A 72,089-nucleotide genomic window follows, 5' to 3' on the forward strand; every position below is an offset into this window, starting at 1 on the left:
TATTAAAGAAGGGTTAAGTCCACAAATTTCATTGTAATTCCTGGCACAGAGTCTGCGGTAATACTTTCTTTTTATTTTGTTACATAGCCTTTATCACACTTTCCCCCACCCGCCACCACCATCACCCAAGGACCGTACTGTGTGAGAGTTTCAGTGACAATACATGGCTTGTGGGTTGCCTGAAAGACATCAGAGAGTATCTTAGAAACAAAGTAGAATGTGTCTTTCTCTCTCTGATCACGATAACCAGAAATGGAAAAGAACACCGTACCAAAAATAGTAGCACCATTTACTCTGACAGAATAGGAAACTAGCAGCTTCTGAGTGTGAGTTTTAGGATTTCAAGCAAGCAACACCTCTGTGACTCCTTCTACTCATCTGTCAAACAGCAAGGATGATATCGATGCAAATGGATTTCCCTAAACAGAGTCCAGAATTAGTACAATTTCAAGCCTGGTTTGTACAGCTCTGAATTTTACCGAAAGAAAGGCCCAAAATAGCTGAGTGGTCCACCAGCCAAATGGTAGGTTGGGGGTGCCACCAATTTTAATAAAATTCTATTTATAGCCAGCATTCTGGAGCCACATTCACAACTGTCTGTTAAATAAAAGAAAAATAGGATGATTGTATTCATCATTTAGAACACAGTGTAATGGAACAGTTTAACACAGAAATGAACAGTCTTAAAGAACAATCTTTAGATGTAGGTGGCATGGTAGAAAAATCACATGCTGTGGCGTCCAAAAATATGGTTCCTAATCTCCACTTGGCTTCTGCAGGACTCCCACACCCCCCCTACAGCCCAAATCATTTGTTCTTAAACTTTTCCACGTGAGCACCCCTATCTGCAGAGGGGAGCAAGCAAGTCAGTTAATTAGCAACCTGAGAGAAAACCTGGTGTAACTTCTTGTAATCATGATATCCTACTTAAAATCCTCTGGAGGGAGTGGGATGGACTGGGAGTTTGGGGTCAGTAGATGCAAACTATTACTTTTAGAGTGGATAAGCAATGAGGTCCTGCAGTATAGCACAGGGAACTACATCCAATCCCTTGTGATAGAACATGATGGAAGATAATATAAGAAAAAGAATGTACATATATGGATGATGGGGCCATTTTTCTGTACATAGAGCAGAAATTGGTACAACATTGTAAATACACTATACTTTAATTAAAAAATTAAAATAAAATACTCTGATTTACTATAAAAAATCTAGTTGAACTTTGTGTTCTAACCCATTTTCTATGTGTTCTCAGTTTTAAAATTCAAATGTTTTAAAAGTAGTCATGTAAATGTACCTTCTAAAAGTTGTGCCACGCTTATCCTGTGGCCCCGAGTAGCCACTGTGACACATTGCCATGTATTTCAGGGTGGAAGAGAGGGGTTCATATTCCTTGACTTTGAAAGTTCTGGACAAAGTGATTATGCAAATGAGAGTAACTGATAACACTAGAAAATCATGATTCCCATCCTCAAGTGGACACCTGACATGGCCCAGCTCTACGATGACGAATCCGTAGTGTCCTCCCTCGCGAAGCTCTGCCCCCTCCCTAAGCATCCACCAGAGCCAATGATCCTTTGTCAATGATCTCTGCTTCCCCCAAAAAGAGAAAGCTGAGCCCACTGGATAGGAACATCCCCATATCCCCTCGACCCAACACACCCATCCACCTGTGTCCGCATCCGCCCCATTCTTTATCCTTCCTGTTATCACATACAGTGTGTCTACCTTCTCATCAAATGCATGTCTAGGCTCTCATCAAAAGTGGCCCCTACTTCCTCGGGCCCCCTCAAGGACCATACCCTGGGTTATCTCCCTCATCGTCTGCATCCTTAGCCTCCCTTCTCAAAGAGATTCTTCGCATTGGTATCAGATGTGTTTCCTCTAAAAAAAAAGCTGTCAAAACAACCCTCGTTAGGTTCCATCTCTCATGACAGCTAACTACCCTCTCCTATGTCTTCAGAACCAAAAGTGTTCAGAGCCCTGCCTCACATTCTCCATTTCCTCACCTCTCCTTCACTTAAAAATTTTTTACATTTTAATTAAAACAATACATGTATATCACTTTTAAAATTCAATAATTACTAGAAAATATATAGAAAATGTAGTCTTCTTTCTTCCTCTCTATATCCACGTCTGCTGACCAATACTTTCAATTCTCTCAGCTTTTTCTTTGGATATTCATATCCATATTTCCAAGTGATATTTTTTTTGGCTGCATCCACAGTATGTGGAAATTCCCAGGCCAGGGATCAAACCAACACCACAGCAGCGACCTGAAACACTGCAGGGCCAGTGAGGGATCCTTAACCTGCTGCACCACAAGGGAACACCCAAAATGATATTCTTGAACTCTGTATAACTGGACACACTATGTCATCTTGGGCACATCAAATTTTCTGTGCAGTGTTATATGAGTGAGAAACATCCATGCAATTCAGTCACTTTCATTACAAGTTGTGTCATATAACATTCCATTCAGCAAATATACCACGATTAATATATGTCAGTTCTTTTAAGAGTCGTCATCTGAGCTGTTTTTCAATGTTCAATAAACATTCTTGTACATATCTTTGGGCATATGGACATGATTTCCTCTACGTTTCTAGATGTGAAATAGGATGACCGCAGGATATGCACATTTTTTTTCGCATTCTTTATGAGAGAGTTCTTAATATTAACTTAATAGTAAAACAGTCAAATTTATCCATCTTACCTTTTATGATTTGCCTTTCTTGTGTATTTCTCAAAAAATAGCGTCTTATTCTAAAATCAAGACAATATTCTTCCACATTTTCTTCTAAGAGTTTCAGTTTCATCTTTCACATTTAAGTCCCTCAACCATCTTTGATTTATTTTTGAGTGTTGCATGCTCATTTCTTCCTCAAACCCCCTAATCCGACTTCCCTTTTCACCCCTTAACTGAAAGTGCTCTAGGTAACCAGCGGCTTCCGTGTTGCTTTCCATATGGTTTAACGCCACAATCCAATTCTTTTTTCAGGCTTTATCTTACGTAGTAATTACCCAGAATCATTTGACACCGTGAATCACTCCCTTTTTCTTGAAAGATCCTTATTTTTTGGCTTCCATGATGCCACATTCTCCTAGTTTTTCTCAAACCTATCCGGCAGCTCCTTCAGAGTCACTTTTGCAAGACTCCATTTCCTGCTTGACCTCTAAATACTGAAGTTCACCTGGGATCACTATTTTGGCCTTGTCTTTCTATCCCATTTTGTCGGGTGAGTTTGTACCAATGATCCCCCAAACTGAATCTCTAAGCTACACCTTCCTTCTGAGCTCCAAACGTACATCCCCATTCGATGTCTTCCTGACCTCCCAAAGGATCATGCCTAAGACTGAACACTTGATCTTGGTGCCTCTTCCTGTCTCCACCAATTCAGTAAATGTCACCCATTCCACCCTGTCATGTGCCCAATATTTGGGGGGTCATCCTTGATATCTCATCTCCCTTAACCCTAACATTCAAGATAACAGGTCTCATCTAGTCCCACTCAAACTATGTGGGGAATCTGTTTCCTCCTCTCCATCTTCACTGCTAAGCATTCATTGGTTATCACCTGATGACTATAACAGCCTCCTCATAATTCTCCCTGCTTTAACTTCTGCTCCCTTTCAATTTTTTCTCCAAATAGAAACCAGACCGATCTAACAAACATATACTTGAATCCATGTCAACTTTCTGTATAAAACCCTCCAGCACTGATTATTGTCGTACAATGAAATCCAAACCCCTGACATGGCCTAGAGGGCACTTTGCATTAAACAGCACCAGACACTCTCTCTAGAATCCAGTAGTTCTAGATGCCTGGTGTTGATGTTGCCTGGACCCTTCTTTTTTGTGTGTTTATTTCTTTTCATTTGTGTCTTCCCTCAAGCCTCAGGTTAAGAGTCAGTTTTTAACCCCTACTCCCAACCCATTGTACAATCTCACACTAACTTCTTTCCTTTATATCATTAAATACAGTTTGTGATTAGATATTTGTCTGATCATTAACTCATCGTATCCCCACCAGACTTGAGTTCCCGAGGGCAGGGATCATGTCTGTGTTATTATTGCTATTGTTGTTACTATGACTATTATTATTATTCCTTCTAGCCCAATGCCTTGCGGGGACTAGGAACTCAATAAGCCTATGTTAAATGCTGAGGACAAATGAAGGACTTAGTGCCTCCGTCCTCACCAAGAAGGCTGCCTAGTCTCCTGGGGTTCCTAGTAGATGAGACTCAGGGCTCTGGTCTCTGAGTTTGTTTCTAGAAGGTGGATGCTCGAGGATCCACTTTTCCTGTCACTGGGCTTTAGTTTCCTTATCTGGACGCTTCCCTGCTCCTGTCCATGCCCACCCCATCCTAGATTCCCATCATAATCCACTTTAAGGCTAAGCTTTCTTTTTCTAGGGGAAAGCAGCAGAGGGGAATAAAAATTTTCCCCTGCCCAACGATATTGCTCAGCTGCAGAGGCTGATAATTATTGTTAATTTAAAGTAGAAATGTAATTAGTGTATTAGTTTTAATTGCATCCTAGGCCATGAGTAGCACAAAATCCATTCACCTAAGATTCTCCTTGTGGATGATTTGGGCACCATAAAAAGCAAGCTTATTATTATTCCAGCATCGCTGGGGTATTATTGCCCCCTGGTGGCGACATTAATTACTTAGCCCTGTATGTTTGAAGATGCTATTTAAGCAGGGGGTTCCGCAGATTTTCCACGGGAGATCAGGGTATTCACTTCTCTCAGAGTAAAACTAAAGACAAAAGGCATGAAAGCATTTTCTTGATGAAAATGTTTGTGTTGACGCCACCCGTGTTTTTTCTTTAAGGGCTGTGGCTCCATCCCTTTCATTTCCCTTCCCCCGAAGATGTTTTGTCCCCTCTGAGGCACTGTCCAGGGAGGCAGCCACTAGGGCGATCAGCCATTTGGTCTCAAAGAATACCTGGTTGGGGACCCCCGTTTGAGAGGACAGTATTCAGTCTGATAGGCGTTAGCTTTTCCATGATGCTTAGATGTTCAGGTAGGAAACATTTTTCAAATGTATAAAATAATAGTCACACTAAGGGCAATTAGGCAGGTGAAGCTAGGTGTAATAATTGCATCTAATAATTACATTCGGGGGAAATGTCCCCAATACACATTTACACGTTCCCAAATGCATTTTTGCTCTTCAAATCAGAAACTCACCCATATGCCAAATTTGGCTACTCTATCCTTGTTTTAGCCTTTGAGATTGAGTAGGGGAAAGGTGCATATGAGTAATGATGTTTCTAATCAATAGAAAATGCTTTGACAGAGATTAATCTATATCTACTAGTCTTTGCTATACGTTCCTTCCGACGGATAGAATATCTCCCCAAAGCTAGAGATGGCTGCATTTACTGCTAATGGAAACAATTCAATAAGAAATGACTGACAGTTTACAAAGGAGAACTTGCAGTGGAAACAGTTTTCCCTGCTATCTGCATTCCCATTTTTTCCCTATAGCACTGGATGTAGAATCAGATAGCTCTGGGTCTGAATCTTGACACCTTCATTTCCAGGTGTGTTACTTTAGGCAAGTTACTTAAGATTTCTAAGCCTCAAGGTCACCTCATCATCTATGAGGTTGATATAATACTCACTTCATACCCTTGTTGTGAAGCTCTGTGATATTATTATATGTAAAATACTGTGCAAAATGCCAGACACATATTAGGCATTCAAGATACAATAGCTATAATTATTCTTAAAGTTATTCAAAACCTTATGAATGATCTCAAGGGAAAAAATAACATAAAGGCAATCAAAACTAATTATTTGCAACAAGGAGCATATTTAGTCACTTATAAAATAGATTATGAATAACAAATAATTGAGAGATAGTAGTCTGCTGGTGATTAATTCTTTCTACTTTTGTATATCTGGCAAAGTTTGTTTGGCTTTTGCTTTTGAAAGATATGTTCACATGTATGCAATTGAAGTTGCCACTTTTTCTTTCAGTATCTTAAATATTACTTTACAGTTCCTCCGCATTTAGCAAGTCTTTTTTGTTTGCTATTTATCAACGTTACTACGTACAGACTAACTTTATTCTTTTTAGTGGTTACATAATATTCTATAAAGTGAATATACGGGTTTGTTCCAACCTTACTTCTTTGTCTGCTATTAAGATGTTCTCTTCATCACTAGTTTTGATTGGCTGATTATGAAGTACTTTGGCATAGTTTTCTCTAGGTTACTTGTGCTTTAGATTCCCTGATCATCTTGAACCTATGGATTTATAGTTTGCATGAAATTTGGAACATTTTCAGTCATTATTTTTTTTTCAAATATTTTTCCTATCCCTTCCCTCCTCTTCTTTGGGAACTCCAATTACAGGTATTCTATGCTAAATGAAGTTGGGCCTCAGTTCACCAATACTCTGTTAATTTTTGGTTTTAGTCTTGTTTTCTCAGGGTGTTTCATTTTGGATAGCTGCCATTGCTATGTCTTCAAGTTCATTAGCCTTTTCTTCTGCGGTGTCTAACTGGTCAGTGCAATGGACTAAGTGTTCATGTTCTCTGCAAAACTTAATTGGTGAAATCCTAACCTCCGATATGATGATATTAGGACGTGGAGCCTTGGGAGAAGACTGGGTCATGAGGATGGAGCCCTCATAAATGGGATTAGTGCCCTAAAAAAGAGACCTTAGAGGGCTCTGTCATCCATTTCCGCCATGTGAGGATACAGTGAGAAACCTACAACCAGAAGAGGGATCTCCTCAGAACCCAACCATGCTGGCAACCTGGTCTCAGATCTCTAGTCTCCAGAACTGGGAGAAAGAAACTTCTTATTTATAAGCCATCCAATCTATGGTACTTTGTTATAGCATCCTGAGTGGACTAAGCCTGTCAATAATTCCATTCAGTTTTCATCTCCAAAGTTCAGTTTGGGTTTTTTAAATATCTTTCCTGTCTCTACTTAACATGCTCAATAATTCCTCTATCACCTTGAACATAAAGAAAACAGTAATAATAAGTTTTAATGCCCTCATCTGCTAATTCCAACATCTGTGTTGGTTTGGGGTCTGTTTTATTTGACTTATTTTTCTCCTAATTGTGGATCATATTTTCCTGTTTCTTTGTATGCTTGGTCCATTTCTTATTAAATATCTGACATTATCAATTTTACTTTTTGGGTCCTGGATAGTGTGCCTATATTTCTGAACTTCGTTTTGGGATGCAGTTCTATTACTTGGACACAATTGCAGATATCATTTTTATGATTTGTTAGTATGGTTAGAGTGATGCTTAGTGAAGGACTAATTTTTCCCCACTAAGGACAAGTACTTAGTACCTTCTAAGTACTCTGACCTATGCCTCCTAAGGTTTTCTAGTCCTACCAATGAAAATAGGCACCGTGAGAGCTCTGAGTTACATTTCCTCCCCATCCTTTTGGTAGTTCTTTCTTCAGCCTTGGATGGTTTTTTTCTCATGCCTGCACTGATCAGTACTCTGCTGAGTACTCAAGGGGACCCTCTGCAGCCCCCAGAGTTCTCTCTGTCTCCTCTCGGTTACATTGCCCCCCAAATTCTAGCCACATTTTCCCTCCCTGGACTCTCAGCTTCTTCTCCTCAATTCAAGGACTCCACTGGTTCTTGCGTGGTGCTCCTTCCCTGCATCACCACCTGGAGTCTCTCTAAGCAGTTAGCAAAGGTAATCACAGGCTCATTCTATTTGCTTTCCATCTCTCAGGCACCACTGTCATTCATTGCCTGATGTCCACTTAAAATCCATTATCTCACACATGTTGCTTTTAATTATTTCCAGTGGGAGGGTAAATCCATGCTACTTGATCTTGACTGGAAGTCTATCTGAATCATGTGGCATCAGAGAAAGGGGAAGAAAGTTGTGGGCATCACTTTACTGAATTTCTTAAAGCTGTCAAGATATGTAATAATCATACAATGGAGATCATTTTTATGTTTTTAAAAAATTACATAACAGATTGAGGAAGGAGGACAAGAGAAGTGCCTCTTTTTTCCTCTTGTGGCAACTTTAAAGACTTCTTTGCTTTTTTTCCCCCTCACAGAATGGGAAATATAAAAAAAAAAATTAATTTTTGGTAAATTGAATTCAACCCAAGCTAAATGTGTAAGAGGCTAACAAGCTGAATATTTCCCTCTAGTAGTTTGAAGGGATATCAGATCTGCTCTGAATAATTGAAAGTACAGTTTTTACTACATTGTGTAGTGTCCTTGGAAAGTAAGATTCTCCCTGCTAGGTGAACTGCTCATCACTGCTCACATCACTGCAAATACCTCTCACTGTCACCCTTTCGGCGCTCAGCTGGTATAGAGTCTGTCTAATTAAGAGTCAGTTGGGATTAACCCTGGAGGAGAATAAGAATAAACTCAGCATGAAAGTTGTAGGCTTGCCTGCTATGGACCATTCTTCAGTTACTTCCTTCAATTCTTCAGACACACGGAAAGAGACGGAGGGAGCTGTGAGCAATAAAGCCTGTCGGAGAAACATGTTCATCCCTGCAGTGCTTCTGGATCACGTCACTGTCTGGGCCCCACCTTGGGCTCCCCATCGCTGCTCACACCGCCGATTTGTAAAGTAAAATGCGTTTGGAGGAAACCGGAAGAAGTACAGTATGATCAACTGCTGAGTGCTAGAGAAACTGCCAAGGGAAAAAGAGAGAGGATTCATGCAGGCGAGGTGAATTTAGGATCATTGCGTGGAACTGTATCTTAGGCCCCCTAGGTTGAGAAAGGAGCCCCTTTCCGATTCTCAGGCACGTTTTATGCTATGTATAATAATCCGCGATGTATAATAATACACGATTTCCCCCAAAACAAGATCTAAGCGGTGCTGCTTCTCTGGGCTCCACCCAGTCCTACAAGCAATGATGCTGATATCAGCTGCCTCACTGACCTGGCCTCCAAGCGCTCCCTCACCCCATTCGCTGCTTGCTCTGCTGCAGGGCAGTCTTGCCACTATTCTCACAGCTGAGAACACACCACTTCCCTCCATCCACAGGGGTCCTCTCCCCTCAACTTCTCCTGACCCTCTAATCAAAAATGACGCCACCCCTCTGGTGGCTTTCTATCCTTATCTGAGCTTTCTTTTCCTGCACCAGGCATTTCACCACCTCCCAGGGTACATGTCCACTCCTTTGTTCATTCCTGCTGCTCTGGTGTATAAGCTCCATGGAGACTGGGGCTTTGCTTTGGTCTCTCCTGTTACATTCAGCACCTGGGATGGTGCCCTGTGTACAGTAGGCGCTCAATAAATACTCACGGAATGGATAAATAAGCAAACTTGTAAGACTAATGGCGGGCTACCTGTGTGTATGCGGATGATAAGAAAGTTGGCTTGGTTAGATGGAAGTATCAAATGATGTTTGGCCATAAATTAAAATTTAATACATCAGACAATGAGAGATTCCACAGAAGCCGTCACCTGGGATGCCTGAGTAGCAATCGAGGCAGGTGATGAAGGATTCAGGAGGAAAAGGAGGCAGATTGGGTCTGAGCTACTTCCCCAAGAAAGAGTTAGTTAAGAAGAGCCTCTAGAAGGACAGGGCCTCAGTCACGGATGCTATGAATCATCCCATAACTGACTGATGTCCACTCCATGGAGAGCGGAACAGCACAGCCTTTTTTTTCTGACCCACACAGTGACTTAATATTAGTACCTGAACGTGTGGTGGCAGGTACCTCACCACATGCAGAAACTAACCACCAGCTGCCACTCAGGACCATTTACGAAACTGAGCTGGAGTTTTGCATTAGCACTTGAGCTGACATTTGAATACTGACCTTTTTTTTTTTCTTTCTTAAGAATGAAAGACCATTTATCACTTTAGGACCACACCATCTGCCTGACCCCTCTAAACTCTTTTGATGGTTGTCCCTGTAAAGAATTCCACCCACCAACACACGGCTGAAAGGTGGAGCTGAAGCAGATGTTATCATCGGCCAACTCTGGCTTCAGCAGAGCACCTGATACTTAGTAGGTGCCCAATCTATGTTTGGGGAATTAAATGGAAGTGAGCCATCTCTGCAAGTGGTGACACTGGTGCCACCTGGTGAGTGGCCTATCCAGGCACATGGAATTGAGGAGCTGAGTTCTTCTTTCCCAATGGACGCTGGTCCAGAGCAAACTCTTGATGCACACACACTCTTCTCTGTTTGGGAAAGCTGTCCTCACCTTTCCCTTTATAAACAATCCCAATCCCTGTCTCTTTCGGTCTCTCTGTCTCTGTCTCTCTCTCTCTGGCTCCCTCCCCCATTCCTAAACCCCAACAGCAGCACCTGTACCTGATTTTCAGGCTTCATAGAGAGACCCCAGAGCAGCCTCCCCACGACTGATGCTCCTGGAGAGACTCAGCAGACTTTCCAAAGGAGAAGAGCTATAATTTCCATCCAAGTAATTCTGACTCTCAGGCCCTCACTACAGCTTGTTCCAAAAGAGAGCAGAGAGAAGGCAGCTCCCTGGAGCTGCTATAATTGTAGAGCCTGATGAAAGATAAGACAGAGGAAGGAGAGCGAAGCAGGGAACCATGGGGCTTCCTGAACCTCACCCGCTCAGAAGGGGCTTCTCCAAAAAAAAGAAAATTGGCAACATCCACGTTGAAAAGGGCAACGCTTACGTTCAGTTGGTGGTAAATGGCAAGTGATACTTGCAGTCTTGTTTTTATTTTCCTGAAGCTCTAGGGCCTGTTGTATCAGGCTAGAGGGCAGCTGAACTGTCCTTGAGGGTCTAAAAATGAGATGTAATCAAGCTTGTAATTTAAAACAATAAAAAGGGAGTTCCTGTCGTGGCTCAGCGGTAATGAACCCGAGTAGCATCCATGAGGATTCAGGTTCCATCCCTGGCCTCAATCAGTGAGTCAGGGATCCAGCGTTGCCCTGAGTTGTGTTTAGGTCGCAGATGCGGCTTGAATCCTGTGTTGTTGTGGCTGTGGTGTAGACTGGCAGATACAGCTCCAATTAGACCCCTATCCTAGGAACCTCCATATGCCACCAGTGCAGTCCTTAAAAAAAAAAAAAAAAATGCAAACCTCCCCCCACCCCCCGCCCAAAAAAACCCTAAGCAAAAAAACTAATCTTGTTCAAAAGCTGGATTATTCAACAAAATTTTTCTTCACTTGCAGTTCTGTTAATTTGATAAAGTTACAGATTTCATTCAGAATTTACATTTTATCTACAGTACAATAAAAAAAATCAACCCTAAATGTCAAAATATAGTCTAAGTCATCTTAACTGCCATGAATTATAAAATTACTGTAGATGAGTGAAGCCATGCTTACATATATACACATTTTTAATCCTCCCTGTAACCCTAGGAGGTAAGTATTATTGCTACCTCCTATTTTATTGTATTTTATTTTATTTATTTTTGGCCATAGCCGCAGCATGCAGACCTTCCCAGGCCAGGGATCGAACCCGAGGCTTAGCAGTGACAACACCAAACCCTTAACCCCTAGGCCACCAAGGAACTCCTGTTATCTCCTGTTTTGTTTTGTTTGCTTTTTAGGGCCACACCCTGGGCATATGGAAGTTCCTAAGCTAGGTGTCTTATCAGAGCTACAGCTGCCAGCCTAAGCCATAGCCGCAGCAATGTGTCTGTGACCTGCACCACAGCTCACGGCCGGGTCCTTAACCCACGGAGTGAGGCCAGGGATCAAACCCAAGTTTTCACGGATACTAGTCGAATTCATTCCAACAGAGCCACAACGGGAACTCTCTTATCTCCTGTTTTAAAGATGAGTAAACTGAGACTTGGGAAGGTGAAATCATCTCCCAAAGTCAAAGGTAAAACCAGATTGGTCTTCTCTGAAGCCCAGATTCTTCTCCCCTCTGCTCTCTGCAATGTAGCAAGCATCCCTCTGCATATTGATAACTCCAGATGCTTCTTAAAAATGCAGATTCTGGGGCACCGATCTCGGAGATTCTCACCCAATACATCTGTTCATGTTGCTGGAAATCTGTGTTCATGACAAGCCACAGAGGTTATTCTGACATAGATGCTATAATGTCTCACTTTGAGAACCAAAGCTTGGGGGGTGGGGAGGCTATTAAATATTCAGCATCTCCTAGTGGGGTCCTTTTATTAGAAGAGTGAGGAGCTGGCCCCCAGAGGTTAAGTAACTTCCTGGAGGCCAGTCCACTCTAGAGCCAGCTGGCCCAGCATTCTTTCCACCACATTCCAGTGGAGAAAAAATTCAAGTCTCTTAGAGAGCTTTGTTCCTCCCTTCATCTTTCAGTTCTGCCAGCAGCCAACTCCCCTGGAGCGTCAAACAATATGTTCAAGGCCAGCCCGGAAAAATCACACCACTCATTCGAAAAGTCTCAGTGCTTCGTGCCCACGTACTGCCAAAATTGGAAGCAGTGAACATCATTTAAATATTACTTTTTCTTTAATTGTGAGAATATCAGTGTGTGAACATTGCCATGTGTAACCTTCAGAGTTGTTACAGCTTTCTAAAAAGCAGGCTTGCCTTTCCACCTGCCATTCAGCCAGGACCGGGGCTCCTTCGGCACATCTCCATTTAGTGCTCAGCAACGTATCAGACCCAAATTAAGACCTGAAAGTGGCTCAGGACCGGTTCTGAAGGGCAGATGTAAATGGAAGGCTTATGATTCTAGGTGATCTTTACAGCTACACTTCCTGTTCAGTTGCCGTTTTCTGAGCTAACACTCTGAGATTGGCCTTTTCCCTGTATTTACCCAGCTCGTGTTGAATGAGCCAACATCAAGATTGGCGGCTTCGTGCCAAACTTTGGCAAACAATTGTTCCCCTGTTTACCGGCTTATTTATTTATTTCTGAGTGTTCTCGGCAAGAATCTGTCCCATCAAATCCCTTAGAGGAAGGTCTAACATACCCTTGCATCCTGCATTTGAAGGCCACTCTATTAATTCCCCGCTGGTGTTGCTGCAAGTGTTTGCATGTGGATTGCAAAAGTCTCCCTTCGGCAAATGTGCTGTGTATTTTTTTTTAACAATATTCTGGTACCACTTTCCTTGACTAATAGTAGTTTTCTTTATCACACGATGGTTCCGAGAGATTCATGAGGTTTCTAAATGTGCTTGGTGCTGTTACTGAGGCAACCTGCCTCAGCGGATTCTGGAGATAGAAACTTCACATCTGAGCGACACAGTGTGCGCCTGAAGGGGAGGACTGTTTTCCAGAAATACAATGTTTGGGTTGAAGTGTCTGACAAAAGGGACATGAAGCACCAGAACACTATGGGGTTTTAAAATTAGGTCTTTCAATTCGAGATGACACTCGAAATACCACCCGTTTCTTTCAATCTGGTGCTCTCTTTTCTTTTTCCAGAAGCCACAAAGCTCCCTGAGCTACGTCTCAGGATGCAGAATAGCAGCGCGACACAGGGAAGTTTTGTTCCCTACTCCACAGCCATCCTGGTGAACAGGGCCTCCACCAAAGCAGTGATGGAGCATAGATGTATTTTAGCAGCTGAATGAAGCCACTTAACAAAATGTTTTATGGGCCTGGGAGTTGTTAGTTCGTGAGATAAATTCCCCCTGTATGGCAGCTATTTCCTGGGAGTTGGGGGCCCTTCTGGAAGCGGTACAAACTTTCAGACCATTAGATGTCCAGAGAATTATTTCATCCCCTTGTGGGAATGGCTTTATCATTTTAAATCAGAGATCAGCCAACATTTTCCATACAAGGCCAGATAATAAATATTTTCGGCTTTGCAGGCCATATGGTTTCTGTCACAACTACTCGCCTCTGCTGTTGTAGCACAAAAGCAGCCAGAGATAATTCGTGAATGAATGGGAGTGTCTCTGTGCCAATAAAACTTTATTTATGGACCCCGAAACTTGGATGCCATGGAATTTTCATGAGTCATTAATTAATGTTCTTTTTTTTTCTTCTTCTATATTTTTTCAACCATTTAAAATCCTTCTTAGCACATGTGTCAGATAAAGACAAGCAATGGGCTGGATTTGGCTTGCCCATGGGTCATAGTTTTCCCATCCTTTGCTTTAAGCCAGTTGGTTAGGGAACGGTTCACTGACACTGCCCATCTTGGCAGGCACTATAACTGCTTGCTTGAGTTGTCCCAGCACAGGAGGCCCTGATAAGGAACAGGATGATGCCTCTTGTAAACTAACCTGGAGAATTTGGGAGGGGCCAAAGGGGGTGGGGAGACAACCAATTTCCCAGGATCCTTGGCGCTGGAATTCATCTTGGCCTAGAGGTGCAGATGCCACCAGGAAGGACCCTGACTTAGACTAAATATGGGCCGAGCAAGCCGATTGGCCAGAGACGACCCGGACACAAATCCCATTCCCATAAAACCTGAGGCTGCAAGCCAGTTCTCCTGGGTTCCCTCACCCTGCTGCTCTCCACTTAGGTGCCCCTTCCCCCCAAAATCTTTTGCTTTGTTAGCATGTGTGTCTCCTGGGACAATTCATTTCTCAGTGTTAGACAAGAACCCACAAACGGCCCTGAAAGGGGTTCCCCCTTCCTGCCACAAATCGATAACATGGAAACTGCGACATAGCCATCAGCTTCCCTCAGTTCCTCAGTCCTTAACAAGTGCTCACAGAGGTCCCTCTTGCTGTCATGATTCGTCAGTTGGGACACGCTTGGGAACAAAGGTCAGCACATAATTTTTCTGTTCGTGGGAAGAATGCTGGTGAGCGCAATGGATTTGGTGGCAGGATCAGAAGTGGGGTTTACGGACGTCCCATTTCCTAGAAAAGCTTGGGGTCTGGACTGAAATTGGAGTGTTTTCCGTGTGAAATCTGAAACCCCTCGGCTGCAGGGCACTGAACCCCCCCACCCTGATTTACTCCTGTCTCCAGTGCACTACTCTCTGGTTTACCTGCCATCCCTGGAAGAGTAACTTTCTCTCAGAACAGACAGAAGAGGACAAACTAACTCCAGAGCTTGGGTGGTGGCATATAAGGATTTTCTTTTCTTCTTTGACCTGCTAACTCACAAAGATCCCTTCTCTACCAGGGAAAAGGTTCAGAAGCTGATATGGCGCTCGGGCTCCTCATTATAATTTTATGCAAGACCAAGACTATTTTTATAAAATGAGGCCAGTGTTTCTTTTCTCTATACCTGATGGTCAAATGGACTTCATTTTATTCTTTCCTGCCATCTTCCTCCTCAATTCTTCTGCCTTCCTTCCACTTTTCCTTTTTCCTGTTTTTTGAAATAAGGCTTTGATATTCTGACATGTTCTATGTCTCCTTTCAAGTCCAAGTGTGACCCTCTGCCAACAGTGACAGAACTGCTGGGAGATTTTCAGAAATCTAGGATTTGGGGCCCCACCACAAACACAGTCTGCATTTTAACAAGATCTCCAGGGCATGCGCTGTAAAGTTTGAGAGACATTGGTCCTTATGTCTCATCATTCCAGGGAAAAAAGCTCATATCCTCACTCCAGAGAAAAGAGCTCAAGACTTTAAATAGATTCTGGAGGGATTTAAAGAGTTGACCTCGGAGTTCCCGTCGTGGCTCAGTGGTTAACGAGTCCAACTAGGAAACATGAGGTTTGGGGTTCGACCCCTGGCCTCGCTCGATGGGTTAAGGATCCGGCATTGCCATGAGCTGTGGTGTAGGTCACAGATGTGGCTTGGATCTGGCGTTGCTGTGGCTCTGGTGTAGGCCGGCAGCTACAGCTCTGATTAGACCCCTAGCCTGGGAATCTCCATATGCCATGGGTGCAGCCCTAGAAATAGCAAAAAGACAATAAATAAATAAATAAATAAATAAACAAACAAACAAAACAAAACAAAGCAAAAAAGAGTTGGCCTTGACTTTGAGGAGATTATTCAAAACTGAGGAAAAATATCAAGGGGAGTAGTCAAATTTTAAAGTGAACCAGTGATGGCCTTGCTTTGGTGAGGATTGGTTTTTTATTCTAGCAGCCTTCAAGGCAGAAACTGGTTATCCAAGACCAGAGCTGGGTAGTTAAGGATGCAGAGCCTAGAGCCTTAGAAGAGCACCCAACTCCAGTAGAGGAAGATGCAGACATGATACCAGGACAGGCTAGGGGCGACTGAGGCCTTCACTGCAGAGAGAGACCAGAGGAGGGAGAATAGGGCAGAGCCATTCCTTGGCATCTGGAATACAAGAAAAAAGGCCCTCTGGGGGCGGGGCGGAGGGGGGTAAGGAGAAAGCCCTGATTTGTAGCATATATCAATTTTCACGGTGTGTATATTCATACCTTGGCTGATTTCAGATCATCAGTATAACAGCACGGAAGGTAGAGTTGCAAAGAGACAGAGTAGCACACCATCAGATACAACAGACATAAATAAACTCAGAAACATAGTAAGAGTAAATTATAATCAAATGACTAGGAACCAATCAGTTGCATGGAACTGATGAGTTGCATTCATTACCTCTTTAAAAAATTTATTAAAGAATAGTTGTTTTTCAATGTTGGGTTATTTTCTGGTGTCCAGCAAAGCATATATATAAATACTTTTCCATTATGGTTTATTACAGGGTATTGAATATAGTTCCCTGTGTAATACAATAGGATCTCATTGTTTACCCGTTCTACATATAATAGCTGACATCTGCTAATCGCAAACTCACAATTCATCCCTCCCCCACACCCAGTTCCCCTTGGCAACCACAAGTCTGTTTTCCATGTGTGTGGGTCTGTTTCTGTTTCATAGATAAGTTTATTTGAGTCATATTTTAGATTCCACATATAAGTAATATCATATGGGTTTTGTCTTTCTCTTTCTGACTTTGCTTAGTATAATCATCTCTAGGTCCATCTGTGTTGCTGCAAATGACATTATTTTGTTATTACCTTTGTTTTTAATATAACTAATTTAATTATGAGTTTATATAATTTAATTTTTAGTAACGGCTGTATGGAACAACTAAGTCCAAATATTCCCGAGTATCGGTTTTCTGAGCCAGTGCGAGCAGGTTCCAGCATGTCCCTTTAAAAAGGGTGTTTTTCACAACTTTGCTCTATAAATCATAGGACACTTCAAAAGATGCCTGAACAATAAATAAATGTGGGTGTCGTTCACTCACATAGATGTCCTAGAAAACCTCTGTTCACAGACTGCCTTTAAGGAAAAAAAAAATTGGCCTGGCCTGCAGTATTTCACTCTTTAAAGTTCATCCTGCGAACTTTCATTAAACCTTCTCAAGAACATTTTATAGGCGTTCTTGTTGAGTTATTCTTGTTGAGCATTTTCCAGTTTCCAGATGGAGCACTTCGTGTGACTTAATACACCCATGAGTTAATAATACTTTCCGAGATGTTCCCCAAACACTATTTTAGCCTTGTTTCAACTCTTCATTCACAAATGTTTCATGCTCGTTGCTCAGTAATTATAATGCACTGACTCGAGTTACATCTTTCCTCTTCTTCAGTTTTAGTCAAAGGAAAATTGACAGATAGCATCATCACGGAGGTAAAGAGAACAAGTGAAATGAGTTTAAATGCTGTAAAGCAAATAATCAGCTTCCTATAACAGAGCTGACCATTAATTTCCTTAGCAGGATCCAGGACTTTTCACTACATTTCCAAGAATCCTCGCTAGTATTTTCCTGGGTTGTGGATACATGGGGCTGAGTCAGGCCACCTGGTTTCTCATCCCAGACCCCTCATTAACCAATCCCACACCTCAAAACTCCCCACCTAAGTCACTCAACCTCTCTGAGCCTAAGTCTGTAGGCTGTAGAATAAGGGGCTGATTGATGACATCTAAGATCAGCTCTTTCTTTTTTTAATTATTCTCAAAAATTAAAATAGGATAAAAAGGAAAAAAAAAAATCCAGGAAAGAACAACTTGTGCTCATTTGGGCAGTCCACCCAGTCTTTTTATTGATGGATGACACCTTTTTAATTCTCTGAAATATGCACACCCATCCACGCTCTTCCCTTGTAAAGTAACAGCTCATAAAATGCAGCTTGCGTAAAAATGATTTGCATGACCCATTTCTCGGCTGCGGAGCTGTTTATTATCCTAAAAGTCCGGTTTTCTTCACCGTGTGGGTTTCTGTTTGTGTGACCGTCCTCTCCGAGGTCACCCTTTGACACTGACGTCTGGTGCCTTCCGGGCCGCCTCCACTGCCCACCTGTCCTCAAGCGCTGCTTCCGCTGATTGGACTCCTACGTCGCCTCCCTCGCAACCGCTTCTGCACAGTCCCCATGGGGTCTGCAGCACAAAAGCCAACAGCTTGAGCGCGCGCCCAGACAGCGGAGGCGGGGGTGGGGGGTGTCCCACGGTACCTTAGGGAAAAATAAGAGGTCGCCGCAGGATGCTGACCCTTAAGGTACTTTTAAGATGAATTTGGCCTGGCAGCGGGCTCTCCCCTCACTTGGCTCTGGAGAAAGCATCCGTTGTGACTTAAATGCCTCTGATCAACAGTTTCCGTTTACAAAAGTCCCATCGCAGCCCAGGTCCCAGGTCCGCGTGATGCGGTTTATTGTGGCAACAACCCCGGCAACTGCCCAGGTGTCGAGCGCCTCCTGCCGAGCTTTTAAGCGCAGGAGGTGGGAGAGGCTGGAGGCGCGGGGCTTGGGCAGGGGCGCAGGGCGCAGGCGCGCGGCGAGGAGCGCTCGCGGGGGCGCACGCGGCAGCCGGGCGGGAGGAGCAACGCGCGGCGCGCACCATGGGCTGCGGAGTTTCCCAGCCCACGGAAGAACAGAGACGCGTGCCCGATCCCAAGAAGGGCTGGGAAGAGGGATTCAAGGTAAACAAACAAACAAACAAAAACAGTCGGAGAGATATAAAGCCTTTTGCCTGGCAGGCCTGGCGATTCCCACGCTGGGAGGCGGCTGGAGTTGCCTGGGAGCAGGGTCTGCTGGGGCTCACAGCCCGCCTGGTGGATGGGCAGTGGGCTGGGCTGGGAGGGAGCGACTTCATTCAGCCTACGTTTTAACTGCTGTCTTAACCAGGACTGGTGTGGCTAAGGGGCTAGTTTGTGTGTTTCAAGAGCCCCCGAAGGTGGTCACACCCCAGGGCAGTGGCGGGAATAACCGGATGAGCGGTGCGTTCTGCGCAGAGCTGGGTTAGTAGTGATTCTCAGAGGAGGGTGAGAGTTCCTGAGAGTTGCCCTGTGTTATTGGCTTCCGGAAATTGGGCCCTTGGAGAATTACTTAGAGCTGGAAGAAGACTCAGCAGCCGTCTGACTGAGCCTTCCCTCTTCTCACAAGAGAATCCTGAAGCCCAGAGAGGTGGACGGCTTGCCCGAGGCTGCACAGCTAGTTTGGGGGCAGAACTAGAGATAGAACCTAGTTTTCGAGTCTTGTCCCAGTGCTCTACCCACTCTCCCTCAAGGTTGCACCTCTCGTAATTCTTCTGGAGGCAAGAAGGGGCATTTTTTTTTTTTCCTAGGGTGGGGCATGGAGGAATGGGCTGGTGGAGGCAGAAATGAGAGCCATCATTCTTTAAACTCTCACCGCCATTGCGAGATTCCACAGACAGAACCAGGAACAGCAAGCATCCCTAGAAGAAGGATTACCCAAAGATGATGTTACCATGTTACCATATAATTTATCATCAAAAACTGGATACTCTGAAGAGTGGAAGGGAACACTATGAATAAACTTGACCAGACAATCTGATATAAGCCCACACTATCTGTCCCAAGTTTATGGTCACCCTTCCTAAAGGGCATTTTTGGGACTACTGTTTAAAAAGCACACACTTTCAGCAGGTGATGGGCGAAACACTCCTTGGTGCCAGCTACAGCACCTCTCTGTGTGAGGCACTCCTCTGGGGCCCCTGGAGTACATCACAACAAACCAGAGGACACTACAGGCTGAGACTCAGGCCCAGTACCTGGTCCCCTTGGGGAACTCCTGTGCCCAGATAACCACCCATCTCAACACTGTTTCAATGGCCACTGTCTGCTTTTAGGGCTCTGTTACCTCTTACTGGGTCTTCCTGCCTCTCTCATCACCACCCTAACCAGTCTGACTCCCACACGGCCAGCTATCTTCCTAAGGAAAAAGTTTCCTGCAGCGTGCAAAGGTCAACATTTGGTCCCACCAACACTCTAATGTCACCCTCTCTTCGCTAGCTGCTGTCTTTTGTGGGTCCTCAGGTCTGCTAAACCAAGAACCTGCAGTGCTCAGTTCATCCGGCTTCCCCAAGCCATTCCCTCTTCCCAGAATGCCCTCCCTGGGCCCCATTCCCAGTCTGCCTGGTGAACTCCTATTTAGCCTTCCCCACTGAGCCCAAGCACCACTGCCCCAACACTGCGATGTTCCCTTGTGATATGTTTGTTTAAAGCCCCCTTCTCCCTCATAGACTTAGGGGCTTCTTGGGAGCAATTTGATCATCTTTGTTATTATTCATCACGGCTATGGAATAACATTAATACTTTCTTTCTCTCTTTTTTCAAAAAAAAATTAATGTGATTTTATAGTACTAATCCATTCTGCTTTTCTTCTTTGTTGCACAAAAATCTTTTAAAATGTATTTTACTGGTGTGATGACATATAAAACTTCAGTAGAAGAAAAATTCTCACTCTTTGAGTTTGTTTACTGGCCATTATCATTTGTCCCATTTCATGGTTATGCCGGAAAATAATTTTGTTGTATAGAGAAAAAAAGGAGTACTAAAAAGCAATCCTCTCCAGGTGTCAAATACACTAGGTCCCTTTGGCCCAAGCATCCCCGAGGTCTAGAAGGGGTTCTGGGTTTCTTTCTGAATTTCCTCTGTAAGATAGTTACTGCCCCTTGCTTGGATTTAGGTGCAAGACTCCTAACTAGTCTCTCTGGATGCTTCCTTTTCTACCAGCCTCCACCTGCCTTCCAGCACCAGTCTTCCCATGCCCTCCAGAGTGATGATTCTAAAATAAAATCTGATTGTGTCACTTCTCTGCTGGAAAGAAAGTCACCAGCCCATTAGGTAGGCACACCAACCGGTGGTCAAGAATGTGACTACCTAGGTTTGATATCTGGACCACTACTTGTTAGTTGTGTGACTTTGGTCAAGTTACCTGGCCCCTCCATGCCCTGATTCCTTATCTGTAAAGCGAGGGTAGTAATAATTATTTTGTAGAGTCATTATGGGGAGTAAATGAATTCAGGTCACATTAACTGCTCATACCAATGCTTAGCACAGAATAAGCGCTTACTATTAGTTATTGCAATGACTATTAGTACAATTATTTATATGAGATGAAATCCTCAGTCCTTACTAGCCACCCTTGACCCTGGAGAACCTGTCAGATTCTCCAAGTTCATCTCTCCCCACCTTCATAATCTGCGCAAAGCTCACCTGTGGTTCCCCAACCCCCTCTGTTTCCACCCTTGTGCCTTTGCACGCGCTGTCATCTCTCCTTCCGACCTTCCCTTCTTCATCTCCCCGGACCACATGCAAATGTGCCCCCAGGTTTCAAGATAACTCAAGACCACGCTTCCCTTCCCCATCTCCCTGCCCCATGTTGGCAGAGTGTTTTGAAACATGTCATGGTACTTACTTGTTTACAGGCTTACCTCCCATCCCAAGCTATTTTAAGGAAAAGACCTGGTCCTTGTCTTCGTATCTGTAGTGCTCACTACAGAGCTTGCTGCAGAGCAGGCGTTAACAAGTGTTTCCTGGGTGACTGCATGTCCCTCCCAGTTCCTCTGATTCCTTAGCATCTTCCTGTCTCTGAGTACCATTAACCCGACTAATGACAGTCAGCAAGGAGGAAATGCAATACTAAAATAACCTGAAAATAGATTTAGAGTTGAACTCACATATATCCCTCTCTTTCCCCACCTCCAAGCATTTGACTTTGGAAAATCAGATCTGGGGAAAGGTGTGACTGTTAATTAAACGCTGTCTGGCTATCAGAACAGTACTTTTTGCTACCTTCATAAATGCATAGGCCTGAGAGCTCAATAGTTCAGCAGTAGCTTTAAAACGAGATGAGCATGTATGCTTGCATGAAATATTTATTAGCGGCACCCCTTTAAAATATTTTGAGTCAAACTTCTTGAGGCCTGCCTATGAACTTTCTCTTCATTCGACCTTGGCCTGAAGGGGCCAGAGGACATGGTAATAAAATAAAGCACAATAAGAAAAGCACGGGAAACTTCTTTTTTTTTTTTTAATTTAGAGAAATGCCCTTCTTCTTCACGATTAACTCAAAGTTCTCTGCTTAATATAAAAGGGGAGGCGTTCCCTTTGCTTTGCAGCAGAAACAAATCTGACTAGTATCCAAGAGGATGTGGGTTCGATCCCTGACCTCACTCAGTGGGTCGGGGATCGGGCATAGCTGTGAGCTGTAGTGTAGGTCACAGATGTGGCTCAGATCCCACATTGCTGTGGCTGTGGTGTAGGCTGGCAGCTTTAGCTCTAATTCCACCCCTAGCCCGGGAAGTTCCATGTGCCATGGGTGTGGCCCTAAAAAGCAAAATATATACACATAAATATAAAAGGGAAGAGACTAGATTGGAATAGATGATCATTAAGTATCCTTCACAGTTTTCCCCTAAACTTTTACAAGAAGGTTCTTATTTATTATTAGTAAAAGGACTAACAGATATATATTTTTTTTGGGGGGGGCACCCATGGTGCATGGAAGTTCCCAGGCCAGGAATTGAACCCACACCACAGCAGCGACCCAAGCTGCCGCAGTGACAGCACTGGATCTTTAATCCACTGTGCCACATAAAACTCCCTAACTGACTTTTTAAAGTCCAATTTTTTTAAAGATCATATTTCTGATGGTTTTTTGGAGGGTTGCTATTTTTATTACATTTATGAGAAGTAAGCCAGAAAAAGTCAAAATTTGAAGAGAAAATTCTTCCTATATGTCTACAGACAAATATATTTATAAAATACATCTGCCAATAATTTGATTCAAGAAGGTTTCGGCTCCAGGGAGTCTTGACAAATGACTCCCTCCTTCGAAATTGTTTGGCATATTTTTTTCCACAAAGCTTTAGAACACAACATGTAATACTGCCAGAATAACCAACCAACCAACCAACGAAACACCTTTCTATAGTTAAAAGTAATACCTTTTTTGGAATGCTGATAATTCCCATGCATAGATGTTATTTTGGAATTCACAACTTCTCAGTTCTGTCTAAATTGATAAATTTTTTCGGATCCCACCTTGCCGTGGCTGTAGCGTAGGCCGGTGGCTACAGCTCCAACTAGACCCCTAGCCTGGGAACCTCCATATGCCACAAGTGCGGCCCTAGAAAAGACAAAAAGACAAAAAAATTTAAAAATTTTTAAAATTAAAGTGGATAAATTTTTATCCTCCCAAAAATGAAGCATAAAATAAAATAGATACAAAACTTAGAACCATTGAATCTACTTCTGCTACAACTTCATCTGAAGGAAAAATTATAGAGTTTCCTGGTGGCTCAGCAGGTTAAGGATCTGGCATTGTCACTAATGTGGCTCTGATTATTGCTTGTTATGAGGTTGATCCCTGGTCCCAGAATTGGTCCCAGCTACTGCTGTGGCTCTGGTTACGCTGGTTACGGGTTGGATCCCTAGTCCCAAAATTTCCACGTGCCGTGGCCACAACTAAAAGCAAAAAATAAAACAAAAAACCTTCTGCCCACCTCCCCCACCCCCGACTCAGTACCATTGCAGATAGGCTTCTTATTGGTGTGAAAATATAAACTCTGCATGTGTAGATAAACTAAGAAAACTGTCTCTGCCATATCCCCAAGAGGCATAGATCTAAATAAGTTGTAAATATCTCTCATCTTTCAACTATGTCAGTTCTCAAGTCTAGGTTATGAAATTGGGTGTTAACATTTCCAGAATGTGTGGCACATAGATAAGATATTTGAAAAGCATCCTTAGTTTTCAAAAAAGAAAAACTTTAAATTTCCACTCTGGAAACTGAAGGTCAGTATATGTTCTTTTATGCTGGAAGATTGAATTTCATTGGCTGCAATTTGAGTTTTGGTCACTGACAGAGTTCGAAGGCAGACAGTGTCTAACTAAGCTTAAATCGGAAAAATCCTTGCTCAGACCTGGATGAGTTGCTTTGGCGAAAGAATTGGGAGGTTGATCAGGTTTATGGCATTTAAATAAATCTGTTCTGATTTGAGGTTGACAATATCTTTGTGAAAAGTCGCCTTTTTAGACTAAAAACATTCAAATTTGCTCTTGGAGTCAATGTAGGTATTTTAGTTGTTAAATCGGGTCTTTGTTTCAGAATTTCCAGTGGGAAATCCTTTTTTTGTTTGTTTGTTTGTTTTCTTTTTAGGGCCACACCAGCGGCATATGGAGGTTCCCAGGCTAGGGGTTGAATTGGAGCTGCAGCTGCTGGTCTACACCACAGCCACAGCAATGCCAGATCCTTAACCCACTGAGTGAAGCCGGGGATCGAATCCATATCCTCAGGGATACTAGTCAGATTCATTTCTGCTGTGCCGCAACGGAAACTCCCTGATAATTGGTTTTTAATACGCGTTCACTGTGAACTGTGAGCTCCTAAAAGATAATCATGAGACAGTGCCTCCTTTTCCCTTGTTACATGAAATATGAATAGAATATGAAATATATACATCTGACAGAAATATAGGTATTTCATATAACAAAAGAAAAGGGGGACCTTTCTGATATAATATGATTGTTATTATATAATAATAGCATGTAATATGTTATATGTGAAGACTTTTCCTGGGTCAGCTCACTCTTCAGGGCCTGCATGGGCAGTAACTCTGAAGAAAGAGATGGAGAGAGAAAGAAAAAAAGCATGTAGTTTTTGTCAAGATTTCTCTGTGTGTGCTGGATTGTATTTCAGATCCGCTGAGTTTTTGTTTGCCTGTTTGTTCAGTTGGTTGGTTTTTCATATGCTTTCACGGAGCTCTGAGCCACAGAACTAATTAACTCTCAACACAATGAACCGATGTTGGTTTAGCTGGAGTGATCCTGTTGTGTAAACACGGTGATAAGGAATGTGAGCCTCCCTAGAACATTCGAGAATTGGTCATTGAACTATGAGAACCTGAGGCTGGGGGGACACCACTGCTTTGGTGATTTCTCCTTGCCCCGGAGGGACTGCAGAGCACTTTGCAATGTTTCCCGAAATTGGTCAAATTGGTATGATTTTTTATTGTGACAATATCAGAAGTTTCAGCGTGAGTTCTTTTTTCAGTTTCCTAAAGGGAATGTTTTCTGTTTAGTTCCTAGAGTCAAAATTTAGAGCCAGAAGGGACCTCCCTCCTTTCCGCTGAAGCTCGGAGAGGTCTGTTATCCACCTTTCTCATATTTCGGGGCTCACCTCTTTCCCCCATTTTCACTGCCTCTGTCCTAGTTCATGTGTAATCCGGCCTCACCTGGACAGTTGCAAGCAGAGGAACTGGTGACCCTGTTCTGTCCCTTCCATCCTCTTCCTCCTGCCATTGGCACGAAACCGGGGGTGATTTTTCTAAAAATCACACCTGATTATTTTATTGTACGTCCACGGATTAAAAATCCGACAAAGGATTCCTGTCGCCTTCAAAATAAAATGACACGTCTTTGCTTGGCACAGAAGGCTTCCCTTTCCCACTTAAACACCTACCTCAGTCTGTTTTCATACGACTGGAATAATCCAAGTTCCTGGGCATGCAATGTTGTTTCACATTGCCTCTCTGAATGTACTTTTTCCTCTGTCTCGCATGGCCTTTTTTCTCCTTCCCCACTGGAAGCTCATTCATCAAGACCCAATTCAAGCATCTTCTTGTTGACACCATTCGTGACCTCCGAAAAGACCCAGACTTATATCCGTGTGACAGGGCTGTGCTGTCAAGAGTGGGAGTTGGAGGGTGGAGTCTCTGAGATCACCCCTTGGGTCAAAATAGTAAAATCAAGACGTTTAAAAAAATAGCCAAAGAGTTCTCTTGTGGCGCAGTGGGTTAAGGATCCGGTGGTGTCACTGTAGCCTCTTGGGTCCCTGCTGTGGCACAGGTTCAATCCCTGGCCTGGAAAGTTCCTCATGCTGCAGGCGGGGCCGAATAATTAAATAAATACATAAAACGTACAACTCGGTGGATTTTTGAAAAATAGCAAGAAGGCCGTGCTCTACAGAAAATGCTTCTGTTCGTACCTCTTCTAGGGACAACTGAGAGGGCTTCCTCTGGGATGTGGGGCTTAGATAGAGAGGAGGTTGGCTGACGACCTCTGCTCGAGGCCTTGGCTTCCATTGAATGAGAAGTGGGAAAGACACGTTTTTCTGTACATCTTAATTTACCGCCTTTCAAAACAAATGACAGCTCTTTAATTAATTGAGTTTTATGAAAGACACCTTACATTTTCCTCTTTTTTGTTTTCTTTTGCTGTGGGACTATGAAAAATGTGACATGGAGCAGCATTTTGGAGTGGGTGGTTTACTAAGTCACTGATAGGCCCTTTTTTACGCTGTTTTTGGACCGATTTACAAGCAGTCGAACCATAGTATAAAGAAACCGACATCCTTACGAGGAAGAGGTGGGGTCGTAGGTCAGTGCAGGGTTATAGGGGGCCCCCTGGAAAAACACGTTAATATAAAACGTGTATACCCTCTGACCCAGCATGGCCACATCTAGGAACTGATTCTCATGGAAGGATTGGGTGACCTCATGCAGATGTCCATGCACCGATACCATGCCAGTACTATGTTTATTATATTGAAAAGTTAAAAACAACCTAAATGGCCTTCAGTAGGAATTGGTTAAATAAATTGTGGTATGGTTACATAGTGGCTACAATGCAATTGTCAAATAAACGACTGCTCTCACCATTAAATAAAATGTGTATTGACCTTTGGTAGATGTCTCTGCTGTAGTTTCAATAGAAAAAAACAGGTTACGGAAATACAATATAATATCACTGGCTGTGTAATCTGATTTCTTTTGTTTTCCAAACAGCTTTATTGCAGTGTAATCCACGTATACCATTCACCCATTGAAAATGTACAATTTACAGTCATCACCACAGGCTAATTTGGGGACACATTCACTCCCCCAAAAGAAACCACTATCCGTTGGCAACGATCACACATTTTCAGAGTTACCGTTCAATCTACCTTCTGTTTCTGTTAATCTCTCTCATCTGAACATGTTGTCTAAGTGGAATGATCTTTGTGACTGGGTTCTTTCACTGAGCATGATGTTTTCAGGTGTCTCTTTGTTGTAGCATGTATCAGTACTTCATGTCCTTTTATTGCCAAATAATATTCCTTTGTATGGATAGGTCACATTTAATTTATCTAGTCATCAAAGGCTGGACATTTGGGTCATTTCCACTTTTTAGATATTTGAGTAATAATTATGAACATTTGTGTGCAAGTGTTTTTTTTTTTTTTTCTTTTTTGGTCACTCTGTGGCATATGGAGTTCCCAGGCCAGGGATCAGATCCAAGCCGCATCTTCGATCTGCGCCACCGCTGTGGCAAATCCGGATCCATAACCCACTGTTCCAGGCCAGGGATCAAACCCTCATCCCAAGGCTGCAGAGCCACCACCGATCCCATTGCATCACAGTGAGAACTCCTGTGTTCAATTTTTGTATGGACATACATTTTCATTTTGTTCAATTTCTAGGTCATCCGGTAACTCTATATTAAGAGGAAATTTTTGAGGAACTCTCAAACTGTTTTCCAAAGTAGCAGCATGATTTTACACTCCCACAGCACTGGTATGAGGGTTACAATTTCTCTGCGTCCTTGTCAACACTTCTTATTATGTGTCTTTTTCCTGACAGTCATCCTAGTGGGTGTGAAGTGATATCTCATTATGGTTTTGATTTTCATCTCCCTCATGACCAATGGTATTAAACATCTTTTCATATGTTTACTGGCCAATTCCAATTTATTTTTAGACTATATTTATATGCTCAAACACATCCAAGATGTCAGTAGTGATTCTGAATAGGGAATGATACTTCCCATTTTCTACGGTGTTTCTGTATCAATCAGCATTTTACCAAAGGAGCAGAACCAGTAGGAGGGCTGGATAGGTGGATGAACTGCTGAAGAGACAGAAAGATGTATTATAAGGAATTGGCTTATGCAATTATGAGGGCTGACAAAGTAAGTCCAAAATCCATACCATAAAAGAGGTGGTCAGGAAGGCTAGGCAGGAGCTGAAGCTGCATCCACAGAATTCCTTCTTCCTCTCGGAAACCTCAGCTCTGCTCTTAAGGCCTTCAACTGATTAGATGAGGCCCACCCAGATTGTTGAGCATCATTTCCTTTACTTAAAAAGTCAAGTAATTGTAGATGTTAACCACATCTACCAAATACCTTCACAGCGAGTCCTACATGAGTGTTTGAGTAACTAGCTACATAGCCTCACTCAGTTAACCCATGAAACGTATCCTCACAACCACCTTCTGTTTTAAGTATCTGTATGAGTCCATGTGACTTATTTAATCTGCAAAAACAATAACAGTAGTTTTATTTTATAGAAATTTTCTATACCCAGCAGCATCTCTAATTTTCACCCTTAAGGATTAAACTTGTTCAACTTGGTATCCTCCAGAATGCTTAGCACATACGTTTATATGAGCACCTGGAAGATTTATATGACTTAGTTTTCTACTGCCACTATAACAAGTTGTTGTAAGTTTAGTGGCTTCAGGAGTTCCCGTCGTGGCTCAGTGGTTAATGAATCCGACTGGAAACCCTGAGGCTGCGGGTTCGATCCCTGGCCTTGCTCAGTGAGTTAAGGATCTGGTGTTGCCGTGAGCTGTGGTGTAGGTCGCAGACGTGGCTCGGATCCCGAGTTGCTGTGGCTCTGGCGTAGGCCAGTGGCTACAGCTCTGATTCGACCCCTAGCCTGGGAACCTCCATATGCTCCACAACCTCCTGGGCTCTAGAAAAGACAAAAAAAAAAAAAAAGTTTAGTGGCTTCAAACAACACAATTTTTTCCCCTCTTAGTTCTGAAGGTCAAAAGTCCAAAATCAGGTGTTCTTGTTGTGGCTTAGCAGGTTAAGAACCCAACATAGAGTCCATGAGGATGCAGGTATGATTCCTGACCTCATTTAGTGAGTTAAAGATCCAGCATTGTTGCAAGTTGCGGTGTAGGTCACAGATGCGGCTTGAATCTGGCGTTGCCATGGCTTTGGTGTAGACCCCCCCACCACCGGGAACTTCCAAATGCTACAGGTGTGACCTTAAAAAAAAAAAATCCAAAATCGGTTCAACTGGGCTGAAGTCATAAAGTTTGCAGGGCTGGTTCCTTTCAGTTGCTCTGTGGAGAGAATCCTTCTCCTTGATTTTTCCAGCTTCTAGAGCTGCATTTCTTACACCCCTTGGCTGATGGCCTTCCTGCGTCTTCATGGCTGCTACCAAAGCATCTTCAAATGTGTGCCTGCTTCCATCATCCCATCACTGTCTCCTTCTGTGTAGTCACATCTTCCTCTGCCTCCCTCTTCTAAGGACACCTGTGATTGTGTTCAGAACCCACCCGGTCAACCTGGGATAAAGCCTCCATCACAAGGTCCTTAATGTAATCATACCTGCCAAGTCCCTTCTGCCACGTAAGGTCACACTGACATGTCCCTGGGTGCTATTCAGCTGCCCCAGATGCTAGTTAGCTAAATATTCTCAAAGCAGACCTTGCACCATTTTCATTTTCCAAGAAATCATTTTCTAGGAAATGCTGACTCTCACAAAGCCGTTTCCTCTTCGCAGGCTGATGTCGGTGTGGCTCACTCCCGGGAGAATTGCAGACCCCAGGTTGAAGCTGAGCTGCCCACGGGTACTGTGGGCAGCCCCGGAGGCCTGGAAAAGCAGGCTCCGTTGGGAAGCTTACCTGGAACCGTTCCAGAAAGTTCCCCATCTCCTAACCAAAGAAACGGAAGAATAAATTCAGGTAATGACCCCCATACATGTTGATCCCTATAAAACACTGTTTCTCTGAATATATTTTATAATGTGTGTTTGGTGACTCTTATCACAGCTTTGTGAGGCAGGCAGTGCTTCAAATGGAAAGGTCTCCATTTCTAAGACATTAGGATTTAGCCTTAGGCCTTCATTATGTGAGTAAGTAATACTAAGCATTAATCGTCTTGTCCATGAAATAATTAGAATCATCTTTAAAAAAGCAACGAAGAGCCTTTATTGGTAGTTGGGGTAAGGCCTTGGGAAAAGGAGTTGCACAGGCTTTAGTTAATTCCTCAAAACTCCCCCAGTGTTAACGTCTTTCCAAGGAAAAGTTCTCCATTTGGAAAAATAAATAAGACCTACGTCAAAATGTTTCTCCTGTCTCTGCCCGTTCAAGTTATCAGCGAATAAACAATAAACACAGGGAGTATCTTTCAAAAACACAGGGAGTTCCCAATGTGGCCCAAAAGGTTACAAACCTGGCTAGTATCCACGAGGATGCAGGTTCCATCCCTGGCCTCGCTCAGTGGGTTAAAGATCTGGTGTTGCTGTCAGCTGTGGTGTAGTGCAGGTTGCAGATGCTGCCTGGATCCTGCGTTGCTGTGGCTGTGGTGTAGACTGCAGCTGTAGCTCCGATTTGACCCCTAGCCCGGGAACTTCAATATACTGTGGGTTGTGGCCCTAAAAAGCACACACACACACACACACACAGACAAACAAAAAAACATAATTAGGACCTGGTGTGTTCTTTAGAAATTATTTGTGGTTTTTCCTTTGGTGTGTTTTCACTTTACTTGAATTACCCTTCTGGTGTTAAGAGCTTTCATTTATATTTCACCAGCCTTTGAAACAGATTGGACTTCACAGACTTCAAGGAAAAGGACTCGCTTTCCTTTCACTCCTCATTGCTATGGTTTCTTTCCTAGGGACAGGTTAGGGTTGGAAACGAGATGGGTTAATAAATGAGATTCTTTTTCTTAGACTTCTGTGGCAACTCGGGTTATCACAAATTTCTACTTTATTTTATTCATTGAAGTATAGTTGATTTATAATTACTTTTAATTGCCCTTTTTATTTTGTTAATTGAAGTATAGTTGATTTACAATATTATGTTAGCTTCAGGAGCACAGCATAGGGTTTCAGTGTTTTTCCAGATTATACTCTGTTAAAAGTTATGACAGAGTTTCCATTGTGGTGCAGTGGGTTAAGGACCTGGTGTCACTGCAGCAGCTTGGGTTGCTATGGTGATATGGATTTGATCCCTGGCCTGGGAACTTATATTTGCTGCAGATATGGCCCCCCAAAAAAGCTATTACAAAACAATGGCTCCATTTTCCTGTAGTGGACAATATATCCTTCCTGCTTGTCTATTTGATACGTAGTAGTTTGTATCTCTTCTTCATCTGCTCTTCTGCCCCTATCTTGCCCCTCCCTTCTTCCCTCTCCCCTTTGGTAAACACTAGTGTGTTTTCTATACCTGTGAGTCTATTTCTATTTTACATATACAATTGTTTGTACAATTGTTTGTATTGTTATTTTTTAGATTCCACAAGTAAGTGATATTATTTTCTATACCTGTGAGTCTATTTCTATTTTACATATACAATTGTTTGTACAATTGTTTGTATTGTTATTTTTTAGATTCCACAAGTAAGTGATATTATGCAGTTATTGTACATGTCCTTTTCTGACTTATCTCACTAAGCTTAATATTCTCTAGGTCCATCACACATTTCGTATGCACCTTCATCTGATGGTTCTTATAGGATGGAGACATGACCTCTCAGTGTGAGGTCACAAGCAGGGGATGGAGCGTGGGGATGGCCCCTCCCTCTCCCTCTGTGCAAGGCCAGCACATGTATTTTTTTCTCCCCGATAATTCTGCTGATGAGAATCCCTCCTAGACTGCAACCCAAATGCTCACCATCCATGTGTTAATAGATTACAGGTTGTCAGGAGGTCAGGGGCCTGGGTGCCCTCAGACAGGCAGTCCTGCCATCTGGACACTGTTGAAAGTAGTGCAAGGAGGGAGGGCCCCAGATAAGCAGGATGATGCTAGGAGAGACCAGCTGGGGAGGGACTGAACTCTCAAAGCAGGTGTTTTCAAAATGTAGCGGAAAGTCGTTTTCTAGAAAGATCTTCTCACAGGATGAATGAGATGCTAGTGCCCTGAGCTTTCTGTTTGTTCTCTGCTCCATTCCCTGTCTTCTCTCTGCGTCCTGCTCTTCCCAGCCACAGAGGATATTTGTTAAAAATTTCAAGTTTCAAACTACCATTTCCCAAATACTGATTTGGGGCATTCCCTGGTGTCCTGGTGGTTAAGGACTCGGCACTGTCGCTGCTGTGAAGCACATGCTTTGCCACTCTGTACCAAAATCTGCACAGAGCACTTGAAAATGAGAACTGACTCTGTTTCAGACACATTTCTGGGAAGAAGGTACAACACTGGAAGGGTGATAAGATTATAGGGAATTTGTTGGAGTTCATTGCTGTGATTAATTAGAGCATTCTCTGATACCAGGAAGGGTAAGATTCTGAAGTGAGTGACATCTGGTTTGTGTGTGTCTGTGTTTTTTCTGTCATCCCACTACAGACTCATGGAAACTCTCTTTGTTAACCAGTGAGGTTAGACATTTTCATTAAAAGACTCCATCCAATGTGAGAAAAAGAATGTGTATATATGTATGACTGGGTCACTTTGCTGTGCAGCAGAAACTGACAGAACATTGTAAATCAACTATTTAAAAAAAAAAAAAAAAGACTCCATCCAAAAAGACTAGATGGAAGGGGCTTCTTAACCATCAGAGCTTCCTGATCATGACAAAATAGAAGAAAGCTCATTTCTGAGGACCTCTCATCGCACCTTTATTTTATGAGGTTGTAAAAAGAGAGGCTTGCTTGCTTATTTATATAATTGGGTGATTTGTAATGGGGGCAGTCCCACTCAGCAGTGCAGTTTATAAAGGCTCCCCTTTCAACTGTTTTGGTGCCATTTTTAGAATCACTAATAAAAATCGAGCTATCACTTGACTCAAATTCTGATTTGGTTCAAAGACTCTTTTAGAAAAGGCATGCTTTTACTTATGTAGATTTAGCAGATGGCGTATTTGTAAACTCAGGGTTGCAGCACTAGAAGTCTCTTGGCAACATCATGCTGTTTATCCTTTGTATACAAAGCATAGAAACCAAACTGCAACTCATAAGAGTCACTGAAAGACTCTCTCATTCGTGGCTGTGGTTTAGCCTCGTAATTATTGCTGAGAACCCATGTAATCGTACCCAAGTGTATAAGTGTTGTTACAACAAAAAAAGTAGTACATAGCAGCACAGGAAAGACTTTTTGTTATGTTAATATTTGACCCGCTAAGTAAACAGTTTATTATGTTGATGTATATCCTCTGTAAGAACTTCATTCTTCTGAATTTGAACTTCAAAGTAATTATAAAGATGTGTAATCGAAACAGATATTTAGGCACAAGTGTTGCCACTAAGAATCAGGTAATGAGCATGAGTTATAAGGCATGTATTTCGCATTTGATGGATAAACATCTTCGTGCTTAAATTTCGCTTTCTTTTTTCTTTTCCTTTGGAAGACCTAGTGATCAGTGGATTAATGCATAAACCCCAACCTTTAGAGAATCAAGAGCGACAGACATCATCAGACATCCTGGAGGAATTAATTGTTCAAGGAATAATACAAAGCCACAGCAAAGTCTTTAGAAATGGAGAATCATATGACGTCATGGCAAGTAATTTTGTAATTAACCCTAGCTTATAGTTTAAAATAGCAGTGGACTATGAGTGATCACACAAGTTATTTTTCCAGCAATATGCATCTGAGAGTCACAATACAGATGACAGCCTTATCTGAGCCATTTTTTTCTCTGATAAACTCCCTCACCCCTCTGCCCACCATCCTTCTCCAGAGACTCAGGAATTGCCTGATCATTAATGATTAATGAATCCAATAAAACATATCTTGGGTTTTGTGAAATGTGAGACCCAGTAAGCTCCATGGAATAAAATACCTTCATCCTTTTAACAATTTTTGTTAAACACTGCCTGTATACTAGGCGTGTGAATATAAATTTGAACACTGACTTATCTCATGAGAAAATAGGCCTAGAAGCCAAAGCTAAAACAGACCACACTTATACGTTCGTTTACATACCCTGAGGTCAACCACAGGAAACAAATACAATTATAGAAATTATTATACTCTTATTTTTCTTCGTTCATTCATCTTGACTTGTTTTCAATAGTCTGAGTAACATTTTCAGTCTGATTTTAACGGATCATGGCCAAAGTTTTGAGTTCTTGGCTTTTTGATAAGTTCTTTGTAAACCCAGCACTAAGCGTAGCAGGTTTGTGGTTTTGTTTGGTTTGTTTTTGTTTGGGTTTCTTTTTAAGCCACCACTCCCCAGCAGCACCCCTTAGTCCTAAAGCATAGACAGAGGAAAGAAGGTGAAAAGAAATAACACAGAATGAGGCCTAAGGGAAAATGAATGGGGGAAAAAAAAGAAACAGAAGTGGTGGAAATTGAGACCAGAAATTATATTAAAGGCTCTTCAGTGGTAGTCAATCCCCTGTGCTTTAAGGAAAACAATTGAGAATAAAGAGATTCATTATTTCAATCGAGTTTGCCACCTAGACCAAGTCACTTAGGGTTTGAATAAAGGTAATTCCTTTCTCTGTGTGTAGGATTTGCTGAGAACTCAGGAATAAAAGCCAAAGTGGCATTTTCCTTTGACGAAGGAAAGAAAGTCCTGCAGAAAGGATTTGGGGAAAGAAAGGAGATGGTTAAGCCTTATAAATGATATTATCTAGATGCCAATAATAAAAGGAAGTGGGGGAAGGGGAAGGTAAAAGTGGACCGTGTAATAGAAAAAATGATGCCAGCCTAATGACAGTTTACCTTTGCACAAGTGTAGCTGTCATGATACAAGGCATTTTAGAATCCCTCCTCTTCACAGCACCAAAAAAATAATGCGTCTTTCAAGTGGAAAGAGAGGTGAATTTTCTCACTGTAGGTGAGTCTCTAGGGATCAGAAAATAAAAGGTAGATCAGAGAGAAAAGACAGGAGAGCCACCTGGAGGAAGATAGATTGTGGAAATATCCAGTAGCTAAGCCAGGCCTTCTGAAGGGAGATGCTATGGAACCTTGGTGCTCATGCCAGCGGGGTAGTGATTCGAACCCCAGAGAGAACTGAGGACAGACTCAGACCTCGCAGGGGCACCAGCAAGGTTAATTAATATGAGCTACATCGTGCAAAAAACATACCTAAAAAATGCAAACGTCAGGAGTTCCTGCCGTGGCTCAGTGGTTAACGAACCTGGCTAGTATCCATGAGGACTCGGGTTCAATCCCTGGCCTTGCTCAGTGGGTTAAGGATCCTGTGTTGCTGTGAGCTCTGGTGTAGGTCGCAGGTGCAGCTCAGATCCAGCATTGCTGTGGCTGCGGTGTAGGCTGGCAGTTGTAGTTCTGATTTGACCCCTAGCCTGGGAACTTCCATATTCCGCAGGTGCGGCCCTAAAAAGGAAAAAAAAAAATGCAAACTTTGGGCTTGACTTTCAATGACATCATGACAAGAGCCAAAGATGAAGAGTGCGTTCGGATTATGTAGACACGGAATGGCTGTCAGGAGCATAGTTGGCATGTTCTCAAAGGGATTTAAAAGGGAAAGGACTGCAGAGGTGGCAAGAATGGCACAGTTCATTGTTTGTCGGTGGTCTTTGGTTTGTGTTTTCACTTTGGAATTAGGCCAAGATAGCCAACATAAGCCAGACTTGCAACAGGCCAGAACTGTAACAACTGTATTTTATCTCCCGATGCAAGGGCCTTAACCTGCATATTTGCATCATGCAGGAAGCTTTCATAACTGCTGGGACCCAGGCCCCACTTGGGACCAGTGGCTGGGGGTGAACCAGAGTATGGTGCTTTTGAAAGCTCCCAGGTGATTGCCCTGGGCAGCCCAGGCAGAGAACCACTGCCAGGAAGGAGCAGTAAAAATGTACACCAAGCCCTCAAGTTCATGATCAAGCTGGGAAGGGTTAAATCTTTTGAAACTGAAATCCCCCATCCACTGTGAGAGAGAGTCCCAAAATATTCCTGAAAGTAGAACACATTTTCAGTGTAGGACTAAGATGATACCCAAAGAGCATATGGAAATGAAGAAGAGATATAATTGCTCAGTGTCACAGGTAAAGTCTCTTTCAATTCAGGTGTAGCTGAGAATAGAAGACACCAGATGTCTTGAATATTTGGGGGAAAGTCATGAGGCCAATGTAAAAAGGTGAGAATGGATATTGACGTTTTGAAAGGGGAACCATATTAAGAAAGGAAATATAGTTCAATTATGAAAAAAAAAAAAAAGGAAGTTCCCCTGTGGTGCACCAAGTTAAGGATCTGGCATTGCCAGAGCTGTGGCACAGGTTCGATCTCTGGCCAAGGAACGTCCACATGCCAAAAAGAATGGAAATGTTATGAGAATGTTAACCCTTGCAACTAAGAAGCAAGTCAACAGAAACAAAAAGGAGATGGTCAAAAAGGGATGTTAGGATTCCTGCTGTGGCACAGTCAGATTGTCTGTCTCTGCAGCAGCAGGACAAGGTCTGATCCCTGAGCCAGCACAGTAGGTTAAAAGGATCTGGCACTGCCACACCTGCAGCGGAGGTCCTAGCTGTGTGTGGCTCGGATCTGATCCTTGGCCCAACAACTCCAAAATAGAAAAAAAAAGAACGTTAATGTCAACAGGTGCTGCAATATGATGACTCCAATCAGACATGTAAACACCATTTCTTCACTGCTTTAAAAAAAAAAACTTGCGGAGTTCCCGCCATGGCTCAGTGGAAACAAGTCTGACTGCTATCCATGAGGACACAGATTCAATACCTGGCCTTGCTTAGTGGGCCAAGGATCCAGTGTTGCCATGAGCTATGGTGTGGGTCAAAGTTGTGGCTCGAATCTGGTGTTGGTGTAGCTGTGGTGCAGGCTGGCAGCTGCAGCTCCGATTCGACCCCTAGCCTGGGAACCTCCATATGCAGCAGGTACAGCCCTAAAAAAGACCAAAAAATTAAAAAAAAAAAAAAACAAGAACTTGAAATAAATACTATGGGGAAAAACAGAACAATAAACGTGAGAATACTTTTTGGGGGGGCCTTGCGCATGGCATGCCAAAGTTCCCAGACCAGGGAATGAACCTGTGCCATGGCAGTAACCCAGGCTGCAGCAGTGGCAAGACTGGATCCTTAACCCACAGCACCACGAGGGAACTCCCCAAGGGAATTTTAGATAGCCCCTTCTTAGCCGGGTGGTTATCTTTAATTCAATTATCCCTTAGAATGAAGTGTAATAAAGGATACTAAAAAGAGGACTGCTCTGTGAACCAGTCTCTTCCTGGAATTCCAGAGCGGTATCTGTGTCCACAAGATCCCCCAACATCTTTCTTCTTGATTTTTTCATTATCTCCTTTTTGGCATGTACCACAGTCATTCCACAGCGCCTCTGGAGAGCCTGCTGCAAGCACAGCATATTCATGCTAAGAGGTGTCATGTTCTCTCAGAAGGAATTATGATACATAAGAAATATAATGAGTTCTTCTGTGGCTTGGTGGACTAAGAATCCAACTGCAATGGAGTTCCTGTCGTGGTGCAGTGGTTAACGAATCCGACTAGGAACCATGAAGTTGAGGGTTCGGTCCCTGGCCTTGCTCAGTGGGTTAATGATCCGGCATTGCCGTGAGCTGTGGTGTAGGTTGCAGACGCGGCTTGGATCCCATGTTGCTGTGGCTCTGGCATAGGCCTGCAGCTACAGCTCCAATTGGACCCCTAGCCTGGGAACCTCCATATGCCGCGGGAGCGGCCCTAGAAAAGGCAAAAAGACAAAAAAAAAAAAAATCCAACTGCAGTTGGGTCGCTGCAGAGGCATGGGTTCAGTCCCTGGCCACGCACAGCGGGTTAAAGGATCCAGCATTGTTATAGCTCTGGTGTGAGTCACAGTTGCAGCTCACTTTCAGTCCCTAGCCCAGGAACCTCCAAATGTCTTGGGTGCAGCCATTTAAAAGAAAAAAAAAAAAAAAGAAGGACAGAGAGAGAAGAAAAGAAATACAATGTTAAGAAGCTAAATTATCAGATTCAGCGAATCTTTTTGGTTTATTAGAATCTCACTCTAATGAGACTCCAGTTGTTGTATTAACCACATAGTAGTTTTATGTACACATGTAAATATGTATATGGATTGGTACCAATCTCTTTACAAAGATGGGATTGCTCTCATTTATCCACACAGGCAATATCCACTTTAAAATGTCTTTTATCCCAAGCTCATTTCTCCCATCCTGGATCTCCCTACAAAAGACTCAGTTCTCTATTGCTTCACCCTGTCTCTGGTCCAAGTTTGTTCCCCTCTCCAGGTGACTTCTGTATTTGACCATCTCTGATGCAGTTGGGGAGTTTGTTGACACTGTATGAGTCTCTAACATTATTTGTTGAACCTCACGGGGCGTTTTTTTAAGGAGAAGGAAGTTGACCGGGTAGAGACTAAATAATGGCTGTTAACACGAGTGACCTTCGTAGGCGGTCTAACAGTGACCGAGCAGGAATAACAGATCTCTTGGCTTATTCTGTGCCCAGGATTCTGATTAAGGGAGCATGGCCAAAGTAGGTTTATCTTTAGGTCAATTGTTAACTAGGAGAGCTCCGAGGACATCCTCCTCTGGGCTCTTAAAGAAAATAATTGAACTAGTAACTTCTATAGGTCTTTAAATTTGTTTTTGTTTTTTTTTTCCGAGTTCTGTGGGTAGCACCTCTTATGTATAATGTGGCCATTGCTATCATTTTAAATGCCAACAGTTAAGAAATCCCGACTTCATACAATCCAGGGTAAAGAATGCAGATACCTTTCCTCAGGTCTTTCAAGGCTTTTCCTTCAAATGTCACACTTGAGAAAGGACAAGGGCTATGAGGTAGGATTAACTTCCACAAGGGGGAGGAAACACATGGTTTCTTAAGCATCTTTTTGAGATGAAGCCACAGGAAGAAGCCACCCAAACCGGAAGTCCCAAGTTCTCTTGAAACTCTTGCTCTCATCATTTAAATCAAGGTATAGACTGCTCTCTGTGAGCCTGGCGGAGACTTTCTTTATTGGATCTTAGATGACTATATCTTTAATTGCCCACACGCACGGCATATAGAAGTTCCCAGGTCGGGGATCGAACCCGTGCCGCAGCTGTAGCCTGTGCCACAGCTAAGGCAGTGCCAGATCCTTAACCCACTGCGCCACAAGGGAACTTCCTAGATGACTATTTCATTCTCTTTTAGCCCTCTGTGAGTGTACATCCCCCCAAACTCTCTCTACTACTAATTTCACAGTAGCTCTAGTTGAGCCATCACAGCAAGTAAGTCCATCTTTTCGGCAGATGGCTTTTGTCAGCAGGGATCCTAAGAGCCAATTGTCATAAAAATAATACAAGGATGGAGGGGGTGGGGGGCTTGCTTTGACAAACGACTCCCAGTTTTCCTGTACGGAACAACTTCTCACCACATAAAACTGTCTGAAGGCTGTAACTGAGCCAAAACTTTAATAAATGTTTCCCTTTAAAAGGCTTTCCAAGAATTATAGATTTTAAAGCTGGAAGGAACCTTAGCCGTCCTCAGCAAATTGCAGAGCAGTGGATGGTGTAATTTTGAGAAAAGTCAGTCCAAAGAGAAGAAGAGCTTTGTGTCAGCTCACACAGCAAGTATTCGTGATAGACCTGGAGTTAAGCAAAGCCCAGGCCTCCTGCCTGCCAGCCCCTGTGATTCTGAATCTCATTTCTCTCTTTCATGACAAATACTGTATTTGGTTATGATTCTGTGAGCTGCCATTAAAAAAAAAAAAGTCACTGCTTTCACTGAATCAAAAGTAATTACCATTTCCTGAGTGGCTATTGTATACTTTCCTTTTTTTAACAGCGTCGTGAAATAAATATGATGAAACCCCTTTTTACAAGCAAAGAAGGGAAGGCTTACTGAGTTTAAGAATTTGTTGTGCAAAGCCACGTGGTGACTGAGTCAGGAGTCAGACCGGGGGCTGTGTGAGTCTAGATCTGGTGCCCTTTTCTGCTCTGCTGCAGCATCTCTCTTTGTGTAATTTATTTGCTCAGTAACCACAGTAGTGCAGTCTCAAGAGACAGGCTTTTTGATATCACAGTGGATATCTGTTGCTCCTTTGTCTTTAAAAGTCTTGAAAGAAATTATCTAGAACAAGGCAGGAGTATCTGTTGGGGATTCGGTTCCAGACCACTGGAAGAAAGCGTGTTGCAGCACAATCAAGCAAGTCACACGAATTTTTTGGTCTCGTAGGACATATAAAGTTATGTTTACACCATGCTGTAGTGATAAGTGTGCAATAGTGTGATGTTTAACAAAACAATGTTTGGATCTTAATTCACACATACTTTCTTGCTAAAAAATGCCAGCCATCATCTTTCAGCGAGTCATAATCATTTTGCAATAGCAGCATCCAAGAGCACTGATCACATAGCAAATAGGATAATCATGAAACACCGAAATATCGCAAGAATTACCAACATGTGACCCGGAGACAGAAAGTCAGTAAACCCCGTGGGGAAAATGGCTCCAGTAAACTTGGGGTTGCCACAAATCTTCAATTTGTAAAAAAAAAAAAAAAAAAAAAAAAAAAAAAAAAAAAAATCTGTAAATATCTGTGAAGTGCAACTAAGCGAAGCACAGTAAAACAAGGTGTACCTGTATTGGGTTCATTTTATAAGGAAGCCTTGCTGTTCATTAAGACCTTCCCCACTTGAATAACTATATACTGACCTAGAAAGATATTTATATTAAATTAAGTGAAGAAAGCAAATTGCAGAACAATGTAGATGGGACAATCCCATTGATGGGTTGAATATGACAAATTCACTGTGAATACATATGTATAGAAACATCTGTGCACAGAGAGTGTTTAGAAAGACACACACCGAGTTCCCGTCGTGGCACAGTGGTTAACGAATCCAACTAGGAACCGTGAGGTTTCGGGTTCAGTCCCTGGCCTTGCTCAGTGGGTTAGGGATCCGGCGTTGCCGGGAGCTGTGGTGTAGGTTGCAGACGAGGCTTGGGATCCCGCGTTGCTGTGGCTCTGGTGTAGGCCGGTGGCCACAGCTCCGATTAAACCCCTAGCCTGGGAACCTCCATGTGACGCGGGAGCAGCCCAAGAAATGGCAAAAAGACAGGAAAAAGAAAAAAAAATAGAAAGGCACACACTAAACTCTTTAAGGTGGTTCATGCTAATGAGCGGGATTGGGGGCCAACTGGTTAAACATAGTCCCCCAAATAGGTAGGGGACTATTTATGGATCATTTTACTATTCTCCTAACCAAAAACCATATTTTTAGAAAGCAGTTTCTAAAAAGAAAACCATTAAACTTTCTTTATAAACCCTGTACAACAGTTTAAGCTTTTAAAATAACTAAACATTAGAATCAAAGTCATTTTCACTGCTCTAAACTGTATAAAGGACAGTCAGTCATAGGAAATCATATGGTTTGTTTGTATTTTTGTTTTTCCTGTGTCATGAAAGCATTTGTTAAGTACCTACGGCAAAGCCCCATGTAGGCTTGTTGCATCAGTCCTGGTTAATTCTCTCCTCCGTAGGACCAGAAGTCCTAAAACTAATCTCCATCCCAGATGAAGGTCATGTATCGTTTGTGGAATGTTACAAAATCATGGGGTTTAACTTTTGACCTTGAACTACAAATTCATCATTCATGGGCCACCTTTTCCCATCTTGCATTTGTTCTCCAGGGTTTTTTTTGTTTGGGGGGGTGTTTCCTTCTCAGGAACCCTCTTCTAACTCTGCATTCTTTCATGATTTGTTTGTTTGTTGTTTTTTGAGAAGAGCTTTTTTCCCCCCAGATATCTAATAGATATTTTTTTCTTTAGAAATTCTGATGTTACCAAGAATTAAGTCTTTAGGGATTAGTTTGGTTGTTACCAGCTTTCACATCATTTAAAATCTATCCATGGAGTTCCCGTCGTGGCTCAGTGGAAACGAATCTGACTGCTATCCATTAAGGATGCAGGTTCGATCCCCGGCCTTGCTTAGTGTGTTGAGGATCCGATGTTGCCGTGACCTGTGCTATAGGTTACAGAGATGGCTTGGATCCCAAGTTGCTGTGGCTGTGGTCTAGACTGGCAGCTGCAGCTCCGATTTGACCCCCAGCCTGGGAACTTCCATATGCAGCAGGTGCAGCCCTAAAAAGACAAAAAAAAAAAAAAAAGTCCAAAAATCTGTTTAAATTTTGAGGACTAGCATCTTCTACAGTGTTTATTCTCTCATTCATCTTTCTTCTCTGCCCATAAATGTTTGTTTCTCCATTTTATTTATTTTCTCTCTCCTTTTTTTTTTTTTCTTTTTAGGGCCATATCCCTTAAATGGAAGTTCCCAGGCTAGGGGTCAAATGTGAGCTGCCAGCCTACGCCACAGCCACAGCAAGGCCAGATCTGAGCCATGTCTGCAACCACAGCTCATGGCAACACCAAATCCTTTAACCCACTGAGTGAGGTCAGGGATCAAACCCACATCTTCATGGATTTTAGTCCGATTCTTAACCCACTGAGCCACAACGGGAACTCATGAGTCACCGTTTTAAAAAGTGCCTTTCCTCCAGGTAAACGCTACTGAGAAGCCACTGAAAAAACCACCGGCCAGGCTGAAAAAACTTAAGGTCAAAAAGGAAGTCAAAGATTTCACGATGAAGGATGTGGAAGCGAAGATGCAGGCGGCCGAGGAGCGCAGGAAGGTACCTGAGTTCTTGTCTGAGGGCCGTTGACGCTGAGATGAGCTCATTCTTTCCAGTCGGCAGCTGTCAGACAGATCGCATGGATCTGTATTCATTATTTTCGTGATCCATGTGCTTCCTGTGCCATCCATTTATCTGTTTAAATTCTCTTTGTGTGAAGAAAGGAAGCACTGTCCTGAAGCTGGTCGAATTACAGCTTCATCCTTAGAGCCTCAAGAAGCAAGATCCAATTCTGAGAATTAAGCAACGTATGGAGCTTTCTTCTTATGAAGAAGAGAAACTTGAGTTGGGGCCAGGAGTGGCCGGAGGTCCCGGGGTGGAGGATGGGAGCCGGGAGGAAGTTGTGCAGACCTTCGACTCCTGCATTGGCGCATGTGGTCCCCATAACCCTTTGCCGGCTGTTCTGCTGGGAAGCAGCCTTCACGGCTTTGGTCTGGGAGCATTTTATTTCTGTCTCTCTGCCTGGCAGAGTGGGGACTAGACCACAGCTCCATGAGGGTGGGTCTGCAGGCTGTCCGGAGGCTATGGGGTGGGGCCGTTTGTCTCCTTCCACGGTAATTTCTCAACCTATGTTTGTTGAATGACTGCATAATCAAAGAGAAACGCCGGGCATGTTCATGGCAGGCAGTGTGAATGAGAACGCGGCGGAAGTTAACTTGGACTCTTTTTCACTCGTTCATACTGCTTTTCAGACTAAAGAAGAAGAAATAAGAAAAAGGCTACGGAGTGACCGGCTCCTGACCCCAGCCCGTCACTCAGACTCATCTGATCCGTGTCGGCAGGAGGCTCCATTTGCCAAAGGACTTGACACTATGAGCTCTGCCGTCTGGAACCCGTCTGACCTGCGGGAAGAAAAGACGTTGACAAGGAAGAAGAGTAAAAGTGACGTGAACTCCGATGATAGAAACCAGAGTTACGAAGGTATTGGGGTCGTGGAGTCAGACATGTCCTACAACCAAGCAGATGACGTATTCTAAAAAGCTGTTTTCTGTCGATTTCATCCAAAGGCATCCAGTTCTCCCCAGGGGTGACATTCTTAGTGTGTCTCGTGTCTTCTTTACCTGCCTGCCCCCCCGCCCACAGGGACGGTGCCTTGGGTTTGGCAATGACTGCGTGAGCTGCCGGGGCTGGTGCTTAGCTGAATGAACGGAATGGCTTTAAAGAAAACAAGGATTTGACTAGCTTCAGTAGTATAAAGTTCTTCCTCTTCGCTGTAGCTTCAAACACTGCAAAGATATCTTTAATTTACAAGCACCTTGCAGCTTCCATTAATGTATTTGTGCCAAATGAAATCCTTCTTTGGGGTTCCTGCCCCTTGGCTGTGTCTGTCCACTGAGTGTCCTTTAAGACAAATTGTAGGGATTTGTGTTAAGGATTTTAATGATCCATATGTATGCTTCTTATGCTGTATGTTCAGGTGGTTGTTTTGTTGTTGTTGTTGTTGTTGTTGTTGTTGTTGTTTTTTAGGGCCACACTTTTGGCCTGTGGAAGTTCCTGGGCTGGGAGTTGAATCAGAGCTGCCGTTGCCAGCCTACACCACAGCCTCGGCAACACAGGATCCAAGCCAAGTCTGTGACCTATGGCCGCAGCCTGCGTCAATGCTGGATCCTTAACCCAATGAGCAAGGCCAGGGATCAAACCTGCATCCTCATAGATACTAGTCGGGTTCTTAACCTGCTGTGTCACGGTGGGAACTCCTGGTTGTTTTTTTTTTATAATTCTCTCCCTTTTGTGTTGTGTTTAAAGCAATATCCTGAAGTTGGTTGCATTGCAACTTCATCCAAGTAACTTAAGCCATATCCACGCCTCAGAATGAAGTCTGCAGTTTCCTTCATATGAGAAAAGAAAAACTTGAATTGGGGCTGAGGTTGGAGGTGGTCCAGTGCCTTACTTCCCTGCCGACTTTCCTGGCCCTCCTCTCACTGGAATTAAACTTCCCTCCCCCTCACTGTTCCCATCCAATCAATTGTCAGGTCTTACGAGTCCTACGAACGACCCAAGCCGCTGCAGGGACAACGCAGGATCCTTAACCACTAGGCCACCAGGGAACCCCGAGATCTCTTGCAGCCCTTTCTGTACTTTGGCCCTGTCCTTACCTGGTTCAGACCACCCGACCGTCATTCAGTTGGGACTGCTGCAACAGTCTCCTCAATATTTAGTCGGTGATCTTCTGCTTAAAATTCGTGGCTTCCATTTATGGTCAATATAAAGTCCAGACTTCTTTTTGTGACGGGGAAGGATCTCAGCTTTCATCATTCACTCCTGCTGAACCTCTCGTTCCTCCAGCTCAGCACACTGTCCCCAGCCTCCGAGTCTTTGCACATGCTCTTCCCTGCCCCTATCTCATTGCTTTACTTGGCTGATGTCTTCTTGTTTTTCGTGTCTCCCCTCAGATACCCCTTCCTCCAGAGCCCCTGGTCTGGGTGGGTGCCCCTCTCTCAGAGTCACCTTTTGGCAGCCCGGCTACTCAGTGTCACACCTGCCGCCCCCTGTAGGAATTACCTGATGCGTTTCCATCTTCACCGCTGGCTGTGTCAGTTCTAACAGGACAGAGGATGGGCCTGTCTGGATCATGGTTGCATTTTTGTACCTTGGAAAGTGAATGGCACCTAATACATGCTATGTAAATATCTCTTCAGTGGATGAATCAATGTATCCATACAGCCTCCAGAAGCTGGAGGAAGCCCCGAGAGATGGCTTGTTTCCCTGGAACCCGTGGCTGGAGGCAGTGCTGACTGGAGCAGAAGCCCACTTGATACCTCGTGTTTATACATCCCCTTTGGGGTGTTGCAAATAGACACCTCATCTGCCTGTAGCCTGTGGGACTGAGCACCCTACAGCCAGGGAGGTATGATGGTGGTGGTGGGTGGTGGTTGCTCCTTTCAAAACTCATTTCCAGGAGTTCCCATTGTGGCACAGTGGTAAGGAACCCGACTAGTATCCATGAGGACGCGGGTTCTATCCCTGGCCTCGCTCAGTGGGTTCAGGATCTGGCGTTGCCTGCAACCTATGGTGTAGGTCACAGAGGAGGCTAGGATCCCGCATTGCTGTGGCTGTGGTGTAGGCCAGAAGCTGCAGCTCCGATTCGACCCCTAGCCTGGGAACTTCCAGATACTGCAGGCACGGCCCTAAAAAGACAATAAATAAATAAATAAATAAATAAAAATAAAAGAATAAATAAAAGTACTGTGTAAACTAGAATATGCTGCTTCAACTAGACTATGCCAAGATATTTACAGCATGTTATATAAAATTCTATGTGTGCAACCTGATGTTTTTCATCTGACCACAGGTTCTGCTGTAGAGATGATCTCACAGGGGCATGTGCCAGTCTTGCAAAATATTAGAGGAGCTGGTGATTTACTTGTGCAAAATGATGGTGCAGGGGACACACACACAATCATTCAGATTATTACCATTCAGATCTGCAAATGATAAAATTTCAATGATCCGAAAAATACCTTCAATGCACATCTATGGTGTTGCAAATCAATCCTCAGATTTGCTAAAAGCCACACAATATTTGTTCTTGAACTCTTACGCTCTTGCGTTTGCTATTTATAGTGGCTTGGAAGATGTGGTTATTGAATTAAAATATATACAGTATAGATGGGAGCATGATGGCTGATGCCCGGCTTGAAAACTTCCCACTCTCTATAGAGTTAAACATGCCAGGTCGTAACACACCCAAATGGTAAGCTGTATATTCTCTTAGCAAGATCATCCTTTTTTTTTTTAAGGGCCACACTCCAGGCTGGAGGTCGAATCAGAGCTGCAGCTGCTGGCCTGCACCACAGCCACAGCAACTCGGGATCTGAGCAGCATCCGCAACCTATGCCACAGCTCACGGCAATGCCAGATCCCTGGCCACTGAGTGAGGCCAGGGATCGAACCCCTGTCCTCATGGATGCTAGTCGGGTTCGTTACTGCTGAGTCACAGCGGGAACTCCAAGACCATCCAGATTAACAGGATGGTTATCTGGACACTGGGAACCACTCTAAAACTCTAGGTGTGTTGCTGCTCATAAAAGCATCTAAGAGTTTAGGGATGAAGAGATGGAGGGTCGGTGGTGGTAAGCCCTTCCCACCTTCCCAGAACTGCTAGCATCAGCTGTGCACAAGACTCGTGTTTGAACCTGCTGTGCCGCCAGTGAGCTCTTAACTCCATCCCTGCCAAAATGAATAAAACAAACAGAGGAACCAAACCAGAGTTCCCGCTGTGATGCAATGGGATCAGCAGCCTCTTGGGAGCACTGGGTTGTAGGTTCAATCCCCAGCCCAGCACAGTGGGTTAAGGATCTGGTATTGCTGCAGCTTCAGGGTGGGCCCAGACTGCAGCTGGATCTGATCCCTGGCCTGGGAGCTCCATATGCTGTGGGGCAGCCAAAAAAGAAAAAGAAAAAACCCACAATCTCAAATGTAAATAAGACTTTCTCCCATAATCAACTTCCTTTTTTAAAGATGATTTACACTGAACATTATGGATTGTGATTTCTAAAATACAGCCTCTGGGAATAATGTCAGTTTTATCTATTGAAGGAACATAATTGGTTTTCTCATCCTTAAAACATGAAGTTTTGAACATTCACCAAGGTATATCCATCAAAACCAAATCACAGCCTTCAAGAAGGGGAAAATCAGGAAGACTTAGAATGAGCTAAACGTCTTTGTAATCGTTTTAACTGAGGACAGCTGGAAAATACCTATACCCTTTGCCTTATGAACAAGGGCTGTGCTGTGTCTGATGGAAGGTAGTTTGATGGTGAGTAAAAGCCCTCCAGTTTTCCTGGGGGTGGGGAAACTTATGGATAACTTATATTTATTGAAAATAATATTTAAAAGGTGTATTTTGAACTGTTTCACATATACTTAAAATATGCAGGATGTAAGATTTGTATGTTAGCAAAAGTAATTTTGTAATCACAAGGACAAAAATAAAATTTATCATAGGATGTTGCCATAGTGACTACCAGTAATTTATGACTATGCCTGTTTCTGTGTTTGTTATTTCATTATCAGTAAATAGCTAGTATTTGAAGGAATAATAATAAGGTAAATACTGCATTTTAGAGACATATAATGCTGTGGTATGTCAGCAGATGGGTCACTTTGGCACCCACACAACCAGGATATAACGTTGCGTGGTAGAATTCATGACCATCATGGTGTCTTGGTGTCACTTGCATCTGCTTCTTAAAAATAATAGCTGCCTCTTTGTTTTTATTTTTTTTTAATTCCCTAAGTCACATGTAATGGGAAATACGCACTGAAAAACGTATAAGAATCCCGAACTTTGAAAGTTCTCTAGTGTGAAGCTGGTTAAGGTTCCAGCCCTGGCCAAGGAATTCCACGTGCCTCAGGGGGCAGCCAAAAAAAAAAAAAAAAAGAAGAGAGAGACTCAAAAAAAAAAAAACAAACACCAAGAATCCGGGAGTTCCTGTTGTGGCACAGTGGAAACAAATCAGACTAGTCACCATGAGGTTGCATGTTCGATCCCTGGCCTCCCTCAGTGGGTTAAGGATCCAGCGTGGCCATGAGCGGTGGTGTAGGTCACAGATGTGACACACACGGATCCCAAGTTGCTGTGGCTGTGGTGTTGGCCGGCAGCTACAGCTCCCATTTGACCCCTAGCCTGGGAACCTCCACATGCTTAGGGTGTGGCCCTAAAAAGCAAAAACAACAAACAAAAAACAAACAAGCAAAACAAAATCCCACCAAAAATCCAGCATTTTCCCCGACAAGGAAACTACTGGAAACATTTTGCTGTATGTACTTCAACTTTTTTTTTTCCTCTCATGAATGGACTCATACAACATAAACTGTTTTGTAACTTGCATTTTTCACTCAAAAGTACAATATCTTTTCATGTAAATAAATTTACTGGCCCGGTATCGTTCTTAATGATGTGACATGGTTTAGTTTTGCTGTTTTGCAGCAAGGGATTCTCATTTTTAAAGACAGTCATAACACCGCTCCGTTTCTGTTTTTTAAGGGGGAAGTAAAATAATTGAAGATCCCCCATCCCACCACCACCACCACCAATCTGAACACTTTGGAAGGCAGACAGGACAGACCTGCTGGCTCGCCCAGGACCTCAATTTCCATCATCCTTATTCTTGGTGACCACTTCTCTGAGCACTGAAGGTCAGGGGCAGCCAGGCTTGCAAATCCACCTCCAGACTCTTCTCCAGTTCAGGAAGCTGCATTCGTCTCATCAGTTTGTATTCAGTGCACTGAGGTCTCCAGTATGCTGCAAAAAACCCCTGCAATAAAGAAAAAAAGTAATGATGGTATCTTATATCTGAGTTGACTTTTCACTGATCAGATATAAAGGCTACCTGCATTTGCAAAAGGTCACTGATAGAAAAGTGTTTGTAGGAGTTCCCGTCATGGCTAAGTGGTTAGCGAATCCAATGAGGAACCACGAGGTTGTGGGTTCAATCCCTGGCCTTGCTCAGTGGGTTGAGGATCCGGCGTTGCCGTGAGCTGTGGTATAGGTTGCAGACGTGGCTCGGATCCCGAGTTGCTGTGGCTCTGGCGTAGGCAGGTGGCTACAGCTCCATTCGACCCCTCGCCTGGGAACCTCCATATGCTGCCGGATCGGCCTAAGAAATGGCAAAAAGACAAAAAAAAAAAAAAGTGTTTGCAGTTAAGGGTCCAAAACCTTTTTTCTTGTCATTTAGAATCAAGAAATTACTGTCAGAAAACTTAAGTGATTGGCTGTTTTAAGCACCAAATTGCAATCATTTTAAACATCAGGGTCATAAAATCAGTACTGCAGCTCCTAGTCCTTTCTAGTAATTAATACGTACATTTCAATCCCCGAACCAAACATATTGCTTAAAGAGATATATGACAATTCATGCTTTTCCTCCTTCACTTAAATAGCAGTTAACTTGTTAAATGGGAGAAGGACTGTACAGAGGATTAACCGACCCTGTGAGAGTGGCCTGTGCCAGTGGCTCTCAGTGTGAGGGCCCTACCCCACCCTCACCCCCACCCCCGGCAGCACCAGCATCACTTGAGCGCTTGTGATAAAGACAAGTCCTCAGCCCCACCCCAGACTTTCTGTATCAAATCATGGGGCTGAGCAATCTGGGTTTGGCAAGCCCTCCCAGCGGTTCTGAGGCACTCAGGCTTTGCCCTGTATGTTCATCCACGCTGTAAGCCTGCCCAGCCATGCCCACAGTAAGCAGCCCATTTAGGACTAGAAAGCCACCTTTCGGCACGTCCTACTTCACCTGCCCCAAGGGTCAAGGTGAATCATTATCACCCTTGATTAACACCATTTGTACTGATGTAGGATCAGGCCACTCAAGATGACTGTCCTTTGTTCTCTGTACATCGCCTGCTCGACCAGTCCCTGCGTCACTCACAAGACTATCTGATCCTCTTAATTATAGGACTTAATTGGCTGCTTGCATGGTGCCCCCTTCCCCAGCTGCTGGTTTCCCTGGTAACTGATGAGCCAATGTGAGGGCACCTCCACCTATAAATGGTACCCTCCTTCACTGAGGAGTAGAGATTGCTGCTGTGTCCTGCCTGTTGTCTGCAATACACGCTGAGGGTGTTGCTCCAGGACCTTCTGCTTCAGACTCGTAAGATTCCCTGTTTAATTACCATTGATGTCTCTGTTGCTGTCTCTGGGCTCTTAAGTCTAAAACCTGGGCCATGAACAAGGCTTGCAGGCCTGAGGGGTGCAGCCTAGCAACTGGTTATTTAATTTTGAATAGCTTTTTTAAAAGTGTGATCTATAAAGGAATAGACAAGAGTGTGAAAAAAAAAATCTGTGAAGGTTCTAGATTCACATGTTCTCATAAAATGTACAAATTTCACCCTCCAAGAAAACTAAAACTGCAGCTGCAGACAATGCATTAACACCCAACCATGCCTTGGTGTTACATCGAAGTCCTTCAAGGGAGTTCCTGTTGTGGCTCAGTGGAAATGAATCTGACTGGTATCAATGAGGACACAGGTTTGATCCCTGGCCCCTCTTAGCATTTTAAGGATCCGGAGTTGCCATGAGCTGTAGGTTTCAGATGAGACTTGGATCCTGCATTTCTGAGGCTGTGTTGTAGGCCGGCAGCTGCAGCTCTGACTTGACCCCTAGCCTGGGAATCTCCATATGCCTCCATTGTGGCCTTAAAAAGACAAAAGAGTGTTTCAAGTGAGGGTGTATGTAAATGTTTTAAGTTAAATCAAAATATTTACAACATATATGCACAGTTTGACTCCCTGTCTAATCATCTATTTTATTAATAATCTCCCACACACAATTAATCTATTGTATGTTTAAGAAAATTTCGAACACAATCTCGAGTATATTGACCAAACATTTTTAAAACAGTTTTTTCCTCACACGCCATTCAAATTAAATGAAACTGTTTTTTGGACTGCTTAAGGGGTTTGCAGTTTTTTGAAAAGTTGGAAGATGCTATTATTTAACCTGTGCCTGTTCGTTAGATTGTGATTACTTTCACTTTATCAATAAGTTGTTGTAAACACTTCAAAGTCGACACAAAAACGCCTATTATAAGTTAGTCTTACATTTCATCTCATAAATTCCATAAAGTGGAAATTTGCATTTTGTCTTTTTGCTATTTCTTTGGGCCACTCCCGCGGCATATGGAGGTTCCCAGGCTAGAGGTCGAATGGGAGCTGTAGCCTCCGGCCTACACCAGAGCCACAGCAACACGGGATCCAAGCCGCGTCTGGGACCTACACCACAGCTCACGGCAATGCCGGATGGTTAACCCACTGAGCAAGGGCAGGGACCGAACCCGCAACCTCATGGTTCCTAGTCGGATTCGTTAACCACTGCGCCACGACAGGAACTCCGAAATTTGCATTTTGGATCTTACACGTACCATGGCAGAAAAATTGGCAATGCAGGGAGTTGTTATTTCTGCAGGAATATGGTGACAGTGAGCTATTGCTGGATTAGTCCAGAAGCCTTGGAACCATCTATCTAATCCTCCAAGGAGGGACTGTCGACCCCTTTGTCCTTCTAGACTTGAATGTCCCAGCTTGAATATGGGAAATCCACACCAGAAAAAACAAAACCAGGTCATTACCAGCTGCAGCTGAGGTAGAGAAATTGACCTTGGCCCTCAGATGAAGGTGAACAATTGCTGGCCTGCCAATCATATGCCAGAAAGACTTAACTTCTTGAGTGCAACATACTATATGGCAAAGGAACAGAGTGGCATCTTTGGCAGACAGCCTTGAAGCCTTGGCTTGGATGAAGTAGTGCATTTACACTTCCTGAAATGTAGAGATTGTAGGTTAAATATAGTCCAGGCATTGGCATATGAGTAGCCTGTTTCTTCATATGGTCAAGGAGCATTTCAGGGCCTGCCGGACACCACTTCCCCAGGACAGTCTCAGTGGGGCAACTCGGGACCCTCACAGTGGTCCACCCCCCAACCTCCAGCAACCAGGCAACTTGAGGCCTCCCAGAGGCGACTGTTTGATGAACTGTATCTCCCCACCCTCAATGAGATCTGTGGCTATTCTTCAGTTGTTTTTTTTTTTTTCTCTTTCCCTTGGGTCTTAAAATGGAAAGTTGTGGAATGATTTTAGGTACTATCCTCTTACTGCATTTCCCAGTTTTTCTGAAACGATTTAGGACTTTTGGTTTAATTATGGTGTAGTGTAAGCACCTGACAGCTTTTTTAAAAATTGCAATGCAAGTGCTCGACATTAAGCTTTGCATTGCCAAAGTGTGTACTTCAAAGACACCCACCTTAAATCAACAGATTGCCAGCTACATAGTTAAAGAGCCAGACTGCCCCCTCCCAAGTTGCCTTTGTTTCTGGTTGATTGAGATCAGTGACCTTTTGACTTCAGTTTTTCCCTTCCCCTGCTATAATTTCCACTCATATGTTTTAAATTAACCAATAAAGAGCAAACCAGCAAAATCCTAGGCATCCCACCATCAGCCCTCCCCACCCCGCCCCCAACAAAAAAAGCAGAAACCCAAGCTCGCTCTCTTAATCCACAACCTCAGTATGTGGCCCCAGGTGTCCTGTGTACCCTTTAGGATTAGTGAGTAATAAACCTTGTTCTTGCCAAGTTCCCGAATGGCTATTGCTGAGGGGTGTCTTGCAGTCATGACAAGAACCACAAAGTCCTGTCCAGCCACAACATTGGTGCCAACCTTGGCTCACCAGGGGCCTAAGGGAGGACCCTCAGGCTTTTCTAGCCAATAGCATCACTATTGCTGGCCTGAGACTAGCACAAAACATATTGTTTGATTATTCCTAAAGCATGCTCTTTTGTCCCAGAGTCCGTAGTTGCTCTTCTATACAGATTCTTTTGAAAGTCTACCTTATTCCTTTAGGGAAATAGATACAGATATATTTTGGATGTAAGTATCAAGTTTCCATGCTCATCACTGTTTCTGTCATCTTCATCTTGCTCTCTCTTGCTGTCTGTTTGGGTCTGTGTTCTGGTTAGAGAATTTCCTTGAGAAAAAAGCCCTCATTTGGGGGGCTCTTAAATGATAGAATCTCTGCATTCCTGTGTATCATCCAATTTCTTTGACATGTGAGATGGTATATCTTGGCTGGGTATAGAACTGTGGTTTGTTCCCTTCTATCCAAAGTTTATAGATTTGCTTCTACTCTATTTTAGCTTCCTGTGTGACATATGAGAAGTCCAACACCAGTGTGATTCTTTGTCTTTGGGAAGAAATTTGTTCTTTTTACCTGGCTGTTTGATGATTTTTCCCTTTCTCTTTTGAATCCAGGAATTTTATTGGGTTTCTCCTTGATGTGTGTCTTTCCTCATACATGCAGTCTGGAAATAAGTACATATTTTTAATCTGTAAACCTCTAGTATCTGTTTACCTTACAGAAATCCTTGGAATTCCCCACTGTGGCTTAGTGGGTTAAGAACCTGGCTAGTATTCATGAGGATTCAGGTTCAGTCCCTGGTCTCCCTCAGTGGGTTAAGGATCCAGCATTGCTGCAAGTTGTGGTACAGGTCACAGATGTGGCTTGGATCCAGCATTGCTGTGGCTGTGGTGTAGGCCAGCAGCTGCAGCTTGAATTTGATCCCTAGCCTAGGAACTTCTATGTGCCACAGGTGTGGCCCTAAAAAAGAAAAACAAAACATACAGAAATGCTTTTTTTTTCTTTTTTTAATTTCCTCTCTCTGGAGCTCTATTACAGAATTAAGCATTTAGGTCTCTTCTCCAGGTCTCTCTTCTCTTTTCATGAACTTTTCCTATGGTCATTGAGCTATTTCTTAGACTTGCTTCTCAAGACCACTACTTTAGCACTTAATAATACATTGCTCTTCTTCTATTTATCTTGGGAATTCCTTTTTCTTTTTTCTTTTTTTTGTCTTTTTAGGGCCACACTGAGGCACACAGAGGTTCCCAGACTAGGGGTCAAATCAGAGCTGTAGCTGCTGGCCTATGCCACAGCCACAGCAACATCAGATCTGAGCTGTGTCCATGACCTACACCACATCTCACAGCAACACCAGATCCTTACCCCATGGAGCAAGGCCAGGGATAGAACCTGTGTCCTATGGATGCTAGTCAGATTCGTTTCTGCTAAGCTACGATGGGAACTCCTATCTTGGGAATTTCTTAATTGGTAAATAATATTTTTAGCTTCACAAATTATTTTCTGTGTTGCCCATGACTCCCCTAATTTTTTTTTTCCTCAGTAAATTGTCTGTCTCCTCCAACAGCTTCCCTTCCTTGGGCATGTCTTCTCTTGGTGACAACTTATCAGCCCGTCTTGGATGACCTGCCTTAAGTAGGATTTATTGCTGTTGTTTTTGGTTGTCTGATTGGAGCACCTGAGTGTTTAAATGCCCTAAAAAAAAAAAAATCATAGGAGGAGGGAGGCAAACCAGTCTCCATTCCAGGGAGTTGTGCGTGTAGAAGTCAGACAGCCACCCCCCATGGATGTGCGTGGGGAAGATTCCCTGACACTGGTCTCTGTGTACTTACCAATCTTGAGGAGGGAGAAGGTGGGGGAGAGGGGATTAACTAACCCATTTAGCTCCTTAACACTATGGAAGCCCTGTCACCTGGCATGTTTTGTCAGAGAAGGTAGTGATCTTTCACCCAGGTCTCCTTGTATCTCTGGATCCAGCATTGTCAGCCCTGAGCTCCCTGAAACTGGTCTCTAGGCAATCCACCTGCCCTTGGGAGAGAAAGCCCTACATTGGTTCTCTGCTGAAATCCAACTAAACCGAAGACTTTGCGCTCATCCAGCTTCCAGTAGACCCCAGAAATTGTTTGGTTCAGGAGACCCATATAGATTGGAGCTGGGAGTGAAGGGAAAGACAGGAACATAGGCAGATCCCTATGTTCCCAAAGTGCTTCTGCATCCCCGGAGAGGGCTTATAAGTATTTTTATTTTTCTATTCTAAGGGACAATCTTTAACTCGAAAGTGGATTTTGAATTTTCCCAAATGTTTTGTGTATCTAGATAAAGTCATGTTTTTCACCTCTGACCTATCGACGGGACGCATTATACCAGCCTCTTTGCCAATGCTGAACAATACTGCCACTCCCAGAATCCTCGACCGAATCATTTTATCAGTTAGGATGCTTTTGCCTAAAAATAACAGAGCCCAGCTTGCACCAACCTAATAAGAACTGTATTGATGTTTATAACCAGAATTATAAAAGGCAAGGCAAGTCCATGGTATGCGGATCCAATGCTCAGCAGTCACCTTGGATCCAGGCTTTTCTGTCTCTCATTCCTCTACCCACAACATCAGTTTTGTTCTAAGGCAAATATTCCTTGTGGTCATGGGTTGGTTTTCAGTAGCAGCTGGGGCTACATACTCACTCACCTTTGGCAGAAAAGAGTCATTTCAGAAAGTTCTCCCATAAAAGCAAGGGGGGAATTTCTTAAAGAACCCTGAAAGTGTCCCTTTGCATTCCATAAGCCTGGGTCATGTCCATGCCCATTCCTGAGCCAGCCACCGTCAAGGGAACAGGAGTTGCCTCTAGAACCATCAAATCTCCTCTCGAAGTTGGGGATAGGATCACTTTCCCGGAGGCAAGTTGGAAAGGGGTGGATAACTGAATACAGTGGGGTTCCATTCATAAGAGAGATGGGCAGAGAGTTCCCTAGTGGTCTAGTGATTCAGATTCAGCACTTTTACCACTATAGCCCAGGTGCTACAAAGTGTGGCCGCCACCCGCCGCCAAAAAAAAGCATCGAAACAAAATGAGTCCCCTGGTAGCTTAGTGGGTTAAGGATCCAGCATTGTCACTGCTGTGGTTTAGGTTGCTGCTGTGGCACTGCTTTGATCCCTGGCCTGGGAACTTTTGCATTCCATGAGTGCAGTCAAAAAGTAAAATAAAATAAAATAGAAAAACCCAAAACACAATAGAGAGAAGGTCAAATAGATGCTGAATAGGCAAGTTGCAATGTAAACCACAGTTGGTGTGGTATTATTATTTTAATATGCTGGATTCATGTTGCTAATATCATGTATTGAATTTTTCATATGATTATGTGGTTTTCTTCACTATGTTAATTTTACATAAGGTATTTTAAGATCTTTCTATTAAAAACCTAAAATTGCACTGTCCCTCTTCCTCCCAAGCTGTTAGACTTGGGTCTAATTGTCTCCCGATATTGCTCCTGCCAACTATTTATCCCAAGGGATTCAAATAATTTGCTTTCGACTTGGTCGAATTCAAGAAAGCGACACCAAAGTGTAACACCATCTTTTCAATTTTACCCACATGTAATGTATTCATGCTGTGTTCTTTGAGCAGTTTACTTGCAAGACCAAATCACATTGCCTCGGAGGTGGCACGCCGTGATCACACAGCGGTTAGTCCTCTGCGTTGTGTCAATACCAAATCGCATTTTATTCTCCTTCTAATGAAACTTTTAATTTTGCCATTAGAAGAAATAATGCACAGAGATCTCATGTACTCTTTCCCCAGCCTTCCCCAGGAGTAACACAGTGCCAAACTAGAGTGCAACATCACAACCCGAGTGTTAACGTCAACTCAATCAAGACCTAGGATATTTCCATCCCCCCAAGGACCCTTCATGCTGCCCTTTTTAAATTATTTAAACATTTTAAAATTGTGGGTTAAAAAAACCACATAACGTCTTAACATTTTTAAGTGTCCAGTTCGGTAATAAGTATGTTCTCATTGTACAACTATTTTTTCGTAATGGAAATATAGTTGATTTACAATCCTACGTTAGTTTCAGGTATAAACACAGTGATTCAATATTTTTATAGATTCCACTCCATATAAAGTTACAACAAAGTGATGGCTTTATTTCCCTGTGCTGTATAATATATGTTTGTTGCTTATCTATTTTATACATAGTGGTTTGTATCTCTTAATCCCCTGTTCCTATACTGCTCCCCATCCCCGTTCACCACTAGGCTGTTCTCTATACCTATGAGTCTGTTTAAACTATCTTTACTCTTTTTTTTTTTTTTTTGCTTTTAAAGTCTGCACCTGCAGCATACGGGAGTTCCCAGGCGAGGGGTCAAATTGGAGCTACAGCTGCCGGCCTACACCACAGCCACAGCAACGAGGGATCTGAGTCCCATCTGCAAGCTACACCACAGTTCATGGCAACGCCAGATTCTTAACCCAGTGAGCGAGGCCAGGGATCGAACCCACATCCTCATGGATCCTAGTCGGGTTTGTTAACCACTGAGCCATGAAGGAAACTCCATAACCTATCTTTACTCTTGATTGCTGCTTGTTACTCCAGTCTTTGGTAAATATGAATCGTCAGCTCCCACTTGGCACTGTCTCAGATATGGTGGTAGAGTAACATGGAAGACGAACTCTCTGATTACAGGAAACTTTAAGCTACAGGGTAGGGGGAACAAAATATACACGAATGAAAAAAAAAAACTTTTAAAAAGATAGAATATTCCCCAAAAGACAAGTCATAGAATAATTAGACAATTCTGTCTCTTTTCCACTTCCTCCTTTATTTATCCCTTGGTGTGTCTGTTTTTCAGTCTTTCCCAAATTTTGCATCACTCGTTATACATCCTCATTTATTCTTCTATTTATCACTAGCTATTTCAGAAACCACGTTTTGTGAAATTCAATGTGACTATCTGATTAATCACAGTACACGGAGAAATTTTTAATTTTTTCCACCTGCTATGAAATTTTCTTAATCACAAGGACTTTTCTTAAAAGGAGTCATCTTTCTTTAGTTATTTACTTGGGTCTGTGTCCAGCAGGTGGCGCTAAAGGATAGTTAATAGAAGTCAAGGCGCATCTCCATTGCGGGCTGAAAATCCATTGGAGTTTGTAGCTTTTTGAGCCATTCTGCCTGGCTGCATAATAATCCAAACTTTTGATGGTCTATTCCTTGAATATTTTAGCTCCTGGGTTACTATTACATTCTCCAACACTCCTTGTCTTGATTCTTGGAGATTTCAATATATATCCTTTTTTTTTTTTTTTTTTTTTTTGTCTTTTTGCCTTTTCTAGGGCTGCTCTCAAGGCATCTGGAGGTTCCCAGGCTAAGGGTCTAATTGGAGCTGTAGCCAACGGCCTGTACCAGAGCCACAGCAATGCCAGATCCCAGCCACGTCTGCAACCTACACCACAGCTCACGGCAACGCCGGATCCTTACCCACTGAGCGAGGCCAGGGATAGAACCCGAAACCTCATGGTTCCTAGTCGGAGTCGTTAACCACTGCGCCACGACGGGAACTCCAGACTTCACTATCTTTATGGAAGATCCTTCTCACATCTTCATTTCTTGGTTCGGTTCTCTGACTTTGTTTTTTCCCTGATCTTTTCCCATTTCTCTCTTCTATCTACATTGACCTGAAAAAAATAGACCGCCAGATATTTCTCCAACAAGGATGGGTTAATTTGGGATCAGCAGAGAACTGAAATCGGGTCTGCAACTGCAGCAAAGCTGCATGCAAGTCCCTACAGGGCAAGAGAATGATCTCTTTTGTAAGGGGACAAAAATGTCGGGAGCGCTGTAGTAAACAAGGAATCCACGACTTTGCATTGGCTGAGTCCTTGCCAGGAAAGGAGGTTTTCTTCTTGTTCTTGGCTCAAGCATGTCTGGGGGTCTGAGAGCTCCCCCTTCTGGTTCCCAACTCTATTCATTAAGGGTTTGGCGCACTATTTTTTTTTTTTTTTTTTTAAGTAATAATCACCTTTGGTGATCTCGTCCTGTCTGATGGCTTATATCTGAAGATATAAATTTGCCGTCTACCTGAAGATGACTGGCAAATTTATATCTTCAACATGGACAGCTTCCCGAAGTCTGGGCTCCACTTGGATGTCTCATCAGCCTCTCAACAGGTTCCAAACTGAGCTCTCTGCTTCTCTCAAAAGCTCTCCCATCTCCACCTCCACCTGCCAAAGCAAGCCTGACGTCATCTTTGACCTCTCTTTCTCTCATGTCTTTGCTCTAGTCCTTAAGCAGGTCCTGCCCACTCTCCTTTCAAAATATATCCAGAGTCTGACCACCTCTCACTGCCTATGCACTACATCCATGTCTGAGCCACACCCATCTCTCACCTGGGTTGAGAGACCTCATGGCCCTCTGATTCATCTCCCAGTTCCTGCCCTGTCTCCCTTCAGACAATTCTGAAGACAGGAGCCAGACTGACCCAGTTAAAACATAGAGCTCCTACCACTTTTCTAATCAGCGTGACAAAGCCTTCTCATCTCCAGTGGTGTAAAAGCCAAAATAATTAGTGATCTACAAGACCAGGCCCCCACCCCATCCTGTTCTCCTGGATCTCATCATCTCATACTCTCCCTTTGTTCCCTCTGCTCCAGCCACACTGGTACCTGATGTCTTCAGGCCTGATTCCACCCCAGAGCCTTTGGCTTTTTGGCTTTTCTAGAGCCGCACCCGCAGCATATGGAGGTTCCCAGGCGAGGGGTCCAAACAGAGCTGTAGCCACCAGCCTACGCCAGAGCCACAGCAACACAGGATCCAAGCCGAGTCTGTGACCTACACCACAGCTCACAGCAACACCAGATCCTTAACCCACTGAGCGAGGCCAGGGATCGAACCCTCAACCTCATGGTTCCTAGTCGGAACCCCAGAGCCTTTGTTCACTCTGCCTCGGAGGCTCCTCCCCCAGGCAGCTGATTGGTCACTCTTCCACCTCCTGCAGGTGGAAGAGCCAATGAGCTCTTTCCTGACTACCAGGTTGAAAACCAGCATCTTGCCAGTTGCATAATCCTTTAGCCTGCTCCCAGCTTTATTCTCCAGAGAATACACACACCTGGCTTTTTACCCGTGTCTCCCCAACTAGAGTGTAGGGTCCATGTGGGCAAAGACTCGTGTTTGTGCCTGGCGTGTAATTGGCCCCCATTGAAATTTGCTGAATAAATGAATAAATGAGCGATTGACGTGGAATTACTGGTTGGATCCCAGAATATTTCTCAGCACACCAGTACCCGCCACCTCTCCTGATATAATGTACCTTCTCCTCCTGAGGTCCAAGCACAGGCAGATCTCCAACCCTTAGTCAAGGTTTTATTGAAAGGGAAGACTGAAACTCCCAACAAACCAACTCGCATGCTTTTGTAAATCATTTACAACAAATACTCTGCCAACACGCCCCGTGCCTTGATCCGGCTTTTCTCTGAATGTACAACTCCTAACGGCATAAATTCGACAAGGCTGAACACAATGACATGTTTTATAAAATACCAGCCAGTGACCAAAGAGCATCCTCAGCCTTAGAATCATCTATAAATTTCGGGTTCCTCAGCCTCTGCCATTTCTTGGGCCACTCCCGGGGCATATGGAGGTTCCCAGGCTAGGAGTCAAATTGGAGCTGTAGCCACTGGCCTATGCCAGAGCCACAGCAACACCGGATCTGAGCCACGTTGGCAACCTACACCACAGCTCATGGCAACACTGGATCCTTAACCCACTGAGCAAGGCCAGGGATGGAACCCGCAACCTCCTGGTTCCCAGTCTGATGCTTAACCACTGAGCCACGATGGGGAACTCCTGGAATTTATTTTTTAATCATGCTAAATTTCACCTGTGGCCACTTAAGTGTCTCTTAGCCCTCCATACTTGCATCAACCTTAATAAAAAGGAAAGACTTGGGTATCTGTCCAAATTTCAACGTGTCCTATTATTTTAAGTGTGATGGGGTGTTATTACACTTTTTTTTTTGGTCAGGTGAAGTAATTTTATTTGCAGTTTATTTGCTCAGAAGAGAGAAACCACACTCTAACTCTCTTTGGTACCAATCAGATTTTTAAATGCTAAGGCCTTTTGGAGGAGGACAATGTAGGGAAGGGAGAAGGTGGCATTGATTCCTCTGTGGAGAGGACAGTGGTCTAAGGCAGTTCTTTATGGGAATCTGTACATTTTCCATAGTGTCCAGCCTTGAAAATAGTTTCTAGATCTCCCTGTTAGCTCAACAGCAATCTAAAGAGCAATTCCATCTTTTCACTTCAAGTCCTTTCATGCTTTAAGGAAAAAGTCAACCAACTCTTTGCCTATATAGTTCTTGAGCATCCAGTCTTGGAGTTCCCTTTGTGGCGCAGTAGAAACGAATCCGCTAGGAGCCATGAGATTGTGGGTTCAATCCCTGGCCTCACTCAGTGGGTTAAGGATCTGGCGTTGCCGTGAGCTGTGGTGTAGGTCACGGATGCGGCTCAGATCCCGTTGCTGTGGCTGTGGCACAGGCCAGCAGCTGAAGCTCCGATTAGCCCCCTAGCCTGGGAACCTCCATATGCCACGGGTGTAGCCCTAAAAAAGCCAAAAAAAAATAAAAATAAAACTAGAACTTGACTATCTAGTCTTTCAGGCAACAAGTGTTCACCTAGCATGTATTTTGTGCTAGGTCTTAGGGGTATAGAGAAGGTATAGCGAATAAGGAATAGAACAAAATTTAGCTTTATGTCAAAGGCTCATGATGTGTTAGATATGCAAACAGAATGAAAGTGCCAGGTGAGGGATTCCAGATCAGAGCACAGAGAGGCAGAGAGAGGAGCAAGCAGTATTGCTGAAGGATCCTGTGATGGTTTCATGGAGAAAATGACATTTAAGCAGAATCCTGACTGATGAAAGGGAGTCTACCCAATACAGAAATTGGAGGAGTTCCCTTGTGGATCAGCAGGTAAAGGACCCGCCATTGTCACTGCTGTGACTCTGGTTATTGCTGTGGCACAGGTTTGGTCCCTGGCCCAGGAACTTCCCCAGGCCATGGGCACGAATCCCCTCCACCACCCCCAAAAAAGATAGAGGAGAATCTCTTCAGGGAGAGACTTGTATCTGCAAAAACAGCAGATGTGAAGGAATGCACATGGTGGGGGCCCAGGGAAATGCTTTGTGTGCTGAGCCAGACATGTGGATGGAGGGAGAGGCGGCTGGAAAAGATGAAGTGTTTCAGACCCTGCTCAGTGGTTGGACTTTCTGCTGTGAATGTGCAAGGATTTTAGGCAAGGGGCAAACTCACCAGTCTGTTTTAGGAGGATCATTTCAGTGGGGCACTTCTCAAAGTGTGGCTCTGGACCAGTCGCAGCCTCCACTGGGACCTTGATGGAAATCCAAATTCTCAGCCCCAATTCCAGACCTCAGAATCAGACATTCCAGTCATGCGTCTTGGGAATCTGTGTCATTTCAAGCCGCCCAGCTGATCCCGGGGCACACTTAAGTTCAAGCAGCCCTGTTCTCATAAAAACATGGAAGATGCGGTGGGATAAATGCAGATGGAAGCTCGATAAGGTGGTTCCAAGCAGCTCAGCCCTGAAAAAAAGCCAGAGGCATGAGATGGTATAGGACAGGATGCATCAGAGACGTTTCTGAAACCTTACATTTATTTGGCAGGAGATAAGCAAAAGATAGCTGAAGCACTAGGATTCCAATCTCATTGGTTACCAGCATTTTCTGGGTGGCTTTGAAAAATTATAACTTCTGGGTCCCACTCTCATTTTACCAAACAGAATCAGCCTCATATTTGGGCTCCTCTTCCTCTGCGCTTCCTAGGTCATCTTTGTATTCTGTGGATTTTGTTCATGGAAACTTCCTTCTTGCTAAAATTGTTCTGCAAGTACTAGCTGCCTTCTTTACAGAGGAAGACAGCTTTCCAACATCAGAGCTGGGGGGGGAGGGTGTCACTCCCCAGAGACTGATGACTCAATTCTCACCACTCAATAAATCCCTTGGAGAGTTGGTTTCTTTTATGATCCTGATGGTGGGAGTTCCCATCGTGGCTCAGTGGTAGCAAACCCAGCTAGTATCCATGAGAACGCAAGTTTGATCTCTTGGCCTTGCTCATTGGGTTAAAGGATCCAGCATTTCTGTGAACTGTGGTGTAGCTCGTGGATTCACTTGGATCCCATGTTGTTGTGACTGTGGTGTAGGCAGCAGTTGCAGTTCTGTTTTGACCCCTAGCCTAGGAACTTCCATGTGCCCTGGGTGTGGCCCTCAAAAGACAAAAACAGAAATTAAAAATAAAATCCTGATGCTCAGGCTCAGCTTCAAGCTAAATACATTAGAAGTCCTGGGAGTGATGTATTTCTCAAATGCTCCCTGTGTGATTCTAAGATGCAGCTTGTAATGTAGTCCGACAGTTTCATTTTAGTGACAAAGAGAAAGAGATCCTAGGGTCAAAGAGGAGCAGACCATGCAACTTGAGTCAGATAAGAGCGTAGTCAACTGTATTAAAATGCTTAAAGGTGGAGGGAGTGAGTGCAGAGAGAAAGTCATTATATTTGGTGAGGAGGACAATACAATTGGACTTCCAGGAACTGATGCAGAACCAAGACAACTCATGGACTGGATCCCCACGTGCTGAAGCAACAAACAAAATATTGAAAACACACACAAAAGCCAAAGAAACAGTAAAGACAACCAAATTTCCCAGCCTCAAATAAGCAAGAAGAATGGAATAACTTCATGTCAGACACTTTGAAAAAGAGCCATCAGTGGAAGAACCAGATGATCCTAGAGGAGTACGAGGTGATGTGGCTTCGGCTTGTCCCTCCCCAGAAGCACTACCCTGAAGAGAGAAGGTGACTGCCAACAAAATCTTATCTTCTCTCCAACACCTTCTGATCTGCAGAGAAGAGGACCAAAGGCAGAGAGGGACATCCCTGGGAAAGACTAGAAAAGTCTTCAAGATTAGAAGCCCTTTTCTCCCCTGGGCTCCTTGAAAGATGCTAAAACGTCTACAAGGGCTTCCCACCCTCCAAGACATCAGGTTGAGTTGAGGAGATTGCGCCCAACCTCATGGGAGTTGGGTACATCCCTTGCTGGGTTGCGTTAGTGCTGCTACATTTGACAGAATCTCAAAGCACTTTGAGAGCGCATGTCGCCTAGGCTCAGGCTTCAGCCCCAGCTTGATTCCACCTCCACCCTCTGCCTACCAACAGGCTACAGAAAAGTGAACTAAAAGCAACAGCTAGCCTTCAGAATGGAAAGGCACAATGGACTCGTCACATAACAAGGTAGGGAGCAGATCAAGTAGAATCCATTCCGCCAGATGAGAGCAATTAGACATCTGAGCAGAGCTATTTAAAGCATGAAGGATTTCTGTCTGCTCTGTAGGTGTTCTATGGCTGAAAACAAAACTAGACAAAACTAAACTCAAAGAAAATTAGAAGTGAAAAAAAAAAAAAAAAAGAAAGGAGTTACTGTGATGCCGTGGGTTAATGATCCTGCTTGTCTCTCTAGAGGCACTGATTGGATCCCTGGCCCAGGAGCTTCCATGTGCCTCAGGTGCAGTCATGAAGGACAAAAAAGAGCATGCAAAAGATGGGAACAGACTGAGATTTAGTGGCATCATTTGAGCCCCTGGGTCAAGGTGGACCTGAAACAGTAAACCACTGGCATTTTCAATTTGGAGAGACAAACTCCTCCCCCCCCCCCCCCCCAAAAAAAGAGAAAGATATCTTATAGGATCCAGCCTGACTTCTATTTCATCCTTCAGACCACAATGAGACAAATAACTTGGACTAAATCATTTCTTAAATAATAGGTTCCTAACCTTTTCATAATAAGTTTAATAGTACTTTACTGAATAGTGCTTTACTGAATCTGCATTTAGCTCCATGTATTCACTAACCAGCGATGGATTGTCTGGGACAGGTTTTGCGGTACAGTTTAAGAGCACAGGGTTCGTGAGCAGAAAAATGAATTGTGGCCTTTGTGAGGGGCAACAGCTTTGCTTTCTCACACGTAACTGTTTGATAATACTCCGAAGCACCAAAAATATCTATGTAAATTCTAAAAATCTCACATGGATTTGCAAGATGATCCATTTTCGTTTTGTAGCCATTCCCCTTCTTGTCCGTCCTCTGTCCTACTTGGTTATTTTTGTCATTGCTCAAGCTGGAGACTCTGATCTGCTGGGGATGCACCCTGCTCCCAGACTGCTTTTTGAGGTGGTCTGCAGGCCCCTTTGAGAAAGTCCAGCGATCTCAGTCTGAAGGGGAGGGGCCTCGGGAAAATTCACCTAAAAGATGAATGGAATGGGCTTCTTGTTTCTCCTCTTTTTAGCACAAAAAGAGAACTTCCATTGGATTTGATTAGCTCTCCTTTCATTGATATCTAGCTCTTGTAAGAAGGGTGCAAGATAGTTTTAAAATGAGTCTGTGCCCATAATAAGCTCTGATGAAAAGAACCAACAGCTATTTCCAAGGCCAGTTTAGATCAAAGACCCAAAAACCCAAGTTGTACCATCATGGGCCAATCAATAGAGGCAGCACATGGATGGGGTGTCAGAATAGCAGCTTTCCTGGAGAAGAATTTTTTTGGAATTTGAAAGTGTTCCAGGTGATGTTTTAAAAAACCCAGTTGAGGAGTTCCCATCGTGGCTCAGTGGTTAACCAACCTGACTAGCATCCATGAGGACTCGGGTTTGATCCCTGGTCTCACTCAATGGGTTAAGGATCTGGCATTGCTGTGAGCTGTGGTGTAGGTGGCTTGGATCCCTCATTGCTGTGGCTCTGGCTTAGGCCGGCAGCTACAGCTCCGATTGCCCCCTAGCCTAGGAACCTCCAAATGCCGTGGGTGCGCCCCTAAAAAGACCAAAAAAAAAATTGAAATCATGATTTGCAAACAGCATTATGTCATGATTTATTTAGCATTAGAGCATAATGATTTTTATATGAAACATTTTCATTTCTGTTTCTGACAACCACATAATGTTCCACTTACTGGGTATATAATTTTATCTTTTTTTTTTTTTTTTTTTTTTGCTTTTTTGCTTTTTTGGGCTGCACCTGTGGCATATGGAAGTTCCCAGGCTAGGCGTCGAATTGAATCTATAGCCATTGACCTACACCATAGCCACAGCAAGGCCAGGTCTGAGCTGTGTCCGCAACCTACACCTCAGCTCACCGAAAAACCAGCTCCTTAACCCACTGAGTGAGGCCAGGGATCAAACCTGCATCCTCATGGATCCTAGTCAGGTTTGTTAACTGCTGGGCCATGAAGGGAACTCCTAACTTTATCTTTCATTAGCCTTTCTTTTGTTGTGTAATACTTTGACTATACCTGATATTGCACTGTTAGGAATATCCATGATGAATATATTTGTCTGTGCAGCTTTTCCAATATTGTGAACCATTTCCATAGATTCTCAGAGGAATTATGTGGTCAGATGGTAAACATTTTTATCAGCCTTGCTCCATGCCGCTCAGTTGATTTACCAAACGGATTTAATCAATTGAATATCAAGTTCCTTCTCTCCCTGTTAAGTATCATTAAGATAATCATTATTGGAATAGGGAGGAAATATTCATTTGAACTCATATTATTACTACTGAACTTCTACTACTACTACATTTTCCATATATTAATTAGTTCCCTTTTTGTGAATTGTTTGTGCTTTTTCATGATAGTGTGCAAACCAAAGTCAGGCTTATTTCTAGAACTTTCTAATGTCCTCAAACTCTTCCTTTCATCTCAACTACCTGTGACTAGCAGGCCAGAAAATGTCCATAATGCACTATTCCCACCCTAGGTAACTCGATGGGTAACACTAGGTAACCAGTTCACTGCCATGAGGTTCCAGGCAAATCCCCACCTGCCTTTGTTACCTCCTTCCTTCTTGCTGCCCTCTGCTGCCTCAGAGAAGCGAAGCTGCCATTTCTGCACCTGGGAGAATTTGTTCCTGAAATCAGTGGTTCCCAGCACTAATGGCACATGAGAACCATCTGGGGAGCTTTTAAAATTCACAACACCCAGCACATTCTCAACACCAATTAAATCAGAGTCTCTAGGGGGGCACCTGGCATCAGTGTTTTTGAAAGTCCCCCTGAGGATTCCGAAATACAGCCAGGGTTGAGAACCACTGCTTTAAATCCAAAGACCCTGGACACTCAGGCTGCAAAGACCCATAAGCAGTGGCACCTGCCCTCTGGGAGCTCACATCTGGGCCATCGGGGTAGCAAAGCACATTCTAAAAATTGTTTAAGGGAGTGGTATATATATATATGTGTGTGTGTGTGTGTGTATGTGTATACACATGTATATATGCTCACACATACATACCTATATGTGCCACTTAATTAGTTATAACCTATAATTTGATCAACTAGTGGCATCCTTTCCAAAGAATGGCCTTTAAAGCACAGATTCCGAAGAACCATTTCTTGCCTAAGAAATGGTTGGTTATTGTTCCCTATGCTATATTTACTGAAGCAAAAATATATATGTAGTGATTAGAAAACTTATTTAGAAACTAGAGATTTAAAAGGATTTTCCTATTTCTCAAGAAATTTAAACGCATTCCACTATTGCTTCCTGAGTTTCTGCAGCAATACCCGTCTGTCCACTAGGTGGTGCTCTGAGCAAATTCATAAGCTGTTGGGCTTTGCCACAGTTCATGTCCTTAATATATCCTTTTAGAGAAATTCAATTTTTCTGGGGCAGAAATGGCTACTCATTCATAGTCTGGACATACCACAATCAGAAATGGTGTTTTACCTTTTACTTACAAAGTTAGGCTTGCGTGAACTGTATTTATACTATCAATCCACACACTGTCTTTAGAACTTTTTATATCTACCTTATTATGTTATTGAATTCTAGGGCATCTCCCTCCAATTATCAAGATGGTTATAGGCTTTAAAATGGCTAAACAGGCTTCATCTTACAGACACTCAGCCCATGCTTTTTCTATTAAAGCCAGTAATGAAATATAGCCCACATCATCTATTTATAAAGATCCAAACACACATTAGACCTCAAATAATTGAATTTATTTTTATGGGTTAAGTCATCTGCAATGTTATCTGAGACGGGATTAAATGGAAAGCATTTCTGACTCTTCTCAACAGAAATAGGTCCATCCTTGGCCCTGGGCCTGGGCGGTTGAGCCCTCGGCTAGACTAATAGACAGTGTTCAGCAAAAGGCAAGTCAGGATGGAGTGGCTGCTCACCGGGCTTGTGCAATTCTCAGGAAGCTTGATCCGAGTTTCCAGAGGCAGCTGGTCACTGCCTTCCCTGCAGCTGCCCTGGAAAAGGCAGGTTTCTTGACCATCCAGCAGCCCAAATGCCACAGTGCGTCCTGTGTTCAGCCACCTCTAACTTTAGGACCTGCCATTTTTGTTGATATGGATAGACCATTGGACCGAACTTGGACTCTTCTGTCAGAAAACTAAGCTTGATAATCAAGAGCCAGGAGAGGCTAAAATGGGTTTGCTCCCGTTTTGCACTACGAGAAATGTCACCTCAGGAAAACCGGGTATTAAGGAGCAGGGAAAACGACAGTCATATTTCACTGGCATGGCCCAGAGTTTGGCCGGTCTCTGAGCCTGCCTCAGCGAACATGATGCACTTGACATTCACAGCCGACCCTTGGATGAGGATGTTGTGTGGCCATGCCCGAGTGTTGCCATGGCACTCTTTCTGATTGCCCGTTGATTCTCTTTCCCGTCACTCCCAGAGCCCAGGTCAGCCTCTCGCCTGGGAGAGCAGAGCCCTTGATCCGCAGTGGGGCTTTTACGCAAACACCGCTTCCTCCTTCTAAGAAACCTTCCCCAGAGAACATTCGGTCCTTGGAAGGAGCACAAAAGTAAACATGGAGGATGAGGGAACACAGAACCGGAACACCCACTAAGCCCTAGCTTTTCTCAAAAAGAGCAGTGCTGATGTCTCACCTCGATGGTGGGGGCGGGCGGGGGGTGGGGGGTTGGCTGTGCCCTCAGGACAGGCGGATGCTCCACATCCGGTGGGCGATCACCCTGCAAGAGGCCCGCCAACCGGCAATGAGCTGCTGTTTATGTAAAACAACAGAGAGGAAGGACCCCGTGGGTTACATAAGGCTGATGTGGATGCACTGAGGCTTTTCCTCAATGCTCTTGGGTTGGGGGGGGCGGTCGGGGGAGAAGAGAGACGTGGATGACCCAGAACAAGGAGCGAGGTCAGAGACAGGTTGGGACCAAACCCAGTGGTTGCTACGTCATGCCTGTCACGCGCTGGTACATCAATGACCTCCTTTAACCCCTCCGTACCCCCGGGGGCGGGGGTGGGGGACCATCGTCCCAGCTTTGTAAACGGAAACACGAAACCTTAAAAAGGATGAGTAAGGCAGTTGGTGCCAGGCCAGAAGCGGCCAGGTCTCCATCTGAATCCGGGCCCCTCTGCCTCCAGGTCTCACCTTCTGTGAGATCAAGCTTTTCAGCTTCGTCTTCCCGGTTTCATCCACATCCTTCAAAGGAGGCAAAATAGTATTTCCCTATGAAGTGCTAGTTACCCCCAAGGATTGGGAATGGGGAACGGGCAGGATAAGGGGAGAATTTTGCTCTGTTAAGGGACCATGAAGTGCAACCAAGCTGATCCAAATGGTAGAAGCCAGCTTGCCTTTCTGTTGCAGCCAATATTTGGCTTTTTGGAGGATGGTGACACATAGAAACAATGCTCATTCTTTATTTTAAGATATGGGGACACAGCCCAGAGCTGCTTTTATCAACCCCTCCCCCCAACCTCAGCTTTAGTTCCCCAACTAATGAAAAGTGCATTTAAAATAGCCTTATTGCTATTCCCATCATGGTTCAGCAGTAAGGAACCCAGCTAGTATCCATGAGGACTTGGGTTCGATCCCTGGCCCCACTCCATGGGTTAAGGATCCAGCCTTGCCATGAGCTGTGGTGTATGTAAGTCACAGATGAGACTCCAATCCAGTGCTGCTGTGGCTGTGACGCAGGCCATCAGCTGCAGCTCCAATTCAACCCCTAGCCTAGGAACTTCCATATGCTGCAGGTGCAGCCCTAAAAAGACCCCCAGAAAAGGTTTGTTTTTTCTTGCTAGACACAATATTACCATACTTATTAAGTCTATAGATTATCTACAACGCTAAGTATCCTTTACACAGTAGCACTTAACACAGGATTTTTTTTTTTTTTTTTTTTTTTTTTTGTCTTTTTGCTATTTCTTGGGCCGCTCCCGCGACATATGGAGGTTCCCAGGCTAGGGGTCCAATTGGAGCTGTAGCCACTGGCCTACGCCAGAGCCACAGCAACACGGGATCCGAGCAGCGTCTGCAACCTACACCACAGCTCACGGCAACGCCGGATCGTCAACCCACTGAGCAAGGGCAGGGACCGAACCCGCAACCTCATTGTTCCTAGTCAGATTCGTTAACCACTGCGCCATGATGGGAACGCCCTAACACAGGATTTTAAACAATATCTGACCTATTTTAGTCAACTGGGAATGGCAAACTTTTTGGCTGAGGTGGATATTTCCACTCCTCCCGGGAATCTTCTACTAGAAGCAAACACCGTGTTCAAAGAATCCATTTTTCAAAAAGCAACATGTACACAGCAAAATCATCAAGATTTGCATTACACAGAGAGATGATTTAGATGCCAGCACTTCATATAAATTGGCAAAACGGTCCAAAGAAAACTTTTCCAGATATTCGAGGGCTCTGGCCCCCAGGAGTGAGGGGCTTGCCCAAGCTGAACCCACCACAGCCCTTCCGTGGCATTTCACTTGACTTTGGGGCTGGGGAGACAGTGAGTCTGTCCCGTTGTAGTTGTGGGAGCAGCAAGATGTAAAATCTGGGCCAGTGATTCGTGATCATGACGCCAACATCAGAGAACAGCATAGACAAAGCACACATCCCTGTCATCTTCCCCTCTCTTTGGGGGGCGGGGGGGCTGCATCTTTGCCCCTCTTGCTGTTTGTCACTTTCCTTTGATGATTATGTCCCATATCATATTAAATCCCTCCTTGTACTTAAGCTCATTTGAGTCACTCTTTCATCACATTCAAACAAAAAACAATTCAGGACTAATGTGCCATCAAACTGAAAATATATGAACTCCTTGTCTCAAGAAATTTCAGGGCTGTTTCAGAATTTTAACTTCTTGATATAAGGAGGTCAGCTTCTTTGACAAATTTGCCAAATGGTCCCTCCCTTAAAAGGGCTCTGTAAGATCTGAGCAAGATGAAAGTAGTCAGAGGATAGTCCTGTGGCTGATCAGACATTTACATAAAAGGAAAGCATTCAGCACATCTGCATAAGAGCGCACAGCCTGGCTGGTGGAAAATGCGAATAGGAATCCAGCACTCTCTCCGCCAGGGCTTGTGCTCTGTCTCCAGAGAAGTGCACTGAGACATCCGGGAAGCTCAAGCCTTTGAAGGTAGAGATGCACTTTTCAAAAATAGGGCTCGATAGCGAGGTTGAGGCGATTCGATCACTTTCAAGGCATGGCAGTAATTAACAATGATGTTTAGACAGTCAGAGAAAGCCATGCATATGAGGGAATGCCACTAGTAAGTTCTTTTCTGGGCAGGAACCTCAAACACCAGGCGATCACGTGCAGAACACACTACAACCCAATCGCTGCGAAGCCTGCCCAGGCATCTTAGAATCAGGTCCTCTGTAGGGAGGAGCAAGCAGGCGGGGAAGGAGGGACAGGAGAGAATGTTGCTCAGATGTACAGCAGGTCTAAGAAATGGAAGAGAGCGCAACCCCTAGGTGGGCTCTGCGAGAACCATCTCCTACCCCCCTTGGGCCTCATTTTCCAAAGGGAAAAGCCACATCTCACCTGACAAGTAGAGAAAAGACCAGTTCTAGAGAAAACATTTAACTTGGCGGCTTGTTCGCGTCCCATCCAGCACCACCTGTCAGGCCACTCCCCTCTCTCTGACTCTCCAATGCCCGTAGAGTGGCTGAAGCATCCCACACCAAATTCATGGCCAACCAGAATCTCAGAATGTGACCTCGTTTGGAAGTAGGGTCTTTGCAGGTGTAAGTGGTGGAGAAGCTTGAGAAGAAATCCTCCTGGATGTAAGAATGGGCCCTAAATCCAATGACAGCTGTCTTTCTAAAAAGAGGACACAGGTAGAGCGAAGAGGGCTGTGCCAAGGGGCATGTGGACACTGCATGATGCTGCCATAGCCAGGAATTTCTGGGAGCTACCCGAAACTAGGAAGAGGTAAGGAAGGCTTCCTTCAGAGGGGGTGGGGTCCTGCTGACACCTTGACTTTGGACTTCAGAACTGAGAGAATGTGTGTCTTGTTTTAAGCCACCAAGTTGGTAGAGATTTTTCACAGCAGCCACAGGACACTGATA

The 72,089-nt window shown here is 43.8% G+C and overlaps 1 protein-coding gene across 3 annotated transcripts; it reads left to right on the top strand.

The window, feature by feature from the left end:
• The first annotated feature begins 18,556 nt into the window (after positions 1-18,556).
• On the top strand, positions 18,557-48,870 carry STMND1 (stathmin domain containing 1). Of its 3 annotated transcripts, none has more exons than XR_014809650.1 (6): positions 18,557-18,704; positions 29,584-29,764; positions 33,369-33,520; positions 42,441-42,572; positions 43,265-47,334; positions 48,565-48,870. XR_014809650.1 is itself a non-coding variant. In XM_005656214.4 (5 exons), the coding sequence occupies exons 1-5, from the start codon at positions 18,624-18,626 to the stop codon at positions 43,547-43,549; spliced, it is 831 nt and encodes a 276-aa protein (XP_005656271.3). In that variant the 5' UTR covers positions 18,557-18,623; the 3' UTR covers positions 43,550-47,545. The 3 variants fall into 3 exon arrangements, 1 of the variants encoding a protein (XP_005656271.3); XR_014809651.1 differs by lacking the exon at positions 48,565-48,870 and having other exon boundaries at positions 43,265-45,613; positions 46,370-47,545; XM_005656214.4 differs by lacking the exon at positions 48,565-48,870 and having other exon boundaries at positions 43,265-47,545.
• Positions 48,871-72,089: the final 23,219 nt, after the last annotated feature.

This window comes from Sus scrofa, chromosome 7, assembly GCF_054392235.1.
Source record: "Sus scrofa isolate SSC_HxYL_T2T_F1_AM1 chromosome 7, Sscrofa_HxYL_maternal_Yorkshire_Landrace_v2.0, whole genome shotgun sequence".
Lineage (NCBI taxonomy): Eukaryota > Metazoa > Chordata > Mammalia > Artiodactyla > Suidae > Sus > Sus scrofa.

Excerpts from the sequence above, each read along its gene's own strand:
- STMND1 (XM_005656214.4), top strand. The coding sequence starts at position 18,624 with ATGGGCTGCGGAGTTTCCCAGCCCACGGAAGAACAGAGACGCGTGCCC. Across the intron at positions 33,521-42,440 it reads GAGAATCATATGACGTCATG|GTAAACGCTACTGAGAAGCC; the intron begins GCAAGTAATTTT and ends CCTTTCCTCCAG. Across the intron at positions 42,573-43,264 it reads CGGCCGAGGAGCGCAGGAAG|ACTAAAGAAGAAGAAATAAG; the intron begins GTACCTGAGTTC and ends ACTGCTTTTCAG.